Raw genomic sequence first — 67,926 nt, forward strand, 5'->3', positions numbered from 1 at the left:
ATAAATCATAAATAATTTCATCTGCTGAATCTGTAACTTAGAAGTGGTTAATATTTTGACAGGGAAATGAAAAAAAGACCTTTAGCACCTGAACAAAACTTTCTAAGAAAGATATGAAGGTCTCCTTTCAGTTCCTCTATGGTAGCTAATACATTCCTTTTCTCAAAAGTAAGCTTGTCCAACTAGTGTTTCAGACTACTTAAAACTATTAGAAAGTTTTCTGGCACTTTTCCCAAATAAACTCTAGTTGCTTATCATGAACAGGCCCAACTCCATTTTCAAATCCTAAAATTAAATTTAAAATATTTTGGATGTCTCTCACCAGGGAAAATATTGAAGATTGCAAAAAAATTGCAACTCCTCTGTTCTTACAGCCTCTTGGAAGAAGAGTGAAGTAATCTCAGAACTAAGTGGTGGTGTCGGTACCATGCTGCTCAATACAGGCTCTCTTCACAACCCAAAAAGAAGTCCATGCACTGGGGCTGCATAAACTGCTCTCAAGCTCTGCAATTAGGTGTGCTGAGGTTTCTATTTTCTCGTGAATACCAGGTGCCACTTGGACTGTGAAGCGTGCTATAAGCTTTATGTCTTTGGCGGTCCTATATAACTTCATGGCTGCAAGCCAGTGATGTGTATGAGATCAGAGTTTTCTGAGGATTAGGCATAGCTTAGCCACTTGTCCTGTAGGTACAAGTACCTGCTGGGAGGGTTGTTCCAGGGAGACAGTGATTCCATGGAAATAGTATTTTTTCCTATTAAAATGAGATTCCTGTTGAACTTAACACTGTGGCATTAATTTTGCAAGATGTGTATGTGCACATTCACTCTTTTACTCCCTCCATGCTGCAGCCAGATTCACAGACAAAGCTGTTCTACTGGTGGGATGAAAAAGCACAGTGAAAGTAAGGGCGTTGTATCCTTCACCTGGGTAACATCTCTCTGTTCCTTCTCTGCTTTGAATAGATTCTTTTAAGGCTTGGACAACTCTTGATAGTAGAGATCCCATTAGCTGGCACCAGCTAATGTTGTTGATGGGATGAGGGCAAGGACTGCTGCTGCCTTCTCCATAGTAATACCAATATATATAGTAATAGCAGTAGTGTTATTTTCCGCCCACCATTTAATTTGTCAGCTGAATAGCAGCTATATACTGCAAGAGACGAATCAGCAGGGTCCATCATTTTGTTTATTTCCTCTTTATTGCACTGACTTTGAATATTTCTTTAGAGGGGACTTCCTGTGCCTGGGACTGTAATATGCTTACCTACTGTCTGACCTACTGTTAAATTGTACAGAGAAAGGACTGAAGACATGATCTAGAAATACTATCTTGAAGTGGAGTAATGCAGGAAGAGGAATGATACAAGAAGGCTATAGAAGGTATGTTTTCTTTGGAGAGGAAAAAAAGCATTAAGACACAAACATTTTCTGCATGTGCATGAGTGCCTGGCTCACTGATACAATGCCACTTCATTGAAGTGGTCCTCTCAGCCTGTGAGGTACCATCGTTAGCCAGAGAGACATAAATTACTCCTTGCTTTGTGAACTACTATAATGATCAAGCATAGAGGTGTCTTAATTTACTGAAATGAGACGATGACTGAAGATGCTGAAAAGCACTGGCTGAGATTGTCACAGAATTCTTGCAGCAGAACCTGGCTTCTTTGAAGTGTTCTCCAGCACTTTTTTAAATTATTTTTTTTCTTATGCTTTGTAGATCATTCCTGTGATTTCTAACACGCAGCACCCCCATACCCCCACACCCCCATTCATAGTCTCACACTGTAGGCTACACTGGGCAACCATGAATCCTAAAGAAAGTGATTCACCACCACCTCGATCTGCCTCTGGTGGACATTCTCTAATGTTAGTTCCTTGAAAATATCACTAAGAGCAGGGAAATTCTCCAACTAACATTTGCTTAAAAAAGAGATCTTTGCTTAATAGCATGTGAAGGTTATGTAGTGAGGAGAACTTTTCTGCAGGTAATCTAAACTGTTCCCTAGTATAGATGATTATGACAGGATCTTTCATTAGAAGTCCATGTAAAAAGTTACTGAAATAAAATGATAAATCTTTGTATCAGGAAGATAATCTGTTGTATTGATCAGCATGAAGTTTCTGATAGAGCTGTTCTGCTCATTTGAAGTCTTCTTCAAATGTGTGATAACGCAAAGCAGAAGTGTGCAGCCTTGGTAGCTGTGAGTTAGATCTCTGCTTTACAAAACCCTGTAACCCATACGCCCTCCTCCTGCCCACAGCTGCAAGTGGTGTCCCCTCTCCCTGCAAGCCGCTGCCATCCTCTTGCACCCTCACTGCCTCATCAGGCGGCAGCTCTCCTGCCCGGGCTAACCTGCCCAAGCAGCCTTCAGCCTCTGCACACTGGCAGAGGCAGCAGCACCTTGCTCATCTCCTAAACAGTTTAAAATCACCTCCACCGCGTAAGCAGTGATACTCATCCCCTCTTTGCTGATCGGTCAGCTTTCATTTCCCCTGAAAGTCCCTGCTACTAGACTTAATTTTCTGTATCTGTAGAAGGCTGCTGCAGAAAGGAGAAGTAGGCAAGAGGTGTGGGCAGGGAAGGGGAAAGGCTGGAGCTAGGATGGGAATACCTTATGGACCGATTCCAGCCTAAGAGCTGTGGACTGTAGTGTTTTCACATACGGAGGATGAAGTTGGCCTTCTCCGGCTACAGGTCAGATGTACCCTGACTGAGATGATGATCTTCTTCAGTCCACATTCTGCTGAACTTCACAGCTTGGGTTCAGCGTTAATGAACATTATGGTTTCCACTTAGTGGATTTTAAATTATTTTTACAAAAACCCTCTCCTCTCGATGCACACTGGCAGCACTGAGTCACCCCAAATCCCAGAAAATTCAGTAGATCTTACACTGATGTAAACATCAAAAATTTCATTGCTTGTTTAGTAACCAACTCTGAGTATGTTTTGAACTGAAGAGCTCAAACCTAGGAGAAAAAAACTCTCAGCATTTCATACTGAAAGCAACTGTTATCTTTGAAGCATGAACGAGCTGCATCAATAACGTTCTCAGCTGAGCACGCAGATTCTTAGTTTGGTTTTGCTGATAACTAAAAATTAACAATTCGGCATAAGTCTTAATATAGACATCTGTCTGGCACCTGCAAGACTTTCTCTGTCTTAATGCTGTAAACATCAGTATTAGCAATGACTGAGTCAGCAACATAAACCTTGAACTTTGGAATAGTGACTTGGCCCAATACAGCATCAAAAGGACTGCACTCCCTCACAGCGTACCAAGTCTCTTCTTAAAAGGTTACATGTCAAAATGTCACCAGACTATATTACCAGAAAATAGAGAGTATCAAAGTAAAATTGGGTATTTGGTTTATGATACTATTTCTATTCTGATAAGGGGATAGGCAGAGATGGTTTTTTTCATAAACAAGGTAACCCTTTCTTTATGTTTAGTCTTCTCTACTGCCTTCTAATTGCATTTTACTCCAGCTAATTTTTCCAGACCCAACCAGGTGAAAGAGTGAGACAGCAATTTTTCCACTTTTTTTTCTGTCAATGGAATTATTTACTAAGTTTCATGTAATTACATGTGTACAAATGTATTGAATTAATCTGGGTAGATGATACAAGTCGAAATTTGAAAGGCAGAGGTCTTGACTGACTGGAAGTGAAAGCCTAAAACATTATGTATGCGCAACATGATGAAACACTGGAAACACAAGCTCTAACTACAGTTTCAATTCCAAGGTTATGGTGTCAGGTCTTGGGTTGCAGGTTTTCCAAACCCAGTGGTACAAAAAATACATCCTTTGCTTTTAAACTGATTGAATTTTGTGAGAATCACTGACAGACAGTGGTAATACATCTCCTCTGCAGAGAGAAATATGTAGAAAATCAAGTTTGATGTGTAATCTCATTATCAAAGGGAAGCCAAAGCTTTGATGTCAACAGGAGTCTTTCTGTGGACTTTGATAGAGAATTAATTTCTGTAATCTTAATTATTTTACCTCTGTCTCGATATTTTTATTGCATGATAGTGTTTTCCTAAGAGCGAGCAGACAGATTGGAGATTTTCTTTTCTTCCGTTTTTTTCAATTTTGTTTTGGTTTTAGTGAGATTGTTTGTTGTTAGTTGAGTTGCTGAGAAAAAAGTTAAATGCCTCTGTCCAGAAGGACAGTAAAGGATGTATGTCTTGTAAGAGAGATGTAGGTGGCATATAAGCCTTATGATGGATGCACAATAATGAAGAGTGGTAATTCATTCAAAATCCCTGGTTGTAATATTTTGATGTATTATGGCAATATAATCTTGTGTGTTAATAACAGATTATAATATGTATATTTATAGGGCAGTATTTAGCCAAATGAGATTTGCTTATGTAAATTCTACTACCTGTGTTTGAAAATGATAGTGGCTGTTTCTTAATAGTGCTCCAAAAAAGGCACGCTGTCGCTTCAGACTTATGTGGGATTGTGAGTTTAGAGAACTCTCTCCATGGTTATTTTGTTCCTCCTCACTCTCTCTTGAGGATTCCTAGAAAAATATATTTCATCCAAGAACTCTAGTGTTCTTCTGGTTTGATATTAATTACATTTAGTTGTGTGCCCTTTTCACAGACTCAATTTAATGTGCCATTTTCCTCTGCCACACAGAACAGGGATGAGTGATGAAGAAACCAAAACTTTTCTGAAAACAGAAAGGCTTTATTATATGAAGCTTGAACAGAAAAGCAAGAGTGACAAAATTTCCATACAGCTGAAAGATTATCTTCTTTAAATGTGTAACTCATGTTTGCTCTTTATGGGTAGATTGTTAGACTGTATGTTCAGCTCCCTCAAGAGGCATTTAGGACTTCAAATACAGTAATAAATTAATTTGCAAGATAGAGACAATAGTGAAATATTCAATTTCAAACCAGCGACATGAAACTTTTGTGGAATTTTCAAACATTAAAAAGTATAAATGACAGCCTTATTTACTAGCGTAAATGAAACCACCATTGAAGTAAAATACAAGATTGACAGCATTAGGAAGAGTAGCTCCTTTTTTTAATCTGCAAGGAGATGTGACTTATAACAGTGTTATTGCTAGCTTTCTTCCAGTCACTTGGCCACCCCACTCCCCTAAGAGGCCAATCACAACAAAGTGTGGGCTGATTAGAGATCTGGTGTAGGCAGTCTTTGCTTTTCCTTAGCTAACTAAGGTTACTCTTGGCAACAAGGAGGTGATGAGTTGACACCCATCATCTAAGAAAGGAAACCATTAGTTTACTCAGAGGCCAATACAAAGCTACCAGATGGGAACAGTTTTCTGTCACTATCTATCAAGGCTAGAGCACAGCTATCCAGCCTTCTGTGACATCAATTTTATGCTGAGAGCACAGCAGTCTCAAAAAACACTGAAGAGCCATTTACTTGTAAAGTATAAGAAACATCTGTCAGGAGCTAAAAGTGTTAAAGAAATAGTTGACCGTACATTGAGTTGGCAGATTCTTAGGCTCAGATTACAGGAAAAACATTAGCAGTGAAAGTCCACAAGATTTATCCTAATTTATCAGATTACTTCCTCAGAAACTCTCCTTTTGAACTGCTCTTCAACAGAAGAACAAATGTGTAGACTTCAATGCTTAATAAAGCTAAAAGCTTCTCCCTGGGGTAATTGAAATTTTTCTATCAAAGAGTAGGTAGACCTGGTTGCAGCTGCAACAAAGAAGAAACATATAAAGCCAAGTGGAAAGCAGTTAGACAGCATTGGTGGTGTAGGACCATTGAACATGGTCTTGCTAATTGGAATCTATAGCACAGGACATTCAACTACATGCTGGGCAAATGACCCTGAAAGTTTCAAGTCTATCTAGTATAAAAAAAAGTTCAGATGTAAAAATAATCATACGAATGATGGATTCTGTATCCTTGAATGGGCATAACCAACCAGAGATCTGGGTAACTGGCAAATTTCTTTTTTAAATAAGGCCCTTTGAGTCCCATATATGCATCTACTTTCACAAGCATTTCAAAACCTGTCTTCTAATAATTTCACACAGAGCTTTCAGAGAAGCAATGTTCAAAAGAATGAAAGTAATGAAACACAGCAAAGTTTTACATTTTTATTTCTATACTTTGGGAAAATTCCTATTGAAGACAGGAGGCAGTTCAAATTGGAATTGCTTTACTGCCAACAAAAATGTGTGACTCTTGATCTAATGAAAAATTAGAGAGATTGAAAAGCAGAAGTAGACTTAGGAAGGATTTCAGTTACAGCAGGATGCAGCCCTTATTGCATTTGTAGTTCAAACTGTGATCTCTAAGGAGACCTAAATTGCTCCAGAGTGTGGAATTTAGGGTATTTGAGACTTTATTTTCTCAGAGGAAGGGTATGGGTAGCTATGACATTAAGCTTTATTGTCATGCATTTAGAAAACTTAATTTAATTTAAAATAAAATTACATTTAATGATGAAAATGTTCAATTGTTAAAATATTTGTCATGTGAATTAAAAGTTGTTCAGAATGGTTCCATAAAGTGGAACTTGCACATTTTTTTTAAAGTCTCCAGTCCTGCAAACTGGTTTGGATAAGCATACAGAAAAAATTTTATACAGAAAAAGCCATTATTTGTGATTGTTATCGGTATGCAAGGATTCACTGGCTCAAAATCTAAACTGTCATTCTCACACACTGTAGCTTTGTGAGCACTAACATATTTAGGGGAGGTGGAACAGCTTCAACAGAAAAAGCTGGAATTACATCTATACTTAACAATGTGCTAACATACAAGGATGTCCGAACAAGCTACCTTGGGCATTGCAAACACTTTGCCCATGCTTGTTTGGTATTCCAGGGAGGCTTAAGTACCCTACTGAAAGGCAGGGTATCTCAGCTTGGGTGCAACGCTATGTTACATGGCTGTGTTCCTTCCTTCCCATGCAAATACTCCTTCATTCAGAGCTTAGTCCAGTATCGTGACGTGATGCAACACTGTGTGTGGTACAGACATCCCGCAGGTCAGACGGTAAAAGAACTGCAATCAAATCCCTGCTCCAAGTCGGCAAGAAATAGATTTGAACTTGGATTTCCCAAATACCAGTAAACATCATGTTAGATATGAATTAGTCTTGTGGGTTTACATTGTTGATGTCTTCTACCATCTCTTCTTCTATTCTTTTTTAGGGAGAAAAAGCATGTGAATGTCAGAGGTGACAATCATGTATTTTCATGTATACCTTACAACTGTTCTTGCTCTGTTGTTTTTCCTCATTTATCACCCATTTTATCTATCTTCCTCTCTTACCTCATCTTTTTTATTCATCAAACTTTTCTTTCTTCACCAAAGCCTAAATTTTGAACCTTTCTTTCTCTGTTGTTTGAACCTTTCTTCCTTCTGCTGTTCTTTTCCTGCTGTTCTTGACTCCTCTTTTTATCATTTGTCTCCTCCTTGTTCTTATTTATTTTCTTGCATATTTCATCTGTTTGTGTTAATCCTCCTCAGCGCCTCCTTTTGATGGCTCTAATGTATTTGGTTTCTGACAGTTAGCCACTTCTTCCCCACTGTCTAAAGCAGTATTTTAAATGTTGAGCAGAGGAGCTCCTTTCCAAAGTACCAATTCAGCCCAGCAGGAAAACTCCAGGGCTGGAGGTACAACTCCACTGAGACAGGACAGAACAAGTGCACATGTACAGTTGTGGAAAGAGCAGGTTAAAGCACCCTCAGTTTTTAGGGTTCAGATGATGAGTCTTGTGGCAACAAATCACTGATGAAATCAGGTTCTGCAGTGTCTAATATGCCAGACAGCCTACAGCATCAAACAACTAAAAAAAAAGGAAGTATGCCAAAGACATGATGTCCTGAGCACTTGTGCGATATTATTGATTAGATCAAAAAAGAACGGTCAGTTTTGTTGTATTTATCAATCAGAACTACCTATTTTATCACCAAAGTAGCTTCATGAGTTCCCTTTTTCACCTCAACAGATAGGCAGTCTGGGAAAATACTATGCTATTAATGGAACAGTATTTTTAGAAAGATGGAAAAAAGAAAAAGGCAAGAGTCCAGATTTTATCCCACCCTCTTCATTTGTGTAACAACTGGAACACACGTACTAGAGGAAGGTCATGTCAGTTGAGAGAGAAATCACAAAATCCACAGAAAACGTATTTTAACTTCTTGATAGCTCATTTCACTGAAATGCTCTGTTCCATACTGCCTCATTGTATCTAACAGTAGAGCAGGGTTTGAGGTGATGTATGTTTATGTCCTATCAATTGCTAGCTACGTCTTGCAAACATCAAAACGTGCATGTTTAATCCCTTATTCTGCGTATTAGTGTTTAATTTCTTAAAGTCAGTGCCTAGGACTAAAGTTATAGAACAGATTCCCCTGATTTTTTGAGGGAGTTGAATACAATCCATTTTGGGAGAACAATTGATGTTGAGATCCTGACACTGACTTATCAACATCCTTAGTATTTCATCTGTGAAATGCTTATCTTCACTCCTAGGGCACTGAGACTCTCTGTATTTATCTGCAGTTTCTTCATATAGATATAATAACAATATATACAATAAATACATATATATGTCATTTATATCTCTGTTGCTGTATACGTAGGACTTTTCAGAGGAACCTGAAAATATGTGTATACACAAAGTTTTACATGATTTTTCTGCCAACAAATTAGCAGAAAACTTTCTTCTCAACTCCTTCCTTTCTTGAAGAGCACTGATTAAGCCAAATATTTAAAGTCATTCTTATATCCCTTCCATTCCGATACTAAATAAAATACCTGCCTAAGTACTTTGCAGTATTGAGGCCTTCAAAAAGTAAAGCTTGGCAAGACAGAAACCTGCTTTTGGAACTCTCGACAGCAGAGTACCTTGAGCTGACAACAGATCTCTTCTTGAAATGAATTATTCTGTGCTTTAGATTACATCAGGCAATCCTATAGGAACAGAAATAAGCTTTTCAGTCTGTCTGCTTAGAGTTTCACACAGATGCATTGCTAAGTTCTTCCTAGCTGTGAGTTCCCTCCTCGTTCTTCCCTACTGAATTTCTTCATTCGGATTGATGCGCATCCCTCTGCTACTCCAGATACACCTTTGTTTAAGTGCCACTGGTTTGGTTTTTGATGTCCGTGGCACTAAAGTCGTATACCTCAGATCATGTATTTATGATAGCAACATGTCCACTGTCCACTGTCTCTCACAAATCTTGCTCAGGACTTCACTGCCTTTTTTTTAGAGCAGGCCCTGACTTTAAGAAATTAAATACTAATACTCAGAACCAGGGATTAAACACGGACATTTTGATGTTTGCAAGAAGTAGCTAGTAATTCATATCACAAAAATCTACATTACCTGAAACCCTGCTCTGGGCCAGTCCAACCCTAGAAATGGAGATATCTCTTCACACGACACTGACACGGCCGCACCTCAATTACTGTGTTCAGTTTTGGGCCCCTCACTACGAAAAGGACATGGAATTACTCGAGCATGTCCAAAGAAGGGCAACGAAGCTGATGAAGGGTCTGGAGCACATGTCGTACGAGGAACGGCTGAGGGAACTGGGGTTGTTTAGTCTGAAGAGGAGGCTGAGGGGAGACCTCATCGCCCTCTACAGCTACCTGAAAGGAGGTTGCAGAGAGCTGGGGATGAGCCTCTTTAACCAAGTAATAAGCAATAGGACGAGGTAATGGCCTCAAGTTGCACCAGGGAAGGTTTAGACTAGATATTAGGAAGCATTTCTTTACAGAATGGGTTGTTAGGTGTTGGAATGGGCTGCCCAGGGAGGTGGTGGAGTCCCCATCCCTGGAGGTGTTTAAGAGTCGGGTCGACATAGCACTGAGGGATATGGTGTAGTTGAGAACTGTCAGTGTTAGGTCACTAGTTGGACTGGGTGATCTTCAAGGTCTTTTCCAACCTAGATGATTCTGTGATTCTGTGACACTAAAAGTTGGCCCAGGTGTCAAGTCAAAACAAAGGTAGTCTAGACTTGTCTGAGGATCAAACAAGGACCAAAATTGGATCAGCAATAGAGAAAAAATAATACTTTCCTTCCCTGGTTTCCATTGAAAGTATTCAGAAAGCAGAAATTATTCATTTGGGTTTGTGATAGGAAGGATATAACTCTTAACACTTGGAGATGAGAACTTCTAGGCTTGGATAACTAAAGCTAATACTATGACAGGCCTTTCCACACCGTTACTCCACCATGACTTCACACTACCACCCTCTCTGGTGCTCAGTGCATTTCACTTCCTGGCTTGGAACAAAGTCAAGCACAGGGTTATTCTTGATCAGCTGCATCCATACTAGCATTCAGAAGAGGCAGATGTGTAAAGTGATAATGAAAATTACCAAACGAAGCCAACCCCATGAAAAGTTGTACTGTGAATGGATGAGCTTCAGACCATTGCATAAACTCCATTAAGCAACAGTGTTCTCATTAAAGTTCATTAAAATTTCAGTGAAATGATTTTGCAGTTTCTTTGCATTGTGCCAGAATGAACATTGTGCTTACAGCAGGCGTTGTCTAGGGCTTTTCTTTGCTTCTAGAATGACATCAAACTTTTAGTTTTATTTTCCTTGCTTTCCTGGGCTGCTACTGACAAAACCAGGGAGACCAGCCAAGCGATGGGACAAGAGGTAAAGGCCTCAGATTGCACCGGAGGAGAAAAATTTCTTCACCAGAAGGGCTGTCAAGCATTGGAACAGGCTGAGTCACCATCCCTGAAGGGATGAAGCAGATGTGGCACTTAGGGACATGGTGTAGTGGTGGGATTGGCAGTGCTAGGTTAATGGTTGGACTCGATGATCTTAAAGGTCTTTTCCAACCTAAATGATTCTATGATTCTATGATTCTGTGAATGGCAAGCCAGAAGTTCACCCAGTGTGAAAAAACAAGGTTCATATGTTGTCACTCAGTGTGAAATTACTTTCACGTAGTAGTCTGTTGCCTGGACGTGTATTTTTCTTTTGCTGAGCATGCATGTTATCTTGTGGACTTTGAACAAATGACACCTGAATCCCATTACTCATCGTTACTTCAGCATAAATACAGACTGTAGTCAAAACCAATTTTCTTTTAATACTGGTTCTTGACATCTTCCTTATATAATTTTGTTAGCTCGGTGACTTTTTCTTTTTTAGATTGCAGTAACAGGAAGTAGAATACAATAGTAAACACCTACTGCACTCTGTGGATTATTAACATTTTTTATCTTTCTAAACATAGGAGGTTTTTAACCCTATAACTATGAGACATTTTAAGTTCATTGTGTCTAGACACAACCAGATCAATGTGAGTGCTATCAGCTGTAATACACAAAAAATAAACTAGCTCCAAAGATTTTCCCTTTCAAGGTAGATGTAAATAACTACAAAAGTTAATTAACAGTAGTAAGAACACTTATGATTTCTTCTTTCTCTGATTTCCACACCAGACAGAGGGTTTTAAACTGCACTGGACAAAAATGTTTTTACATACACTCACTTAGCAACACCTTTTGTGGATCCTATTTTCAGAAGCGGTGTCTGCTTACAGTACTTGCAGATGGATCTGGGTATGGCACACTCAGTTCAGCGAACCTCCAGACAAATATTCATTCATTTCTAAAGGTCAGGAATGCATTTGTAAAAGGCTGCCGAAAATTGGTGGAGATTCTTCTTCAGCTCAATATTCAAATAGTGCAAAAATCATAGTGAAGGACAAAATAAAACAAAACACAAGCTTTTCTTCAGGAGTTTTCTTTCCATTTTTACAACAAACCACTGGCCCTTTATACAGTGGCAGCCCAACAGGATGATCTGTATCGAGACTTTATGCCTCACTACCAGTGTTGTGCCACAAAATAGGAGATCCCCTGCTCTACTTGCCCAAGTCTACTGGAGCTGATTTTACATGTCTCACAAACCTCCTTCTGCTACCCAAGTACAGTATGTGGAACAAAGAAAACACACGGAAATGAGTAAACCCCCCACACTTGAAAGCATGTAATTTTTCAAAATAATTTCTCCAAGACTTTTTCTGAGTTGTAATGTAGTTTTGTCATTTGGTAAGACATGAGGCCAATATGATCTTATCTCATAATATCTTTCAAATATCCATCTGTGTTGCTTCTCTCCATTGAGGATTAGAGACACACAGTAATTTAGAGAGGGTCTAAGTGCTGCCAGTTGCCTAAGCTTCTGCTAAGGCTGGAAGCCTCTGGATGGACATCTCTCACAGGTATCAGCCTTCTGCCAAAATATCAGAATGAGTAACTGAATCAAAGAGGTTTTTACCCACTTAAAGGCAAAGCTAGATGAATTTTTAATCATTATTTTATTTTTTATGGCACAAGTTGCTAAGCGTCAGCATTCCCCTTCACTGAATGGAATGTAAGACCCAGGTTATTACACTCTGCATCTGTAAGTAAAGGCACAAGTCTGAATTTAGTTGACCTTGAGTTTTGCCTAATTATTTTTTACAAAATGGTCTAAGAAAGTATGCTTCCAGGTTTTTATTTTACTGAAGGGTAGACAATATGTTCGGTAAAACAGCAATATCCCTTGTTTTGGTATCAGCAAAGGCACTAAAGGCAATTGGCAGAGAAGTGACTGACTAGTTTAAAACTACAAAAACTTTGCAAAAATAAACTATCAGCCAACTAATAGTTTAGAGGGCTATCAATATAAATATATAATCTTAGTTAAAAAGATCGCTATTCTGAGGGGTTGATTTCATAGTTGTCTCACTCTTGCCCAAGTCCCTGAAAATGTCTAAAATTTGTCTCCTTTTGGGTAAGATGACCATTTAACAGAGTCCGATGTCAGAAGGTCCCAGAATGACAATTCCATTCTGACCTGCAGTTACAGAGATAAGATTTCCAGGAATTCATTTTTGTATGAACCAGAGCATATCCAATCTTGATTTTAAAATTGCCAGTGATAGGAATCTAAAGAGGCCTTTATAATTTTTTCTCCTACCTGGGTACTTGCAGATTGTGGCCAAAAATCATTCTTTCAAAATATTAAAACTCTGCTATGATAATGTTTCACTGTGAGTTTCAGTCCTTGATTCTGTAGCTTCTTCCTGAACCCTCTACAGTTTTTCGACATACTTCCTGAATTTTAGACAACGGCATTTGAAAGGATGAAGGTAGGAGTTGATTGTTTATTTATTGGGATCAATACTTTCAAAGTCTCCCATCTTGAAAATATGGTTTGTATTGCTCATGATGTACCACCATCATAAATGCTTTTTCTATCCTGAAAGTAAGCAGGCTATATTAACTTTCATTGCTTCGTTTTGAAAGGCTGTTCCAGAAACTTCCCTCAACCTCCCATTTTAAACTCTAATTTCCAGACTCAATTTATTACTGGTCAGCCTATACCTATTTGGGAGTCTTTCTGCTAGTCATGTGCTCTGTCTTTTATAGCCTTAGTCTCTCGTTGATTGTTATCCCCTCTATGTGCCTTCATGTATTTGAAGACAACAATCCTTCAGTGTTTAATCCTTCACCCTTTATTTTGCTCACTTAAATAAGCCAACCCTTTTTCTGCTCTTTCCAACCAAGAGCCCCAAGGATACAGAATCCTGCTCTTTCTTGCTTACTGTCCTTTTGGCATGATGAAGCTTGCTCTCCCTCCTGCGTTACCAAACAGTTTCAACAGAGGACAGAGAGTGGTTCAACTAGACTTACTCATAGCATCTCCCTGACCAGAACTGCTCTATGAAATGTAGGTGGCAGTTTCACTGTGGGTGTTGCAAAATGAAAACAAAAAAATAATCATCTTACATAGTCTCGTGAAAAAAGTTGTAAGTAGCTACTATCAGAGGAAGACTCTTGAGTTCCCGAAGCTGAGTAAAGATCCTCCCTTTTCTTATTTCAGTAAATACTTCAAGGAACTCAATTTAGTAGTTACTTCTAATTTACATTAAGTGAAAACTAAACTTAGAACAGGTTCATCCTCGCCAGTCTGGCTGATGTGCTGCCAACTATTATAGCCCACAACCTAGTAATAACCTTCTTCTACCGCCATTTTCACCTAGGTGTAGCACTCTGCTTCAATATTAATCTATAAACAACCCTGACACTTTAACTCCTATCATGTGCAGACTTCCTGAAAAACAAATTTTATCAGGCAAATTCAGATGCAGATTGCATTGGCTCAAGCCAGTTCTCGTTATCATTATTGACCAGAACTGTCCTCCGTTTTGCAAATGTGGAGACCCAGGCACCTCGCCCAGTTCTGAAGTCATTTTTTTTTTATCTGTGTCCTGGTTTTACTCCTAAGGACAGCAGCTCATGCATAGTTTGGTTTTGCTTTTTTCTTTAAACCCTGAATACGTTTTTTTAGAAGTTGACATAGAGAGTCTGTGTCTTGGAAGCTGAATAACTGAACCTCAAGCTATTCAGTCTTGGGGCAATGAAAATTTTTGGCGTAGAATTTTTGTAGCACAACTGTTTGCTTCATATTATCATGTTTCATACTTTATCCTGGAAGGTCCTTCATGCCCTCTGCCAATAGGAAAGGGGGCACCTACCATTTTGCAAAAGAGCTCTCTTACCTATGTGTGACTTAGGCACCACTGACAGAATAAATTGTGAGTCATTTCTGAAGATTCAAACAGTATTTCTAATAAAAGGTACTCTCCAACATTTCTGTGGAATAAATATGCAAGAATGAGAATATTCATGTACACAGCACGGGAAAAGAGTAGATCACATAATGGCTTTTTTTCTAAACACTACCTCATCGCCAAACAAAGATATGAGTTATTGAGTGGAAAAATCCATGGTGTTCTCTGGAACAAGCAGAGCCTATTGGGTTTTTTTTCCAATTAATTTGTGTCTCATTTCCCTTTATGCTTCACCACAATGACTCAAGGCTCTACTGTCCACAGAGCCTATAACTTCGGCTCCACCTATGACTTTCAGTTCTTCCCCAACAGAACCCTCCCAGCGCATCCCCATACCCTCAAATTACTCACTGGACAGCACGGAGTATATAAACGTTTGAAGAGTTGCATGCTAACCATCTGGCACGTGTGGGGGTTAGCCAGCAACACGCCAGTGAAGCCAATGATGTGGAACCCTATTCTTCCTGCAGTTGTGGCACATTTGAGTCTCCTCACCCAGTAGCCAGGTTTCTCAAAACTTTTAGGCCTGTATTACAGAATCACAGAATTATTGAGGTTCGAAAAGACCTTGAAGATCACCTAGTCCAACCATTAACCTCACACTGACCGTTCTCAACTACACCGTATCCCTCAGCGCTGGGTCAGCCCGACTCTTCAACCCCTCCAGGGATGGGGACTCCACCACTGCCCTGGGCAGCCCATTCCAACGCCTAACAACCCGTTCTGTAAAGAAATGCTTCCTAATATCCATCCTAATATCCTGAACCTTCCCTGGCACAACTTGAGGCCATTTTCTTTTGTCCTATCGCTTGTTAAAATATTATGTGAAATCCTCACCCTTCTGACAGACGTGGTTAGAACTGGCAAAAAAGCTACAATGGGAGATGAGCATGGAGAAACTAAAAATGAAAACATCTGATGGGTAAAATACCATCATGTACTCCTGTTCATTTGGGGCTGACATCTAACAGGAAAGATTAGCAGAAAGACCATTTGAAAGTCCTGTCATTGATATTTAAAGCTATTGCAAAAAAATATGCATTTGGCAAAGATACAGGCCTTTCATCAAGCTCTGCATGACTAAGCTTATGTGAGCATTGAGCTCATAGCAAAATTCGGGTCCGATTGTGTTGTGAGGGTCATCGAATAGCAAAGTCATTTTATGATTTCTATTTCTTTTCTCTGCACCAGCACACGGAGGAAGAAAGGAGACAGCCTGCAACGGGGCGATTCCCCACTGTACGTCAGCGTGGCGGGCAGCCCCCCCGGGGGGCCGGGCCCGTGAGGGGCGGGGGGCCGCTCGCTGCGGGACCAAGTGCGGAAGGAGGGGGGCGCTCCCCGCCCCCAGAGCCGGGCCGGAGCACCAGGAGGGACAAAGACGGCCCGGCACAGCGACCGTGAAAGCAGGGTGCGACGGGTGGATGACGGGCACCATCTTGATTGCACCGGGCGGCGAGCCAGGCCGCCTGAGGCGGCTGGGGCGCGGAAGGTGTCCCCTAAGGCCCGGCCTTCGGAATTCGTTTTAAAAAACACAAACCAAACACCGCATTTTCCCTGCAGCGCTGACTGCGGCCTGCAGCGCCAGCGCCGCTACGTCCTCCATTACCACACGGCGGCCGCTCCGGCGGGGCCAGGGCGAGCCTGCCGGGGGCCACCTGCGCCTCAGGGCGGGCGAGCGGCGGGCGCCGCTCAGCCCCCTCGGTCGCCGCGCCGGCCAGCGGCGGGGCGCGCGCGGCAGCCGGCCGCTCCCACTCCCGTGGGCCGCGGCGGGGCGGTGGGGAGGGGAGGGGGGCAGACGGCGTTCGGCAGCCCTTCCCGCAGGGAACGCCCCGCTCCGCTGGCCGGGAGCTCCCCCGCCACGGCCCGCGGCGTGGGCAGACCCACCGCGCGCGGCGGGGGGGGGGGGAGAGGAGGGGCGGGGCGGCACCGGAGCGGCCCCCACCCCGCGGGGGGCGGGCGGAGGGGGAGGGGGAGCCCGGCAGCGCTCCCCCCCGTGGTGACAGTTTCTAGAAGCACGTCCCGGCGTCCTTTGCGCTCTCAACATGGAGGAGCTGACGGTGGAAGTGCGCGGCTCTAACGGGGCCTTCTACAAGGTACCGGCGTGGGGAGGGTGTGGCGGCGGGGCCGGCGCGGCGGGGGCAGCGCGGGGGGCGGCCGCCCGGCGGTTTCTGAGGTCGGCCGGAGGCGGGTGGGCGCCGGCGGCCGTGGGGGGAGCCCCTGCGCCGGGCCGCGGAGGAGGGGAAGGTGAGGGGGGGAAGGGCGTTGGGGGAAGGTGTCTGGGTGTGGTGGGGGCGGGGGGGGAGGGGGCTGCGGCGGGGAGGGGGGGGCCGGGGGCTGGCGGGAGGGGAGGGGGGGGCCGGGGGGCGGCGGGGATGGAGCGGGGCGGCGATGGCTGGGGAAGGTGGTGACGAGGCGGGCGGATAAGGGCTCCTCTCAAGGGAGGTTAGTGTGTCGGAAAGGGGGAGCGCTGGCAGGGCCGGGGGGAGCAGATGCACAGCGCCGGGATTTGCTCAGACGTCCTTTGGGAAAGGGTGGGTGGGTGGGCGGGGGGGTATTTTTGGAAGCAGTAGGGGCTTCGGGTGGGATGGGGTGAACTGAGCCGAAAATAATGATTTTAAAATATTTTAAATAATTCTGTAAAGATTTTGAGTTTATTTATGTCATCAGAAATCTTTCTTGACCATCACCCTCCCTGGAATGTCAGGATGTTACAGGATCAATGCAAAATACTCTCAGCTGTTGCCCGTCAGTCATTTTCCCCTAAGCCTGGCTTCAGATGTTTAAGAATCCCAGCTCTTTTTATGGCAAGAGCCTTCTGTCTTCCTTTCCAGGAGGGCTGATTCCAGCCAGTATTGTGAGCACGCAGTGTAGCTATGTTCTGGGAGTATTTAATCTCAGGACTCTCTTGAGCTATTGTGCCTAACCGCATACACAGTGTGGTATTGCACAGGCGATATTACACTGGGGGGTGGGGGGGGGGTGGTCCATTTTTTTTCTGAATTTCCTGTGCGCAGCTGTGGATTTGGCTTGGAAGTTGTGGTAATTGTACAGTATGTAAAGGCAGTTGGCATTTAAAGGATTGTAACCAGCTGACTTCAGGAGTTAGTTTTTTCAACTGGCTGTCTATTAAGAGACAAATAGGAGATACTCTTATGAGAAAAGAATGTAATGGGGTAAGATATATCCCCTTGCTAGGTAAGTGTGTTAAATTTTTACCAAAACCAGTAGATAATAAATTTTGTAAATTGGACACATTTTCAGTTGGACTTGAAATACCACACAGAAACCCCCATCAGAATCGTTTGTATTTAGAACAGGATGCTCCTAAACAGAATTGATTTCCCCCTCTCCACACATTAGGAAGACCAGAATTTGGAGACACTCTTAGATTTCCATTTTCTACCTTGTGATCTTGGACAACTTTATAAACCATGGATTAGTTGTTTCCTCTGCTTAAGAGGAATGTGAAACTAATGGGAGCATTAGGAGGTGTACTGAATTCTTGGACTGAAGGGATCAGTGTGCACAGAATTTATTATAATAAGCCTGATTTAAAATCTGCCATGATGACGTCTCCTCCTAAATCAGTGAGAATTGTCAGGCTTGGATTAGCACCATCTTGTGTTTTAGCCCTGTGAACGGTGACTAACAAAAGCAAAAGTTTTACTTTAAAATAGAGTTAATGGGTTTCAGATCAATGAAATGGGGATTATGTCCAGTGATGGCATCTGCATGGTGGATGAAGTCAAGTTAGAGTGATTGGACCTATAGCAACCAAAGCCTCAATTCAGAATAATCTAGTGTTAATGTGGAGGGGGGAAAAAAACCCACAGAACCCCCCAAAAAACCAAAACAAAACCAAACTGAAACACAATTTCAGAAGATTATTCTTGTGAGCTAAATGCATTGAAATGTGTTTGTCAGTGACTCCATTTTGTGAGTCTTACTGTTGAGGTAGGCAGAAGTTATGCATGCATTTTGGAACTAAAATAACACTACTAGTAACTTTCTGTTTAAAGTTTCTGAAGCAAAGGAGGGAGGCGTGTCACTCTCATTTAGGAAGTATCCTATTTTGGACACTGATAGCACTGATAATAGCATTTGTAAGATAATGAGAATAGGCTCATCTTGTCTAAGCTCCATGTGACCGTATAGAAGGTCGCAAAATTTTTCTGAAGAGAAAAGCAGAATTTATATGATGGGATGAAATTCGAGGTTTGCCCTCGGAACAGTCTGAATTCAGATTCATTAGCACAGCATACCTCCCAGTAAATGAGATGAGAATGATCCTGCTATGCCAACAGAGATAAACAAAATAATGATGTAAACAATTACATGACAGAATTTTTTAAATGAATTGTTAATATGATCTGCAACTTAGCAGTAGTAGACCAAATGTAGTGATTAAATCTGTTGGAGCCTTATAGTGGGGTCTTCAGTAGTTATCAGAGATGACCATGGTAAATTAAATTCTTTATAGCTTCTTTTGTTCCTCTAGTAATGCTCTTCATTTTAGTAAAATACAATTTAAGAGGAAATTCTTTGTATGTATATTTTTATATATACACACTATGGTTGCTATAAATTAGTAAGGAAAATTATGTTCTTTATTAAAATACATGAAAAGTCAGAATGTTTTTCATGATGCATAAATCAGTGGACAGTAACTGTGGTTATGGTAGATACCCCAAGATAACTTTTTAATGCTCTGTTCTGGACAAAAAAATTATTACAGTCTAAATTTAACCTTTTATTTATAAATTTCCAAACTAATTTATGCTTTTTTTTCCTTTTGGTTGAAATAAGTAATATAATCTGGAGAACAGGACAACATTTACCTTGTATTTTATCCCAGGTCTCAACCAGTATACAGCAGAGCCAGTGTTTAGCCTCTCCCTGCGGCTCAGAAGATTTTGCATATATCATAATATTAAGCACCCATTGTCTTTAGAGAACAGATGGCACTGATAGGGCTCAAAGTGGTCATGGTCTTCTGAAAAAAAGGCGGAGTTTGTGTTGTGGAACAGGGAGGAGAACAGACAGGGTTGAACAACCCTGCTGGTTAAGGGTTTTCATATGTTAGAGCTGTGGTGAGGACCTACTGAGAGCAGAACAGTTGATGCTTTCTAGGCAACTGCTAGATTGCAGGTTAGCTTTTATCTTTGAGACATTAGACTTTTCTTTTTTTATGTGAAATGGCCAAAAATACCTGGGTTTCTTTGGCCTCTTAAGTGGTTTGGAGAGAGTGAGAGTTGAATACCCCCAGCCTCATCTTGGCCTGACTGCAGTGTGTTCAGGTTGATGATTCTCTGTGTCATTAAGATCAGTTAAGTAATTTGCAGAGTCACAGATGGTTGAGGCTGGCAGAGACTGTGGGAGGTCGTCTGGTCCACACCCCTGCTCAAGCAGGGCCATCTAGAGCCAGCTGCCCAGGACCATGTCCAGATGACTTGCACATCTCTGAGGATGGAGACTCCACAACCTCACTGGACAGCCTGAGACTGTGCTCAGTCACCCTCACAATAAAAAAAAGAAAATAAATAAATAAAAAGTGTTTGCTGATGTTCATACAGAAACTCCTGTGTTTCAGTTTGTGCCCATTGCCTCTGGTCCTGCCAGTTGTGGAGGGTGTTTGTGCAGCTCTTGTCAAGAACAAGATGAAAGCTTCTGCTTTATTCAGTATCTCCGTCAGCCTGCATATGCTCACTTGTATGCAAATTAGAGCCCTGATTCCGCACATTATTTATGAGTTCAGATGTCAGTTTATGTGATATAGGTTGGGCCTTACAGTAAAATTAGGCCAAGGTACATGAATTGACCACCAGATAACTTCCTCCACCTGAATCTTTCAGTGGCGTCTGAATAACTCTGAAAGATCTGCTATGATCTTCATTGTAGGGACTTACATGTGCTGAAAAACTGACTCTGTGTTGCATACCCTTGTGCTCTTTTCTAGAGTAGTTGCATAGATTATGCAAGGGCATAAAATAGATAAAAATGTGAATTAGAATGAAACTCAACCTTTAATTTACAGGTTCTAAAGTGCTTCATTCTTGATCTGTGCCTCTTCCAAGAGGTGCAGTTTTCTGCTAACAGGACTGACTGAAGCGCTGGTAGCAGGAGTTTGGCATAGGCCTCAAGGCAGAGACTAGCCAAAATATTACTAAGGGAAAAAATGATGAAAGAGAAGTACACAGCATTTGACTGCATGTACAGTGTCAAAGCATAGTGAGCAATTCTGTGTGAGAAAAAGTTTATGCATCAATAAAAAAATATAATGGCTTTTTAATTTTTCTTACATTTTTTAATTAGTGGCTTTGAAAACAACTCTTGAGTTCTTCTCAATGGATTTTGTTTGACGGTTATTAAAATAGGAAACGCTCATTAGGAGTGTAGCTTACACAGCTGTTCATACCCAACTACTACACCAGGAAACATGGTAACTGGAATGACTTTTTTTTTTTTCTTTAAAGATCTCAACTGCCTTATAATGGTCAGCATTTATTTTATCTAGCCCTAATGGGTGGCAAATTTCAGACATCTTACAGTTGTTACTGATCTCTTGAAAGTTGTGTAGACTGGTGCAATACCTGTAGTCCTCATTGCTGTTGATGAGCCATTTGCTTGACCCTTTCAGGCAGCTAAAAGGGAGATGCCGCAAGCAGGCAGTGATCATTGATTGCTGGTGTACATAATCAGTGGAGGGTGTCTTTTCAGAAGTTTTGCCCTTTGGGAATATGCACGTGAAGAAGCAGTATAAGTTGTGTGAGTCATTCAGAGTGGTGAATAAGCCTAAACCAGGGGATTCAGTGCTGAAACTCTTGCATAACTGTTATGAGGACCCTTGAATTTACATATGATAATTATGATTGTGAATGGAAATAAGCTGTCAAGTCATAGATTAAACTGGTTGCTAGAATTGATACAGTAGTTCAGGATCTTTTTCTTACCTGATGTCTGCTTGTAATGTTTGTGTTTTGCAGCAAGCTAGATCTGCGTTCTTTTATCAATCCTTGTATAAGCAGGTGCAGCTAATCACTTCTAATGAAAATAGTACTTACAAAGTTCAGTCTTTTTTGTTCTGTGATTTGATTATTTACAAGTTTTCTGCCTTTGCTTTTTTTGTTGTTGTTTTTTTTTCCCCTGGGGGTTCAGCATGGAATACATCCCTTAGTAATAATTATTTCACAAATTTGTTACATGAAACAGTTGTGTATGGATGTTAGTTAAAGATACTGACGGTTCTTGCTTCTGAAAGGAGTGAAAGGATTGGTAATTGGATATAGGCTTCTTGACCTTTATGTCACTGATTCAGAAACAGTCCATGGTACCAGATGCCAAAGCGTTTACTGTTTGAAATTTGCTCAGCAGTGGGTAAGGTGATCTTCATATACTTTTTAGTGTGCAGGTATGTGTGACTCAAAAGCCAACACAGCGGCTGTCCCTGGAAAGAACGTTTGCAGCTAAACTAACAGCACCTCATTTTTAGATTGGACCATCCTACTTGGGGGTCAGATAAGAAAGCAGGATGAAGGGGGAACTTGGGTTGCATCTGCCTGTTACAGAGATTTTTATGACTTTGCCCGGAACTGGATTTTTAAAAAAAGTATGTGTGTATATATATACAGAGACATACAGTTCACTGTAAGGGCACTTGAGTAAGTCTTGATCCGTTTATGTTATCAGCAGTTCTTAATCCATGAGCAAAACCCAGGTAAAAGGGAAAGAGTGTGTGTGTGTGTCTTATGAGATGAAGTCTCAACCGTAGTGATTTTAGTGGCAAATGATCTGTTCATAGTTTCCTGTCCTTTTGTTCATACTTAACACAATATGGCCCAGTGTAAGATTTGCTGTATCTCTGATCCCAAACCTAGGCAGGAGTCCTAGCAATATTACCCCTTGTTTTACAGGTGCCAGTGTTGGGAGCCTGGCTTCTGCCAAGTGAGTGGCAGAGACAGGTCTGAACCGAGGTGCCTGGGGAGCCAGTGTGACATTAATAGCCTGTAGTACAGTACAGTCTCCTGTCTGCCTCGTGGGCTGGGCCACAGCAAGCAGGGCATACATGGGCTTCCAGAGACCCAGCTCACAGCGTAAACTGAATGACTGACACTAATATCTGGACAGTCTAGATCAGAAGTCTGGCAAGATGAAGTTGCATCAATTTTTCTTCCCTTCCTGGCCTCCACAGTACTGTATGTGGTATAAAACACACACAACTGGTATGTGTAAGCTTACTTGCTGCTAATACAATTCATCACTCTGTGGTTTTGATGCCAGTGCAGTTATTGATGATGTCTTTGGTGGTCTCTTGTTAGCTTTGCCTCGTCACCTCTGTCTGGAATGAGAATACATGGAGTGATGTGTAGGGAACATAGAACATTTCATACTTAGATATTGGCATTATCTATCTCAGGCAACACTGCTGAATTAAAATTCAGTAATGGAGTACCTTGTTCATTTGAGCAGGAGTTAAGATGAGGCATCATTACTCAATTTAGTAGAAAATGTTTTTGATACAGTATCAGACATGACTAGTACAAGCTTAGAGTACAAATCTATTTTGATAGGTTACCTCACCAATAAAGAACTCCTTCGAAACTCCTACTTGAAAACCAGGATATTTACTTTCCTGTTTTATGTTCATCACACCCTTTCTGAAGAAATCCTTGTGAATTTATAGGATTTAATGTAACTTTAAATATAAAAAAATCTGCTTTGTATTGCAGAGTATCTTAATGTCACAGGTTTTTTGTAAAACCTTTTAAAAAATCTCTAGGCTATTGGAATACTTTAAAAATTACACTAAATCTCATTCTGATATGCATGAAATATGTTTGTCTGTTTTTATCTTGTAGATGTAAGTGACAGCTGATAATGCTTATAGTAAAGGTCAGGGTTGTAGGCAGGAAAATAGTATGAAGGAATTTTTGCTTTTGATGAATGTTTTGATGATACTTTTGGCATGTTTCTTGGCAATATTGGAGTAATATCGTATAAAACTATTTAAAACCTATATTGAATTCTGGTTATTTCTAGTTGTATTACAAATGAACCATACAGTCTGTAATACCTCCTAGACTGTGCTTCAGTTACTGTAAATGCTATTTCTTGCCCACAGCTGTAGAGAAATTGATAATAGTAGGAAGAATTATACTGGGGATTTTTGACTTTTATGTTATTCCTTCACTATTAGTCTTGTGTTTGTACAATTAGACTCTGATCAGACTTTTTTCAGGCCTCTCAACAATGTAATTATTTAATTACATAATTTTATTTAATACTTTACATATGTCTATTTGTGACCTGAAGTGCATAACTGATAAATGTTATATTTGATTTTGAGTGTATAAATACTGTGAAGTGAAAGAGTTTGAGAATGCCAACTGAAAATGCTCTTCAGGTAGTTTCAGGCAAGTTACTGCATCCATGTCTGCTAGCCATGAGTCTGCATTATATTGTTCTACAGGAAGAGCAGTGCGGGCACTTTGAACTGAAAGACTTTCTTGTGTGGAGGAGTTCCTGAAACCCACATGGTGTCGTAAAATGTACGGACTCTTTGTCGGAATTTGTACTTTTGATTTTATTAAGAAGTGTTCAATGTTTCTGTTTATGCAGCTGACCTCTGTGCAGTGTCAGCTGTTAGTCTGCTGCTAGTCATATCTCTGCATTATTGTTCCACTTCAGCTTTCCCATTCTTTAGCAGGACATTAACTTGAAAATCAGTTGTGAATATTAAACCTGTTTGTACCGCTAACACAGAAAGCCAGACTTCACCTAGTAATGGACTAATTGTCTGAAAACCTGGAAAGTCAATGCAGGTGGGATTCCTTTTTTCCCCTTTCTCTTATTAATGAAACCTGCAGCTAGCTAGTCAGTGGATTCAGGATTTTCTAAACTCTGCAGAGCATTATATTCTAAATGTTTTTCAGGTGTTTTATGGTACCTAATTTTTGAATCTCCCTGGATTCTGAAGTTCTGTTTTTTAACAAAGGAAGGACAATTGAATTCAGATCTGCAGAATAAATTTTCAGCTGCTATAGGCTGACCTTAGAAATGAAATACCTATTTCCCCCTTCCCTCCATGCTGACTAGTGTGGGAGCATGAAATAATGTAAATAAGAGGTAAGGTTCAGCTATGAAATAAAGCAGCATAAGGAGGCAAAGACTAATACTGAATCACAGAGTCTTGGAATGCAGATAAATGGCTGCCCATAGCAGGGAGTTGAATCTCTTTCTGTAAATACTGCTTTCTGTTGATAAGTTGCTGTTCGGCAGAATGTTGGACTGTGTGAATTTGGTGTGCAGTGCTGTGGCTGGGCTTTTTCCACCCTCGATAGAGTTTGAATGAGTTGCAGTAGAACAACTCTTTATTTCCTGCGCTTTATGTCGTTACTCATCCCCATGTTGGGGCACGTTTACAGGGGACAGTGGTAGCATAAATTTAATAGAAGTTCTGCTTTACCTGTGTTATCTAAAACATACTTCAGGCAGTAAAATTTTGTATGCTCTTTGCATCTTTAAACAGACATAACTTCAGTGTTGTTGTCCAGTTCACCTGTACAGAAACTTCCTTGAAACTGAAAGTCCTTAATTATGGGTGTATTTTATCATCAACAGTTTCAGTTGCTTACCTTTCAAAGACATTTGTCTTCTTTCCCTTGCAGTGACAGGATGGCCTTTGAAATGGTTTATTTTATTAGGAACACATTAGATGGTTCAACGAGGTGATTTTTGTGATTACTGATGACCTGCTTTGTTCAGGGTTCCCAGTAAGCTTTCTGTTAGAACCAGTCTTCTGTGTTGCTGGCAGATGGTTTGGGGTGAAGCTCAGGGAGCAGAAAAGCAGATTTTGAGCAAATGCCTTTACAGCATTGCCTGAGTACAAGCTCAAGTAAAAGGAGATTTGTTCACATAGGCCCTTTGCAACTAGCTGTCAGTAGGGGCTCCTTTCCTGTCCATCGTTACATTGAGGCATCTCCTGTGTCAAAATTTACCTTTCCCTAAGCTGACACATAATACCTCTGTGGACTAGCTGCTCATTGCACAGTTGATACGTTCTTTGTCCTCCTCAGCTGGCAGTTTCTTAAGTGAATATAATCCATTCAGCAAATTTCCTGGAACTTCTCTTAACATACCTATGCAACTCTCTTACTCCTTTAAAACTGCAGGTTCTTCCTCGACCTCTGCTCGGGCAAACAGCAGCGATAGCAAAAGCAGGAGTAGTTTGAAAGATTTTTCTTGTCCCTTTGTTTCCTTGGGGGTTTTTTGCAACATGCCTTCCTTAACCAAGAGATATAGGAACTTAATTACTGCATGGATACTTGAGTACAGCTGAAGACAAAGAACAATGTGATAGATACAGGTTTTTGACATAAAAAAGCCCTTTGTTTTTCAAAAGAAAGGGAAGTGGGATTTCCCCTTCAATTGTTCCTGAGATGATCATAATGTGACACACAAAAACGTGAAATACTTGTATTCTCTTTGTTTTCCTGTGAGGGCCTACAGGTATTTGGCTTCAGACAGTCCTCCTTTTGGTACTTGAAAGATGATATTGTAACTAGCTCTGTGGCAGCCTGTATTGCCAAATTTTATCCAAACTTTCTGTCATACCGTTCTGAAGGATGGTTGTGGGGGATTCAGTTTTGTGTTGAGAAGAACACCTATAAAGCAAATAGTGCTGTGCCCAGCTATTGGATTGTGAGTTGTACTAATTGTCTTCTCATTTTGTGCCTGTAAAACAGTTGTGCACACCTGTAGATAAAATAGTAAACTCTGATAGTGAGCTTTCAGTTGTAAATGTGCTGATTTGAGCAGTCATTTGAAACAAGCCCTGTGCACTGTATTTCTTGGGATAGCCAACTAAGGGTATCAGCAACCTCATGTGAACAGTGGGATCGTGTCTTGGAACTTTCCAAAATTGGAACCATAGTATTAGTGGTGGTCTGCTGTTTGGCATAGTTTCAGGCTGTATTGAAATTGCTGCCTTGTTTTCATTTCACGTGCATTCTTACCATAACAATGTTTTTGTTTTAGGGATTTATCAAAGATGTTCATGAGGACTCGCTCACAGTTGTATTTGAAAACAAGTAAGTATTTTATTTTAAAAAAAAATCATTTGAGTATTAGGTTGTTATTTCGGGTTTGTGCTTTTGGTGGTGTTTTTTGTTTGTTTTGACATTAAGATGAAGTAGATTTTATTAGAAATGTATAGTTCTAGAAGTACAGGCTTACTATTCTGTTCACAGTCTCTATGAACCGCTATATCAGAATTCAGCTGATCAGATACACAGTCCTTTACATTTTTTGGTATCTTAATGATGTCCATAGATGTGACAGCCAAATTTAATTAAAATAATCAGTGACAGAGGCATGATGCTCTTACACTCAAGCAGAAAAAGGTGGAAAATACCAAAGTACTTCTATTAAGTAAACAATTCTCTACATGTCTGATCTGAGGAATGCTCATCAGTGCTCTCAACTAGAGGGGAACAGATAAATCAACCACTGTCAGGATACTTCTTTCATTTTAACTATTAAGAAAACAAAAATGCATAGATATCCAGTCTAAAGATCCAATTTTTTTTTTTTTTTTGTGGAAAAGGCTGCAAATCTGGAGAAAGAATTATCCATGAGGCCCTCTTCTTTTGCTATGTAAACACAGCAGTGCTAGGGACTTGTAGTGGCAAGTCAAATAATCCTTGGGATGGTAAAGTACAAATGAATACCTGTTGTTCGGCATTCAGACTGATAACACTGTGGATTACCTGAGAGATTTCAGGACTAATTAAGATATTCTGGGAGCTACATCCTCTTTCCTGTTTCTCTTCCAGTTGCTAGGTGGAGATCCTTAAAATGTGTCAGCATTTGATGTGAATATTGTTATTAAAATCTGCCAGCACCAACCTGTAGATGAGTCTTTGAGCCTTTCTTCAAGAGAGATTGCTGGGTAATAAAAGTAATACTAGGGAGCGTGCAAGTGTGCGTTCATAAACAGTATTTTATAATTGTGAATGTATAATCCTAGGGTGGGTGTGTATATATGTGTGTACAGGTACAGTGTATACATATATACATGTGTATAAAAATAAATTCTAGGGGGGGAAAAGAAGTAATCCTGGGGTTTACCCTTCAAAGTCCAGTCTTTGTTTCTTTCGAACCTGTGTTTTCTAGCCCTTCTTTTATGAAAAATAGTTAGAAGGTGAGGTGGCAACCATAGTTTGTACTAATACTTACTGAAGTAGTTATGGAAGATGTTACTGTCTTCTAGGTTTTCATACCCCCACGCCAAAGCGCGCCAAACAGAAAAAACAAGTTGGGTCCTTCATCCTATCCATGGTCTGAGGAGATGTGAAAAATATTCAGTTTCATATTTAACATCTATATTACTTTTCTTTAAGGTAGGAGGCTCTTTGCCTTCAAAGGATATACTTCCACGTGAGAAACCAAGTAAGCGAAAGGAAGTGCCTGTGGTTCACAGCAGGGGCTTTAGTTGTTGGCAAACACATTTCTAGTGTTTAGTGTCCATGTCATCCGTGTGCTTTACAGAAAGTCTGGCAGCAGCAGCAGCCATGTTCCAAAAAGGATGGGCTACAACATATGTCGAGTGTTTTGTTGACCAAAAATAGGTCATATCAGGAAGCGTGGATACAGTTCTAGTCAAATTAATCTGTGATGTAGATTTGATAAATTGTTACCCTTTTTACTGAGTTAAATTCATAAGGGCTTTAGTAGAACCAAAGTTGGCAAGTGTCCTGTCCTGAATGCATCATTGTGTTGTGATAGTGATCAGCACTACCAAAGTAAACACATCTACTCCGCTAAAGGCGGTCTGAATTGTCAGTTTGCATTTTCTGCTATTGTTAACCAGTCTTATCTACAGCTATTGTAAGGTTCCCAAAGTTGGTGTACTAGCACAGACAGCTAATGATGATTTTGTGGCCATAGCAATAATTAATCTCTGGGCAGATAGCCTTGATTCTTTTAAGAGACAAGTTTTGGAGGTAAGGACATGGAGGATGGACACAGACGCTTCAGGAACTGGAAACGTTTATTACTGTATGAGGCAGAAAATTGGATCTTGAGCTGCAATTTCATATAGACCCATTGGAGTTTGAAGCAGCCATATTGAAAGAAAGACTTCTCCGTTGTAAGAAGCAAGCACCTCCCTCTTTTGTAATTTGTGCCAGATATTTGGGGTAATCATGCTGACTATTAGGCATCAGTTCTGTCAGATCCTCTTAGTAGGTAATTTGTAGCCCGTCACAAGCCATTTCGTGTTTTGCATTTCACCAGTGAGATGCTCCAATTTTGGACTTTCTGCCATCAAAACTTTGACTCATATTCTGAGAATTGAGCCTTGTGTGCACTTTTCCACTGTTTTATTAAAAAATACCAAAACAGCTTGCAGCTGATAGGGGTAAGTCATTATTGGTCCATCCGCTTCTTGCACAATTAGAGATGGAACCAAAAGTAGCCTACTGCAACTTCGAGTGGATTTTATTGAAGGTACAATGTCTCTTCAATCCTAGCATCTCATTACGGGGAATTTCTAACTTTCTGTAAGCTTCCATTTGCTAGATTCCATAACTACAAGACACAGTTGAAATTCTCAAGAGAACTTTAAGTAGCTCATTTGAGTTTGCAACATTTTTGATCCTGTTGTTCAGTTATGATTATTATGCTCACACTGTTTCTAAAGTGAAGTTTTATATTTCCTATAATTCAGGGAGCGCATTTTGTCCTCAAGCCTTTGCATCTGTTAGAGTAATAACTTCACAAAGGCAGGGAGGGGAAGGAAAAACCCAAAGCCTGAGTTTAGTGACCATTATAGTTGCAACAAGGGCAATTGAATTACAAGTGATTTTTGCCAGCCCCATTTCTCAGAATTAGAATGATATTTAAATAGCATTTTATGGCCAAAATGCCTTCCAACTTCAACAAAAGCTATCCATAATCTTCATGGGTTTTTTTCTTGTTTTTCAAAGTTCTACTATAGTTAAAAGAAAAACGGAGTCTATAATAAGGGTTAGAGCAAAACTGTGGATACCTCACATCTTTATTAAGTGAGGTATTTGAGCATAAGCTGTCTTTCTGAAGAAAACATATAAATGTATCCATCTTGTAGAAAATTGCGGAAGTGCCCATTGTTCTTAAGGCTGAGGCTTGTTCCACTAACTTAGGCTGCTCTGTTTTCATGTATTGTAAGTAAGCAAAACAAATTACTTGCAGTAATCCATACTGTTACAAGCTGGTTCTGGATCCTGTCTGTATCTGATGTGAACTTTAAGATGGGCATAAACATTGGAATGCTTTGACAGATATTGTCCCTCAGATATAAGTTAATAAGTTTGGAGGGGCGTGTTTTTTCCCCTGGTTTTATTTCAACCTGGGCAGAGTTGTCAGTTGAGTTTCTGACTAAAAGAGTGAGGAACGGCTGATGGTATTCCATGACGTTTGCACAGTAGAAGGAAAAGGAATTTCAGGAGAACACAGAGGATGTGAATTGCTCCAGTAGCCTTTGTAAAATGTGTCTAAAATATACACTTCTACAAGTAAAATGCTTTGTAGAGCCTGCTGTGGTAAAATGAATAGCCTTTCTGTACAAGAAGGTAAAATTTTAATTTTATATGCCTAATAATAATTGGTATTGATAAACAGATATAAAGGTATGTTTTGAACTGAAACTGTTTGCCAGACACTTAATGGGGAGTGTTAGCAAGTTTGTAGATAAAAGTGTAAAGTTTTGTTAACGATCAGAGTCAAATTTATATCTTCCCGGATACTATTTTTGTCTGGACAGGATTATTTTGTTCCTTTGCTTATAAGGTTTGCTTTCTAGGAGTGAAGAAACAGACTTGATTATATGGAGTGAGTTTAATTAAAACTCAAGATTTTTAAAAATAAAACTTAAGAAAACAACATGAAAATTCTAGAAATAACGTGTAATGTTTTCTTCAACTTCCAGTTGGCAACCAGAGCGCCAGGTACCCTTTAATGAAGTCAGATTACCACCACCCCCTGATATCAAGAAAGAAATTGGTGAAGGAGATGAAGTGGAGGTGAGTTTATTCTAATAAACTGTCCTGATCCATAACTGATTGTCTGTTCAGGGTGGTGATGATGATTTTAAGTACATTGCCAAAGTGAAGATTTAAAATGGAGCATGTCTCTAGTGATGGATTTAGTAGGCTTTCAGTGAAACAGTGACATATAAGTTTTTTCACAGAACTACCAATGGAACAGTCTCAAAATCTAAAACTTAGAATAGCTGAGAATGTTTCAGAATTAGAACTGGGTAATTTTCATTTTTGATCTGGAATGTAACTGTGGGAAATGTTTTGATGTGAAGACATAATAAAGCTCTTCCAATAACAAGAGTTTTAACCCAGGTAAAATACCTGGTACTATCTGGTAGGAAATTGTGTGAATTATACTCTTTTACAGAGAAACAGTGTTAACCATTAATGATGTATTAAACCGGGAAATTAAAAGGTGCATGTTCTGTTCCCAGCTCATTGTAGTATCTTTAGTAATTTAGTAATTAGTTTAACTTCTGCTTTTTACTTGTCCATAAAATCAAAGTAATGAATTTCTTTAGGATATCTTTATAGTTTGGGGTTAGAAATCTAAGAAATAATGTAGTATAGGTGCTGGGTTTTTCTGTTGTTTGAAATACATGCTATTTGTTGGCTCTGTTAGAAGTTAAATGTAAAGGATTGTTTTCTACCTCACTATTGCAACATTTTTTGTTTAGTCTGCATGCAAATGACTTTGGCCTGTCAGAAGTGTAATAAGCAGTAACTGAAACTTACAGAAGATGAGGAAAATGAAAGTTTCATAAGTCATCTGTTTTCTATCTGATCTTGCATTAACTTGGTAGTATTTCTTGAATGTGTTGTCATATGACTTGGTTCATTTCAGTAGTCCTAGGTATACCAAGTAAGCCAAGGACAAAACAAAAATCTTAACTGAGGAGTTACTTTTATGTGTGAACTTTCAGTTCAAAGTGTTTGAATTTCATGAGAAATTGCCCCTGAGTAAGCATTGAGCTGAGTTTTTATCTTTAAAAATTTCTTCTGAATTGTTGGTAATATATGCAAAGGAAGTCGTTCACAATCCTTGTAGTGCAAAATAATAATTTGTGCAAGAAGCATGTGCCTGGGTAGTCGATACAAAAATTATTTTTGTGTAGCATACTATTCCTTTTTAATGAAAATTAGAAAAGTTGGGATGTTCTTTCTATGTTATATGTGCAGGCAAGTGAATTATGTCTGTACTTGCTTTCAGTGTTTCTTACTACTTCCGCTTTCAGGTTTATTCTAGAGCAAATGACCAGGAACCTTGTGGCTGGTGGCTGGCAAAAGTTCGAATGATGAAAGGAGAGGTAAATAATTTAAAACCTACTGATTTTGTGCTGTTAATGTTAAATACAGTAAATATGAAAGGTCTTTGTGATGGAAAGACTATGAAAAAAGTACTACCAATACAAAAACATGACAAAACAATTTTAGATTGAGATCACTTTGGAATGACCCATGCTGTGTTACACAAGTGAGGGTTGTGTGTTTATAGCTGAGCAAGTCACTTCCATTATTAGTAGTTTAATTGCTTGGAGGATTGTATGCACGTGTAAGAACAGGACTTATAACAAACCTACTTTGTGAACTGAACTTGGTGCTAAAAATTAAGTGAAGCAATATGCTTTGCCTGTGGTTAAAGTCGGTGTTTAAACTTCATAAATTAAGCATGCTGTAGCTATTGATGTGTGGTGCTGTGGGTTCTTTTTTGTGTATGCATTTCTGCTCAGTGTAGTGCAGAGACACTGGTTGGTTTGCTTTTACATATGTCAAGTTTGTATTTCACCACTGGCTCTTAAGAGTTGCACGTGCAAAACAACTTGTAGATTCAGACACTGAAGTGTATAGAGCTATGGCAGTGTCTCATACAGTCTCATTAAAGCTTTATTTTGTGAAATGATAGCAAGAGAGTTTAACTTCGTGGTAGGAAGGGTCCTGTGTTTTGACGCTTCTTACTGTGTTAGATTCCTAAAACCAAAGGAAACAGGGTTGGGGAAAAAAAAATGTCCGATTTCTGATATTGTTTAAAAACTGTAAACAAATAGTAACTGCCATTGAGCTCTGTGAGGGTAAGGTGGTGGTAAACAGTTATCAAAGGAAGAGTCTGTGTCTTGATCCATGTGGATGAACAGCTTGTTAAGAAAACAAGAGGAGACAAACTGATTAGAGTTTGTGATTTGGGGCTTCTCTGCTTCTCTTATGTCATAGAAATTTGGATTTTAGTATCAGTTACCTTGCTGTGCTGCTTATTTAAAAAAGGTAGTAAAAGAAAAATTCTGAATTTAAAAGCAGTTTTATCCAATTCTTAATTTTCTAGTGTTTTTGACAGAATAAAAATGATTTTTCATCCTCAGGTGGCTGGTACCTTTATACAGCATTGTCAAATCTGTTATTTTATGGAATTGCCCTCCCCAGAAAACCTCACAGTTCAATTTTGGCTTCTTTGTGCAGTCTTTAACATGGATTCCATATTCAGATTTTTTTCCTCAAACGTGAAATTCACAAACAACCTCTGTATCTAATGATAGTTAGCTTTGTGATTGTTCTGATAACCAGAATGATCTTTAACTATAGGAGTTATTTTTTCTTTAAATGGAGGTAGTTCTATTAAATTTAATTGTCTGTTTAGTATTTATTTTTCATTATTTTAACTTGTTTTGTGATGTTTCAAAGCAGCTTTATGTGATTAGGATGATACCTAAGCTAAACTTAAAACTGGAAATTGGAAAATAGCATGTGGAAAAATGCGTCATGACCTTAGTGATTCACTTTTTCCTGATGCTTGAGTAAATTGTGTGTATTGACAAAAACAGATTTGAGGGAGGGAGAGGAGAAAGTACTGCTGCATTCCTAAATTGTGTACAGGTAGAAGGGAGGATAGGAGGAAGCTGCATCCCTAACACAAAGCCAGGCATGTGTTGGGTTGAAGTGTAGGAGTGGATTATTGGTAGCTGTTAAATCTTCTTAGTTCTCTTGCCTTCCTAAATTTAGGATAGTGTGTATCAAAAAGATTGAATTTTTATTTCCCTTTGATCTTACATGATTTGCAGGTAGTTTGCCCATTGAATCAGTGGATTTGCCTTTTTTTCTTTTAAAACTGTTGCAGAGCAGATATTTCTGTGAAGAATGAGTTCTTTGCTTCTCTGTTAGGTATTTTTTAGAATTGGAACTCCAGTAAACATCTTGAATTTTGGAATGTGAACTGCACTAAAGTAGGTATTTGAAGAGGGATGGACATGAGAAAAATCAGTTAAAGATGCTTTTATAGGGACTGAAATTATGCTGATATGGTGCCCTGACTTCACTGAGGTATCACATGGGTATGGAAATACATCTAGGCTCATTTGTGTAGAATTGTAACACTGCATCAAAGCAGATATATGTTTTAGTCAATACATTCACATTTTGTACTTTCTTGGTGATGCTGATAAGTCTTTGCTGTTCCTTACTGAAGTTACCATTTAAAAAAAAATTCTTCCATAGTTTTATGTCATTGAATATGCTGCTTGTGATGCCACTTACAATGAAATTGTCACTTATGAACGACTCCGACCTGTGAATCAAAATAAAACTGTCAAAAAGAACACCTTTTTCAAGTGCACAGTGGATGTTCCTGAAGATCTGAGAGATGCGTGAGTAGCTCTGCATGCTTTAATAAGTCATTTACTGTATTTGAGGGTGGGAAAAACCCCTCTTGGCTTACATTTTAGAGACAGGTCCATGAAGAACCTTAAGGGTGGCTATGGCTGCAGTAGCTGGTTTAGAAACTGTTGTCTGGGATCCCTGCTGAGCTTTTAGTTTGAGGACAAAAGGGAGCTTCAGGTCGTGCTTCAGGCTTGGAGAAGTGATGCACTCACAGTGGGCCTCTGGTACTGAGACTTGCCAAATAACCGTGATGGCATCCAGGCCACAGAGAAATAAGCTCAGGAACCGTGTGAAGGAGACGGGGAATTTTCCAGTTTCTGAGCAGTCTTTGCTGTAAACTATGAAACATTCTTGGTTCTGATCATGATATTACATGTTCTGTTTTGATGCGACTTGTTGAAATAACAATCATTTTGTCTCCTTAGGTGTGCTAATGAAAATGCACATAAAGATTTCAAGAAAGCTGTGGGAGCATGTCGAATTTTTTATCATGCTGAAACTGCTCAACTAATAATACTGGTAAGTAATTATTTCTATGTAAATGTTGCATGAATTTCCAGTATATTATTTATGGGAGGTATATAGCCAGCTGTATATTTGTATGGAAAACGGTTTAACTTGTCAAGCTATGTAAATTGTGAGAGCTTTAATATATAAGGAGATGTGTTTAGATTTAATCTTTGGGAGTAGGCCTTTTGGAGGGACTACCGAGTGCTGCACTGCATACAGCCTAAATTTAGGAGCAGCTTCCAGTCTCATTGTTTTTATGATTTTTGTCATCCACAACTGAGTGCTGTTTCACTGATGTGTGCAGATGGCTCAAAGCTAACTGGAGCTTACCTTGCTCTGGAGCAGTAGATTTCCCCCTGTGTTACTGTGTTACATTTTGCACTTTGACCTACAGCTGTGTTTCCACATGAAGAACTGCATTGGTTCAGCAGAGCTGTGAAGGAATTGTTCACTTAAATTCTTCTGTCATGGTTTTCTCTTCTTACATAGAGTTTTCCCAGCCTTAGTTTCTCTTTACAGTTCTGTTTACTTAGTATTATCCACGTGAACCGCACTCTCTGGAATTGTGTTTTCCTTGCTTATTTCCTAGCTCTGCCATTCAGACAGTGAATGACAAGTATATATATGGTAGAATGATATTTAATTTGTTTGTCTGGGGAATATCAAGGGGAAAGAATTACTGTTGTATATCCAGCAGCAAAATCCTTAGTGTAAAATATGCTGTGAGAACAGAAAATTTCTGTTTGCGGAGGTGGTGCTGAATTTCTCATTTGTTTTGAGGAAGAATAATGTCCATATAAGTTCTGGAAATTTAGATTATGATTTAATTTAAATAGGCTCCTGGTTTATCCTTTAAATGTGGATTTGCTTAAAAAATGAAACTTCATGTTCCTTCTCTTCTGTAGTCTGCCAGTGAAGCAACAGTGAAGAGAGTGAATATACTGAGTGACATGCATCTGCGCAGCATTCGTACCAAACTTATGCTTATGTCAAGAAATGAAGAAGCTACAAAACACTTAGAAGTAAGCCAGAGCTTGTAATTCTTGTTGCTTGAAACTGAGCACATACCTGTACATTACATTGCGTGCATGTGGATGAGTCTTACTTTGTTTTCCTTTCAGTGCACAAAACAGCTTGCTGCAGCATTTCATGAGGAATTTGTAGTCAGAGAAGATTTAATGGGACTTGCTATAGGAACACATGGCAGTAACATACAGCAAGCCAGAAAGGTTCCAGGAGTTACTGCCATTGAGCTGGAGGAGGATACTGGTACTTTCAGAATCTATGGAGAGGTAAGGGGGAAGCTTTGTATGAGTCTAATGAGTATTTCACTTGATATCTGCTTTTAGAATGGTGAGAGCTGTACCTAGAACTAAGAACTGGAAATAGCTGAGTAGTTGTCCGAGTGACTATATGCATGTTCACACTACGGCAGCTTATACTACGTGTATTTGAAATACAAGACTTCATTGCGATGGTGACCTCTGTAAGATGTGTTGTCTTAATTAGTCCATGTCCTGATGCACAAATTTTATAACTGCACAGTACATCTGTCAGCCTGAGAGAAGTATCATTTGCTATTTTACTTGATCACAGATTTTTACCCTTTTTTCCCCTTCAGACTGTATATGCTGTTCTTGTTGGTTCTCCCCCTCCTCCCTTTCTAGTTCCTGTGTGTGGTGTCTGCTCTTCTGACCTAGCCAAATGTGTTAAAAGACTATCTGCTGCTTCCAACACTTTTATTTTGGCAATTTAATGCTGGCTTTGGCCATATTTGGCAATAATACTGGTTTGCTCTCAGTTAATTCCATTTGTGTGACTCTTACCTGATCTGTTTTAACTCTCACAAGTGCCTTGAAATGTAACTGTCTTTGGACCAAAACACTGATCCATTCAGGAGGCAGAAGAGTAGTGACAAAGGTGCCTCTGTCACCAGGGCCACTCAGAACATGTCTTGAGGGTTTCTGTCCCATGTTACCAACTCTACAGGTGGCGCTAGCACCTGAATCTCTGGTGTTAACACTTTCAGAAATCCTTCATTGTCTACTGTTTCATGAGTCTGTGGTCTTGAATTATGCTCCATGCATGTCAGGAGTAGAACCTGGTTGTGATCCAAGGGTCAGATGAAATTGGTATTGCTGAGAGAAGGCCAAACTTTTGTACTCTTCAGTATCTCTGCAGTTTTGTGTCCTTTCTCAGGAAACCTTAAACACTTCCAGGGTATCAGGGTGGCAACAGATCCTTTTTTGACCTCATACTACGAGTAAATCACATCTCACAGTTAATGAAGATGAATCAGACAAGTTTAAATGCAGTAAAATGTCTAGTGTACTCCAGTTTTGAGCTCCTTAACATGAATGATGTGATACTGAAACTTGTGGAAAGGTTGTGACTGTCACCAGCCTCTTACAGTAGTGCATGGCAACGATTATAAATACCAGATGCCCCCTAAATAAAAATGCCTTTAGACACATCCAGCCTTGTCCTTCCTAGAAGTGATAGCTGCTTCTAAAAAAGCCAGGCAACCTAAACATTCCATGTGACTAGGGCTTCAGCATCTGGGTGTACTTGTCTACTCTTTTTACCTCTTTTCAGCTGAAGTTGGCAAGCAGCCAGGCCCTAATGGCCGAATGCATGGGCAGACAATTTTAAGTTGAGAGATGTGTGGGAGTAGTGATCCAGTGTCCTTGATGCTGTAGTGAGGGTCAGAGGGTCTCCTACAGCTAATGTTTTGCATGCAGACAGAAGTTCATTGTTACTCAGGGCCAGAATCTTTGAGGGAAGGAACAGGGAGATAGATTTTAAAGAATATTGGAAAGCTGTATGATTAGAAGGAAGCTAAACTGTATGGGATGCTGTTTGTGCTTTTTCCTTGTCTGGTCGAGACCGCTTTGATTCCAAGACCCTTCCCCTTCTGCCTGAACTGCTGCTTGTGGTACTTGTTATGGAGACCACAGTGCTGTGAAGGTCAGAGCTTGGACAGTGACTAGCTACCCCTACTTTTGCAATCTTGTGCTTCATCAGGAGGAAGAGCCTTATCAGAAACAGAAGAACTTCTCTTAGATTTTTATTACTGGCCAAATTGAATTGCATTCAATTCTTGTGCAGTTTTCAACACTTGAGCTTCTTTCCTCTTATACCATTTTTTTAAGATACTTAACTGTATGATAACTGTTCTTTGGATAGAAGGATAACAAGGTCCTATCTATCCCAGATTTTTTCAGGCGGCTGTTACTTCTTGTTTTCCCTTTGGAGAAAACAAGAAAACTTGTTTCCTGTTTGGAGCTTCCACTATCTCAGTTCTGTTTGAACTAAGAGAGTAATACACATTTTATTTTCTTGAAGAAAGACTTGTATCACAACAGAAAAAACACTGTTCCCTGCTGTGACTTGGGGGCTTTATCTGCATGGGGATAAGGCTTCTCAACTGACTCCCAGAGGTAGTTTTGTTTTTTTTCCATTCGGGAAGGTCTAAAAGAGCTATGAGGACTTTAGAGAGACTTTCAAAACCTTGTCTCAGGCTGGTGTGAGACTCCCAAGAGAGGTCCTCCATTTCTAATGGGAGTGCTCTCCACCAGCATGTAGCCATTAGGTTCTACTGTGTTACAAAACATTTTCCCTCAGATCTGCAGCCGTACAGTTCTTGTTTTGCACTCACGTAGAATTCTCCTGCTGCAAAAATGGTAGGTATAATGCTGAGTTTAGAGAAACACCCTGCATTTAATTTTTCTATTAAAGACTCCTCTAGTAATGTGGACATGTCTTGATTGTATGTGAAATAACCAGAGCATGGTTGGACGTATAGACTGTAATTCAGTTAAAAAGGTAGTTAATAGTAATTGGAGTACTTCAAGGTCTTTAATCTGTGTGCATGCTAATTTTTAGAGAGAAATTATTTTTCTTTTCCTTTTCTGAATTACTGACTGTGAGGAACTGAGTATACATTGTCTAAAGCAGCTTTATATGCTATCTCATAGCTCTATATGCTACTGTTGTGGTGTGAATGAGTCATACAGGTTGTACTTACGTAAAAATTCCGAGTCCTTGTGGCAAAGTGTAGATAGACATATGGGTGCACTGGAGAGCTGCAGTTACTGGCAGTTGTTCATTTTCTCATCCTGACTCTGCTTCTGTGAAAGCAGTCGCTGTTCCTTCATCTTTATTTGGGAGAGAACTGATAAACAGACTTCCAAGGCAGGACATGGTGAACTCTTCAGTTGTGTGCTGTTCGTAGAGTTCATTGAAGGTGAACAACTGATAGCGTGTGTTGAAGTTAGTATCATTTTAGCACTTGCTTTGAATATGCAGCATAGCCTCTGCTCCCTACAACTTCCTGTTCATCTGTGTTCCATGCTTGATGGCTTGTTTCATTATTGTGAAAGCCAATTCACCCATGTTTCTCTTGCTATCATTTTGACCTCTGCCAGAAGTAAAGATTTACAGCTTTTTTGTTCTTCTAGTACTTCCCAATTTGATTGAAAGATGCAGGAGCTGGTGGTACTCTTATCCATGTGTTGCCTAAAAAATGACAGATGAAAGGGCTGAGATACTAGTGTAAAATGAAAACTGCTCAAAAGCTGTTGTTACTGACTAGATGCTGATACTCATTCCTTAATTCGACACTTTTGCTGTTGCGAATTTGAAGCTTTGTTTCTTCTTTCAGCATCTGTATAGCCTCAATTAACTGTCGGTTAATTTCTGTCATTTAATAATAAAGCTATAAGAGAGCATTTATAGGAGTTCTCCCCACTAACCAATGACGCTGTCCTGTCTTGGAAAACACTGTAGATGAACTGTGGCTAGAAACCTGCATTCTTGCAACGTAGAGGTGGTATGGTTAGGGCAGATTCATTAGTGCAGTACACCATTTTAGTGATCACTGTAGAGTTCAGGTTGCATTAGTGTAATTTGCCTGCTGTTACAGGAGAGAGTTTGCCTGAAGGTGCTAGGTATTCGGGCTTAGTTTCCTGTCAAGCATAAGACAGGAGAGGAACAGAAGTAGAAGAATTTCTGTAGAGAAAACAGAGAACTTCCTACCTGTAGCCAGTTCTAAACAGGCTTGGTGTGCTCTCTGTGTACACTCCTATACCTTCCTGCAGTGCCGTTGCTCTGAATCCTCCCTTTGCCTGACCGCTGCTGAATTCTCCTGTAGAGCACTGTGCGCTGAACAGAGCCTCCGGCCTTTCTGCAGCGAGTCCCTTTCCTGAAGATACAAGTGGATCGTGGGGTGGGCAAGCCTTCTGAGTGTGCACACACCTGGAGGAGTTATGTCACTTTTGGCAGCGTTTATGCACTGAGGATTAATGTCTGTTTGCAAACAGTACTTGGTATTAAGACTTATATGCAAAATGGGTCTATCTGTTACAAAAAAGGTTCTGTGACTGATTTTGTTGTTTTCTCTGTGTTTTCTCAAATACTAAGAGAACAGAAGCTTCATAGAGGAGAAAACTTCTAACGGCTGTTTTATTTAGGCTGTTCTGAAAAATCAGTACACCTTTCTTATGGAAAAGGCTGTAAAGCCAGTCACTGCTTAGAGTGAGCCTGTAAAGTTCTGTGGAGAGATTATCCTTCAACCTTGGAAATGTCTTAGCTTTATCAGGAGTTTAAAATTCATTTTCTCCTTCCCCATTTTTCCACACATGGCCCTCTGGGAAATGTAATGGTGTATTACATGTTAATGACATTAAAAATTGCAAAATCAAATTTATATTGCTGACAGTATCAATGGTAGCACAGTTTCTGTTGAGAAAAACTGGATGCTTCCAGTTAAAGGAAAATGCAGAGAGTAAACTATAGTTTTATGGTTTGCCCATCTAATCATTCACTGAGAAATCAGGTGAAATGAGGTATATGATCCAAAGTTTCTGTTAATGTAGTATTCTTGTAAGATGAAGTTTCTATGAATGCTGGTAGGACCTCTTAAAAATTTGTTTTGAGTTAGTATGGAATCTTTGTGATAATTGTATTGAATTTTTTATAAATGGACTCTAGACTTGAAAATCTTGTCTTGATTTTGGAGAAAATTAATATAACTAGATGTGTTTTCCCAATTAATGTCTCCCAGAAACTGCTTCAAGATATATCTGTAAGATATTTTATGTCTGGGGTTTGCTCATGATAAGTTGCAGATAATATTTGGAAGTGTCTTGAAATAACATGGGAGAAGTTGGTTTATTCATTACTGATGCTTTGCTTTGCTACTGAATTTTGTCTCTGGGCATTTTACTCAATTCAAAACTAGATTAGTCTTGTCTCTGTTGCTTTCTTTGGAAATAAGTTTGATGTTTGGAAGACTTGCAGCTGTTGCTACATGGTTTTATTTTTAACATACGACATTCACATTACATTTTTTTTTAAAAATTCATTTCCAGACTGCTGATGCGGTAAAAAAGGCTAGAAGTTACTTGGAATTTGTGGAGGATTTTATTCAAGTTCCCAGAAATCTTGTTGGTATGTAATACTGCTAAAACTTAAACTTGGGGAAAGGGACCCTAATCAGCAATGACTCTGCAAAGAAGATTTAGATGCCAGTATGTTATTTGATTTCTCCATTTAAGTAGAAAGTGATTAATCTTTTTAAACTATAGGTACCATGGAATTAATAAGAAATTACATATATTATTGTTGAATAATACTTTGTCAGGATTTTAACACTTAAAATGGTTTGATTATGGACTTGTACTATCTAATTTAATGGTAATATTTGAAGTTCAGATTCTAGTAGAAAAATTATTTGCTAAATTGACTGCTTAGAAATGCTTAAACTAAATTCCAGAATTTAATATGGAAGTACTACACTTGACTTGCAAGAATGACACAAGACAATTCTCATGTTACTGCTCCCTCCTGGGTTCAGGTTAGTTAGAGTTGGTGGCTGGATGGTGTTGAGCTGCTCTATAAACCAGCAGTGCTTGTCAGTCTCATCCTCGGGCTAGAAATGGGCATTTTTCCATGTTTCAGCTTTATGAAGGTGTAGCTTCCCAAAACTTGTAAATGCACATCATGGTAGTTGCTGTATCATAAGATACCTAAAGGTGAGGTTAATCTTATTCCCCTTCAAGAGAAAAACACATCTTTCCCTAGTCCAGTCCCTCGTTCAACTCCTCGTGTCCTGCTGCTTGTGCTCGTGAGTCTGGCAGCTTCCTGCTCTACCTTACCAGCCCACAGGCAACGCAGGCGTGAAGGGAGTATCCAGAGTGCAGGTGTTGTACCTGATTCAACAGCAGTTTGGATTATCCAAAGGAGAAGTTAAAAGCTGTATTTTAACCTCCTGTGGTTTTGGGCTTAGAGCTTGCATATTATAGACAACGTAATTTAAATAATTCATGTGCAAACTCCTAAAAATTTAAAGACTTTCAAGGTTTTATGACTTGAGCAAGTTAAGGTATAGTGTTTGGGGGTTTTTTATAGGACCTCTGCAAATTATGTATTTGATGCAACTTGATGATTCTCTCATGTACCTGATGTTAAAATTTGTTTTAACATTCAGCAAATTAGTTGTTTGTACCTGAACACATTTTTTTCTGTAATGTTATTCAGCAAAGCTAGTTGAACTTTGCTAAATCTAATATTAAGCAAATTGAGTTTTTGAGGGTTTTAGATAGCATTCACTAAGGTGAACATACTGATATAAGAATCATGGCACTAGTTGTAGTACTGTGTTTAACTGAAAATGCTACCTTTACACAATTACAGTACCAGTTTATGACAAAGGCAGACATCTTGCCCAAATCACCCATGGTAATATATGTAAGCAGACATATATTTAGCTATACTTTGTGAAGATGCCCAAGTTAAAAGAAGTGTAGTGATCGTTAATGACTCAGACTGAAGATACCGCACTATCCCCAAGGCATTTCTTTCTGTACCAAGAACGAAGAGTGCCATCTGCTGAATTGCCAGTTTCAGCTACTGAAGCTTCTTGGGACTGAGGACTTTTTCCCAAATACTGGCTAACCATTATCCATAGAAAAATGTTTAACACTATAATGAGTGTGGTTTTTCAGTATTAGTAACAGGGTCACTGTGCAAAATGAAATTGTAGGCATACAGAATGATTAGCTGTAACATGTCTTTTTAAGACAAAAAGGTAAATAAAAACCTGCTGAGCTATTTGAATTGTTGAGGGAAGGAAGCAATTTTTAATGCTATTTGCACTTTACTTTGTATAATGTTGACATCTGCCGTAAAGAATGTTCCTTACGGAGCATTCTGTCACATGCTTTCGGCTGTTACACCGTTTTTGCAGAGGTTCTACCTTCCTTCACTCATAATTTAAACATTAATGTTTTTGAGGGCCAGATATCTGTAGCTTGAATGAAGACATTTTTCTGCATAACATTAGTTTAAGGAAGAGCTAAAATCTTTTAGTAAGGGAGCAAAGGAGTCACTCTCCTGAGATGTAAACATACAAGTTCTGAAGAACGTTTTGGTTTAGAAACCGCACATTTCAAAACAAGTATTTTAAAGGTAGTGTGGGTAGTACTCATGTTTGTTGTAAAGGTAGAATTAGATTTCGAAAACCAATTATGAGTTTTTTACTTTTTTAAGAGGCTTCCAACAGATATATATGCCTGTCAAAACGTCAGGAAAAATTGATTGAGGGTACGTGTGGAGTCAAGGGGTGCAAATAATTTTGATACATACATTTAAAATAGGCATTTGCAAAACTTTTGAGCCATTTTATTCTTAGTCTAGTTCTATTTTAAACTTGTGTGTAGTGGTGATCTTCATCAATGCTTGTCATTCTATGCAGAAAGAGATATATATAAAAACACTTAATTTTGGAAGTTTTCGCCTCTTTCTTCTGGCACAGTGTGGAGTTTCTTTGGGGTTTTTTGAACCTCTCTGTATTAGGAGAAAACTTTGAAACAAAGTGAATGGTAAAGAAGAGTTAGGTGGTTGTTACAATTATGTTATACATAACTTAAAGTATCAAGAAACCCGTTAAGATATTTTGCACATGGGTGCAAAATTAACCATTCTTGCCCTCTGAAGGAAAAGTTATTGGAAAAAATGGAAAAGTGATTCAGGAGATTGTAGACAAGTCTGGAGTCGTCAGGGTGAGAATTGAAGGAGATAATGAAAATAAACTGCCCCGTGAAGATGTAAGTACCTTATTCCTTCTTCCTATGATTAGGTTTTTATTTTCAAAACCAGTCATGCTGAGCCTTTTAACAAAGAATATGTAGGAAAATATATGCAGAAAGTGAGAATTTCTGGGACGTGACTCAAATGAGTTAAAGTGCTACCTTACGGCATCAGAATGGGATTGCTGTTTCATCTCTGCGTCATTGTGCAGTTTATAAATAACAGCCTTCGTGGCCTATGCACCCTTTTTTTCATGGCCAACCTGTAATAGCGGTGGTGATGTCTGTGTTACAGACACCATGTTTTTGTGATTAGAGTAGTTTTCTAGGGTATATGCTTGTGTACTATTTAATGAAGCCACTTTTATAACTATTCTGTGGATAAACAGCAATTTTAAAGTGTGTTTTCAGACTGGCATCTTGCAGTAAATTCTATATGAAACAATTCAGGAAAGGTTTTTTGCTGCTGAAGCGAGACTTTTTTAAATCTTTTTTTAATATGTATTTTAGCTGCATAACTAATTTGGGGTTGATAGTGTTCACATAGTTTAAATATATGAGAACATAAGATAAAAACTTCTAAAGGCGCTTCATCTTGTAAAGTTAGTTTAATTAACCACTTCTTAGTAAACTATGGATGCTTCTACACACCTGCTGTGATAAACACACACAGCAGTGGTGGTTGGGGGGTGGGAGGGGGAATATAAACGCTGTATGTCAAGTTACCTCAACTGCCAGAATAGCTTTTTGGGAAAGCTGGACAGTCTTAAGTCCTTAACATATAAGCCCCTACCCTCACCCTAGTCTGAGACATTTCTAGTGGATATTTGCAGCCCGAGGGTTACTATCTTTGCTTGTTTATCTCACTTTTGTAACTCACAAAGGTTTTTTTTAATAATTTTAACAGAAAGTGTTGTTTTCTTTATAATGTTCTTCTTGAAAATAAAACTTGACATTTTGTTTCTATAGGGAATGGTACCATTTGTATTTGTTGGTACTAAAGAAAGCATTGGAAATGTCCAAGTTCTTTTAGAATACCACATCGCATATCTAAAGGTAAGTGTATTTCAGAAGAAAGAATCTGTGCAGGAAACTTTGGTTGAAGTAACAGAATTTTTGAGTAACAGCTTCGGGGGAATTTGCAGTTGATAAACTGTTTCTCTGTATATTGGGGTTTAAGGTTTGGTGCCTTGAACCCACCCCTTGCCCATAGGTGTTACGGAGGCCTTTGAATGCATTATCATGGTTACTTAGAACTGTCAGTCTTGAAAGGATTGGACTGTAAATAACACTGGTTTAAGAGGTGTTTGGGAAGATAATTGGCAATTGTTTTTTTCTCTGTTAGTGTTCTGTTGTCCTGAGGTTAATGCTCTGTTCGGGTAGGATAGAATTTCTAATAGTAACTCACTAATACTATGTAGTATTGGAACAGTTGCCCATTTAGATTAGTTGGCTTTGCATGGAGTTGTGTTGACTTAACAAAAATAATGAATCGTTACTTTATCAGTTTGCTTTTTTTAAATTTGACTAGAAAATGTGTGGTGAAGTGTAGTTAAGAAAAATAATAAGTCTTACAAAAATCTTTCAGCATGGTGATTTAAGAGAAAGGTTTTAGATTTCATGCAAAACTCAGAGATTGCAGAACTTGTATTTGAATTCTGTTATTTGCAGTCCACCTTCAAGGTGGTGGTAACTCTTCTACGGGAATGCCAGTTTTTAAGATGACTTCATGAACAATGGCATTTTGTGAGGGGAAAGAACATTTCTTTATCAACAATTTTTTTTTGTTTCCTTTTATGTAGGAGGTAGAACAACTAAGACTGGAAAGGCTCCAGATTGATGAACAATTGCGTCAGATTGGTATGGGTTTCAGACCATCTTCCGCTAGAGTTCCTGAAAAAGAAAAGGGTTATACAACTGATGAGAGCACCCTCTCCTCAGTGCAAGGTTCCAGATCCTACAGTGGAAGAGGGAGAGGCCGCAGAGGCCCCAATTACACATCTGGTTACGGTGAGTTTTCTTGAGCATCTGTTGAGCAAGTCCTCAGGATTATTTTTGAATCCATAACTGTCTCTAGATTTCTGTTCAGCATAGTTGAGTGAAGGTAGGGTTGAAAACTTAGAATTGCCATTTTATTTTTTACATGGCTCAAAACACCTAACTAGATTTACATTCGTGTTGAAGTTAAGTTTTAAACTGAAAAAATGAGCAAACCAAACTGGTAAGATCTTGGCCTTCAGCAGTAGTGGTTACATCATACAAAACTGGAAAGAGAAATTGGCACAGATACTTTTCAGGAGACTCAAGTTAAAAAAAAATCATCTGGAATTAGCATTATTTGTTTTGATTAGGAGAACAAACACTTGTCTGTGATCACGGCTATCTTATGAATATATTTCAAGAAGTAAACCAAAATAATATAAAATGGAGACAGCACAAAATCCTGTTGTGGTTTTTTTTTTAATTTGCTCAGGATCTAACTGGATTTGTTTAAGATGTAGTGAGGTATTCTGATGCATTTTTAAATTAACGAGGAGCTGCTGTTTGTTTCCCTAGAGGTGCACATGTCTTCTTTTCATTCAGCAGCAGCTCCCCAAATGGAGACAGTCTGCATTTTGAATGTAGATGTATTTCACAAAGAAACGTAGGTTCTCCAGTAAACAGCAAAGAAAAATAATCTATTTATTCAAAATAGTAAATTAGTCTTGATCACTTACATGTAGCTCACTTCTGTTACAAGATCAGACACGTTGTTCTTTGGATTTTATAGTCTGTCACTGACTGTAGCTTCCAGGATCATGCCATGTTGGTCAGGTTGATTCTGATGATAATGCTAATGTTTGTACATTTTTTTACTATTTCCCAATGAATTATTTGACTAAACTGTAATGAAAGTTGTTCAATTTGTTTATATACACACAGACTTTCATTTGGAAAACGTACTATTTTTTTTTTCCCCAAAAAATGGCGAGAATTGCATGTTAGAACCACACGGGTCTAAATATCATTATTCCAGAATGGTTAGTGGGGAGAGTTCCTGGATGCTTAAAACAAATAGTAGGTGTTGGATTTTCAAGTAGTTAAAAGCTATGTGGGTTTGGTTAGTGCAGAGATGGTGGAATATTATGGATGCGATTTAATATAAACAGTTAAATTTCTCAAGCAGCATTACAACAGCCAGAAGAGGTTGCTTAGCAACAACCACCAGTATAAGGTGGCAAAGTTGTCCTTGGGAATTTCAGAGAAGTTGCCTAGAAACTGCACCAAATGCCTGCAGTGTATACACAAAGAGAGGAAATACTGTTTAATCCTTGATTTATCTGTGTACATAAATTACAGTTTTTGTAATTTTTGAGCCCTTATTTTGCACATTATTATAATCTTAAATTGAGAATCTTAGAAACTTAGGTAACTTACGCTCCATCTATATTTTATATATGCATATTTTTTATACATGAGTGTATATATATAATATAAGATTATATCTCTCTATATTAAGTATATATTAATAAGTTCATTTTATATTTATACATTATATATGTAAAAATGACATATACACACACATATATATATTAAAAAAACCAGCCATGCTGGTTGTAAGACTTTTGTGAGGATCTGACACCAGAATATAATCCCAAATTTCATATTCATTTCCAATTTTCTTTTCCTTCTTGTACAAGGTACAAACTCTGAGCTCTCTAATCCCTCTGAAACAGAATCTGAGAGAAAAGATGAACTTAGTGACTGGTCCTTGGCAGGAGAAGATGACAGAGAAAGCAGACATCAGCGTGACAATAGACGACGTCCTGGAGGACGAGGACGTAGTGTATCTGGAGGTCGTGGGCGTGGTGGACCTCGTGGTGGCAAGTCATCCATTAGCTCTGGTACTGAGTTTCAAATGTATTTTGAATTTAGCTTGTGTTCCTTGAAATTTTCTGTATAACCTATTAGTATTTTAAAATACTCCATTTTTACATTATAATCTTAATACGTTGGGATTTCAATAGAATTGTGTGATAGTTTCTTGTCATACATTATATTGTTAGATTTTCATCTGTTTAATGCTCACAGTGATCTTCATCTCCTTCCTCTACCACACACACATAATAATGATATTAGCAAAGTTTGTAAGCCTTTGGCATGTTACCTATGGCTGCCTTCTGAATTAAGCTTATGTTGAGGTACAGAATGAGAGAAGAAATCATAGAATGGAAGTCGTCTTAATGTTTTATCAGAATTTGACTGTGCTAATTCATAACACTTTAATAGTATCAAAAGTACCATGCTGCTCTGAAGTGAAAGGTGTATTTTACACATTGAGCAGTTTTGAGTAAAAGTTCTCTAAATGTCACCTTGGAAACCTTTGTGATGAAGTAATACAAGTGCCTGTCATGGTGCCTCAGAACACTGTTGGATTAGAGCCAGAGCAAAACCAGTATGAAATCATAAATACTGTAGTTCTGTGTAGTACACCTTTTTGTAAGGTTGCTTTCTGCTTTGAAACTTCCACACGCAGATGTAAGTTAGCCTGGAAATCAAATTATATGTAACTACAGTATCTTAGGTGGAAATTTTTTGTTTGTTTAGTGCTTAAGGATCCGGACAGCAATCCTTACAGCTTGCTTGATAACACAGAGTCGGACCAGACTGTGGATACTGATGCTAGTGAATCTCACCACAGTAGTAACCGCCGCAGGAGGTCACGCCGGCGAAGGACTGATGAAGATGCTGTTCTTATGGATGGAATGACAGAGTCTGATACAGCTTCTGTTAATGAGAATGGTTTAGGTATGTAAACAGTTGGATGACAGTCCCAGAACAAGCTAAGAAAAAGTGTGTTGTCCATGTAAGCGTAGTGAAACACTTGTTCATTTTTGTTAGTGATGAATTGTTGTTCTGTTAAGGTTGCTGTCTTATTAAAGAAAGACTTCTGACATGGCTCTGCCATGAAATCTCCTGTTTACTTAGCTCCACTAGTATTTTCATATGCCTTTTTTATAAAAACTGTCTGATGGAGACACCAAAGACGTAACTTGTTTCCCATTAGTACTGCTGTTTTCATAGAAATAGTGCTGTTGAATCAGCATTCTGTTTTGTCCTTGGTAACCTCAGTCTCGGTGTAGGAAAGCTGCTGAAGGCGCTGTTAATTTGTCTCTACCCAGCTTCTGCTTAAGTACTTTCCCTCAGTAAATTCTCTTGATACTCACTGGGACAAGAATATAATCTGTTGCTTAATAATATAGAGAAAACCCTCTTCTTTGTTGGGTTATGTGGCTAAAATTTGACCTATGGTTGGTTACTTAATAAATCAAAACTGAGGTCATTAAGCATATGCCTAAACATTTTAATGAGCTAAGAGCAAAAAGTAGAATCTAGCTTTTGTATTATTGTATGTGCTTTCAGTATAAAATTATGTTTTTCTTTCAGCCTGTCTTACTTAGCCCGTCTCTTTAACAGAAGCAATTATAAGTGCCCCATGCTGAAACTGCTGAAGAATTTACTTATTTATTTTATCATCAGAAATAGTTCATGGTAAACTTTGCAATTGCAGATGATAGTGACAAAAAACCCCAGCGACGCAATCGTAGCCGCAGGCGTCGCTTCAGGGGTCAGGCAGAAGATAGACAGCCAGGTAATTCGAGTGGAGCTGTGGGTAATCTCAGGTCAAAAGCATGAGAGAATGTTGTGTCTGCTGTTTTACATATAGCTGCATAATATAAAAAGGTTACTCAATAACTAATAAGACTACTAGATAAAGATGAAAGACATTTCTTCTACTAGGAGAACTTATAAAAGTTCTTAATCTGCCTAATGTAACTAATTTATAATGTCTAACTTCTCGCTTGGACATACGAGTTATGCTTCTGATCCAGGTGTCATTGAAGTCAATAGCCAAACCGCTGTTGAGTTCAGTGGCCCGGGATCAAGACAAACATGAAGGTTCATGGTCTGCACTCACTTGCATCTGTGCGCTTGCACGGGATGTGACACGGCCTTTTCAGCGCGGGCTGCGCAGCAGCGTTGGAGTGGCAGGATGCGGGTGCCCTGGCAGAGCTCCGTGAGGGAGCTCACGCGGGATCTGCCAGTCCCGCGCTTGTATCGAACTGCTGCTGTCGGTCCTCGGCTTTTGTGAATATTTGTAAGTCATCCACAAATTGAGGGTGGGGAGGAGGAGGAATTTAAATGAAATTGCATGTTTCCAATTTTTTTGTTGTTGTGGCTTGTTGCATTTCTTTTGTGTGTACTAACACTTGAAATGTTAAAGGTGAACTAGTTAATTTTCAATATAATGCCCTATTTAGAAAATGCTTGTACATAAAGGTAGTAACAGAAGGTCTTCTAGATTGACAGGTTCAAAATTTCACCCATATTTTTCTTCCTTAGATCTGTGGTGCTCATACATTTGATTAAGAAAACAGTTGTTGAATTATACTAACTAAAACTTGGGGGAAGAAAAAAAACCCTAACACCCCACCCCCTCTAAAAAAAAAAAACCAAACCCCCAGAGTAACCCATTACTTCTCAACATTCTAGTTTTGTAACAGCGATAGAAGTTATAAAGGGGTGGAAAAAGTAAAAATGGATTTCAGTGTTTGCTTCTAAGAAACTGATTTCGGCCAGCAACATAGAGATGCTAGTCATCTCCTACAAAAGCTGTGGTATTTCTCTTTTAAATCTAAGTATTCTAAGAACAAAACAAGATTTCGCTTTTTTTTTTCTGTTGATGTCCTTGTTCAACATACCATTTTCAGTTTGCATAATAAATATTTCTAAATACAACAGTAAGAGCATTGGTAGTTAGTTATACTGTCTTTGTGGAAAATGCTCCAATAATTTAATCTCTTCATAAACACTTAGTAAGTGTATAGTGAGTGAAATTAAAACATAAGGAACTTCCCCCCCCCCCCCCCCCCCCCAAATGCTAACAATGTACTTCAGTCATTTAGTTGTATTATTTGAGCTACATTGCTACATGTTCTGGGTTCCTATTACATGTATGAATGTTAAGAATCGGTGTCTTACACTGTGTGCATAAAGCATGCTTCATCTTTACATTAGAAGAGTTGGTACAGAACCTCATTTTAAAGAAATAATTCTCCTTGTGCAGAAACTCACTTGGTCTTGACAATTAGGCAAGGACCCAGCTGTAAGGAGTCCAGTTACTGTAACAGAAAATTTGTGTGTTGTACTTTCTATTCTGATTTAGGTTTCATGCACAGTCATTCTTAAATACAGAAAAATAGTTCACCTGAATGCATGATATACTAAATATAATTTGACCGTACTGTTCAATAGATAATGCTTGCCAACTCTAATGTGCTTTAGCTCATCAAAGATGCAAGTGTATATTTAAATTTATAGTACTATGTATTCTAAAGATAGAATTGACTCTCAGTTGGTGTGGTTACAAGAGGGCAGGATAAGACAAAGCCAGGCTACAAGAACATGTGCTGAGGTGGTAAGAAGAAAAGAGGTCAGAAAACCCCTGGCCAGCATCCAGTAAGTGTAGCCCCAACAGTGCAAACACGGCTGTCCTGCCTTTGAGCACGGGCTCGCCCCTACCGAGCCACCTCGAGTGTCTGTACACACACCACGACTAATCCACCCGCCCACAAGCCAGAGTTAACTCTGTGGATTGCATTTTGAATACCAGGAGCAGGGTGAGTTCTCTGGCCAGTTGCTTCATGAAGTAACAGAGATTTGAATGCCGCTTTATCGTAAGTTATACCATACTCTGAACCTCCCCAAATCTTTTCGTATTTTAATTTACTTCCATTTTATTTGTGTGAAATTCTTTACTACTCAAGACAGTAAAACCCCAATGACAGAGTCTGTACTGTGAAGAGCCTGCAGTCTGATCTCTTCAAACCCAGTACAGAAAGTCCTTACTTTCTGTAAAATTTACAATTGGAACAAAATTACTATTTTATTTAAGATTCCACCTTCAGATCATCACGTTACCATTTTAGTGACAACTGTATTTAACAGAAACAAATTGATCCTTGCTATGTAGTTGATACCTGTAAGTGTGAAGGCCTTTTGTGAGATGTCTCCCAGTTATAGCATAACTTGTACAAAAGACATATGAAGCTTAATGCTAAATTAGACTTCTGATAAGAGCATCACTGTAATCTTTTTCCTTGAACAGTAACAGTAGCTGATTATATATCACGAGCTGAATCTCAAAGTAGACAGAGAAACCCTCCAAAGGAGACACTAGCCAAAACCAAGAAAGAAACGGTAAGAATATTTTTTTTAATGTATGTTTCCTTTTTTCTCTTTGCTTGCAGGAAAATAGCAAAGGAATGCTTCATTTAGATCACCCTCGTTTGACTACAAATGTGGTTGACTTAAGAATAAATGGAAAGCAAAAATGGCCCAGAGTAAACAGAACTGACTTGTACACTGTCACTGCAGACTTCAGTGACTGGTGTAAAGCTCAAATTAACTCTTTACACATTTTAAAATATTACACTTACTAATGTAGCATTACATAGTAAAATGTGAGAATTACCCATGGATGAGTCTTGAGAACTAATCCTTAAAACAATTTATAGAGGATACTAGGTTGCATGTTTAGTGACCTTGTACAAACTATTTTAGAAAGAATTAATGTTAACAAAGGTTGTGGATTTGAGATCTGTTCTCCTTAAAGGATCAGAGTGGCATTACATCATACATAATAATATTCAGAACTTCATAAAGCCAAATTCCTTTACTTCTAAGGTAACATTGAGCTTACCACTGCAAGTTATGTCTGAGTTCAGCAAAATAAGAAAGGATCTGTTGGTGTATGATTAACAAAATCTAATCTTACTATAGGCTTTGAAAGGGGTATAAAACTCAACTTTTCAGTTAACTACTTCATTGGCTTAGACAAATTGAAATTGTGAAGTGAAACATTGCGGGTGTGCTGGGGGTGTGCTGTCTCGGGGTTACCTTGGCATGAGTTCCTTGGAAATGTCTGATACTAAAGTACCCTGTAAATGACAAAGTCATAGGATCCTGTAACTGATGGGCTGCTAGCACACACAGACCAGAGGTGTTTCCTATTGCATAGCTGCTGTGTGAGCCAGAGAGAAACTTAGATTCACGCTCCATATTTTTATGGAATTTTTAATATTGTCCTGGTTTTGTTTTTGCAAGGCAAAAGATGCGATTGATGAAAACAGCCCTTCCGAAAAGGCAGTGAATGGTCCTGCTACAACTTCTGGGGATGAGCCTTCTAAACTACAGCACAGTCCTGATGAAAAGAAAGTTACTGTTCAAGAGGATGGAAATAATCAGGAAGAAGCAGTGCTGAATGGTGTTTCATAAACTGAAGTTCCTAGTTTACAGTTCTTTTACATTACATTTAAAATAGTGCTTGTATAAGCTTGCCAAAGATAGAATATGGATCGCCAGTCTTGACACCGCACTTTCAGTTCCTCCATTTTGGAATACAGAAAGGGGAGGGATCCTGAAGAAATCATATGTTAAACATACTTTGACACCTACTGTGTTATAAATATATCATCAGATGTGCCTTGAGATAGTATATGTAACATTTAAATAAACAAAATTGCTGGCTATAGGAAATGTTATTTTGTTTTCAAAATATGGCAAAGATGTGAGGGGGATCCCTAACATAATACTCTTTATGAAAGCATTAGCTGCTTTTGTTACATTTTTAATAATATGCAACCACTTCTTCACCTGAGGAATACTAGAAAGAAATGCAGTCTAAAATATTTTGCACTGAAATGTAATTTCTCCATTAGTTTAGTCTGGAAACTGGTCTGTTTTAATACATGTTTTTTAAATGCTGTATGTAGAGGAAAAATCTGCAGACCACTGGAATACATTTGTTAAATTCTCATAATCTGCAGGGATACTGGGTGACATTGGCAGTGACTGTTCTACATTGAGGCTTTGTTTGGTTTATTTATTAAACTGTACAGTATTTAAAAATCAAACATAGCTTTAGTTAACACTAAGCTGAATTAGTCATGTCCATTAAGACATAACCTGAACTACTGAAAAGATCAATTTCCAGAAAGTTTATTCTGTATAAACTACATATGTTAGTCCTTAGTAGAGTATTTTTATTTTTGTTTTGGTTGTTTGATGTGCAATATGTTTTTTTTGTATGCTGGTAGTAAAAGAAAATAAACTTTGATCTTCCATCTGTTGACTGTTTCTATCAGAAATTTAAATTACTATTGACTTTAAGGCTTTCAAGCTGTTAACACTAACAATTGAAACTTGGGAGGCAGCTTGAACCTTTAACTCTTTTATTCATAAGAGTTTCCTAACATGCTAATTTTCCATTCTTTTAAGGAGATGATGTAAAACATCAGTTAACAAGTCTAAAAACAGACTTATCTTGGAGAATCACATAACTTGACTAACATATATAGGAATTAATGCAGATGTTTTTGATGAAGTTAGAAGTGTGACACACTAACCCATCTTTTCAGGCACATGAGCAAGAGCAATGAAGCAGAACAGACAGGTGTGGATAAACATCAGCGTAGCAAGGAGATGTTGGGAGAAGTCAGAGCAAACTGGTAGTGCTGAAGTTGTGTGGACTTGAAAAAAAAAATTGTCTTGCATAATTTCATCAGGAATAAGGACAGAAGTATTTGGAACCACCTGTGACTCCAGCTGCTGTACCCAGTACAGCTACAGAAGACTTGTACCAACTGGATTTGGGTATGTATTTCATTTAAGGAGAGGTGCAGTTTTTAATATGACTTAAGCGTTGACACTCATTGACAGTGTTCCCTCCTGGAGAACACACACGGTTAAATTTTTGAAACTGAAGTGTGTGCAAACATCTCAACAGTGCAGGCAGCCCCCTGAGTAGAGAAAATTTGAAAAATGGAAGAAAAAAGCTGTGTTTAAAGAGTCAGTAGTATTTGGCAGGGAAAAACTTAAGTACAGTAACATTCTTAATATGGCTTGAAATGTGCACTCTGGAACTGCTGCATGGCGGTGTTCCAGCTGTTTTTTTCACCTCACTAAATGCTGTAGTAAAGCAACATTCTTCCCCTCTACAGGTTTTTAAGTTTTCCACTTCATGCTTGTGTTACTGATTTGATTTCTCCTCTGAAGGCAGGGAACTCTCCGTGCTGTTGTTCTGGTGATCCTTACTAAGTGTCCTAGAACCAGCCTGCAGCCACGCTGCGACACCGCAGCTGAGGCTCCTGCCAGGACTGCTCTGACAGAGAGGGTTGGTGGTTCTGGAGAAACAAAAGCTCTGAACTCCACTCTATCCACAAACAGATGGCTGTTAACTCATCTGCTGTACAGCAGCTCTGCTGTAGTTGCAGGAGGTCTGGCAAGATTCTTGGGAGTACAACAGAACTCTTTGGCCCCAGTTCAGCTACTTACCAGGAGAGCTCCTGGGGTACGTCAGGCTCCATGCAGCACGGTAAATCCAGCTCGGGAATCTTTAATGCTCTATGTAAAGAGTTCCTGTTTCCTAATCACTATAAATGCAAACCTTATGTGAGTACTGACTTTGTAGTGGAAGATAATGTATAAAAACTACAGTACTTATTTGGAGTTTACTTACTTATTTGGAGTTTATTAAATGCTATAAAATCCATTAAAACATAAAGTTGCTAAAAAATCTGAGCCATGCCAGACCCATCAGTAACACTTAAGCAGCTCAAACAAGGTTGTTTTTCATAAGGCAAAGACAACCGACTACATTTTTCTATACTTTATTTCTTTAGTCAGACAACTACACACCTGTCCCCATTCTTCACATCAAATAAATCCTCTTGATTCCACCCCCTCCCCAAAGGGGTTCATCATGCTAACTTTGGCATATGAAAGAACAGCAGCATGAACTTTAAACATAGCTATGTTTAAACAAAAATTGGGTAACAGCATGTAAGTGTACCTGTATCTGGTAACATGCATTGGCCAAACCAAGTTACTACTCTTACACTGAAAATATTTGAGTGGTAGATTTTGCTGCTTAATAAAGAACAGCTATGAAAAAAAAGCCATTAAGCCTTCCTCCCTCTCACATTTCCCCAAAAAGTGATTAAGTAGTGAGTGGGGAGGGAAGTACCTCCCTGGATTTTTATTTCCAGCTTCATTTATATTGTCAAAGACTGACTTAAGCCATTTATCAAAAATAATAATTTGCAGGGACAAACCCTCTGATTCTCTCCCATTCATTTTTTAGCTTGATCTTCCAGTAAATCTTTAGCTTCATTGATTTTGGCTGCTACATAGGGAGAGCCACCTAGAAGAAAGATAACCTCACGTCACATCAGATGAAGGAAGTATTTTCTTTCTGTGTTGTTATAATGCCATAGTACACAGGGAAAAAAAAAAAGAATATGGTCTGAAAGTTATTCGGGTTAAAGAACAAACTGCATTATGACTGAAGCCATGTAAGTTTACACATACAGTCACTGCAGTAGCTAAATGTGCAGACAGCTCATTCCTATTAGGTTGCTTTTAGTTTACTGGAGTGGGTTTTTTCTCTGGTCATAAATGAATTGGTCACTAATGACGTAGCATAAGGTTTGTTGTGAATACAGAAGCATTAAACTAAGAATCTCCAGATAAACCTTTCCCCCCAGTTCAAGGCCAGCATAGGAACTGCTGCTGCACCAGTAGACTAACTCAGTTTTTAAACATGACATACAAATGACTTGCGAAGATACTGAAACAGAATCCACAGCACGAATCCACTGAGATTGTAACTGACCATGAGGTGCAAAGATCTGTAGCATGTATTTGTAGCAATTATACCATTTACTAGCACTAGAATGACTCTATTTACTTGAAGCTTAATTTAACTTCAGTCATGTAAAACATGAAATGCTCCCAGCAGTGTTTGGATAGCTATTTCTAGGTTCTGCATATATTCATTAAAGTTAATGTTGAAGTTAACTTCCGCTAGGTATTATCTAGGAAAGGCATATCCCAAGGATTATTTTGGATTTTGGTACATTAAAGTAATGAAGTTCAACAGTCACTTTAAAGGCAGCCATTTTACCTTTTAAGTGAGGATTAAAAAGTTAAATGCCAAGCACTAACACATTATTCTCACTGAAGTAAACAGAATAGAACAGGTATAGATGCCTCAAGTTAATTAAGTTAAAGCATAACAAGATTCTGAGCCTTCAGAGTACCAAAACCAAATATTTCATAGTTTAGTGTCTTCAACAGATGCAGAAGGCTCAATACTTGCTATTCATGGTGAACTGCCAACGCATTCAAATCAGCTCAAACTCACAAGCGCACAAATATACTCTGGGCTTTCATCTAAAATTAAGTCTCATTTTAACTAATCACATTTCCATCTGATACACACAGAAGATAGAGCAAGTAACAAGCTGACCTGCTGAATCTGTCTACTTTAGAGCATTCAAACACAAAAATATGCTGCAAAACCCTCAGGATTAAGGCACCCTAAAATTTTTTTCCCCCGAGTTTTCTGGGTTTTTTTTTTAGTAGCTGAGGTAGTCATATGACAGTCACTTCATCCCTACACAGTTCTATTAATCTGTGTTAAAAACATGTATTAATTAATCAATGTGACTTAATTTACTTACCTTTATCTGGATGATTCAGAAGCATGATCCGTCTATGAGCTTCTCTAATTTTACTTCTGTTGGCTGTAGGGCTTTAAAAGAGAGAAAAGCTGACTTAAGGGAACCTCCTAAAATCCCCCAGATTTTTAAAAGATGTCTCAGAACAAGCTAGAACTCCATCTTATCCATAAACTCTTTGGCTTACATGTATGTTTTTTTCTTTTCCTGTTATTGGTATGTAGCATTTAAGTCCTGGAGAGGGTTTCCAAGGTTTTTCCAACACTGTATGTGGAAGAAGACATGCTATAGCAGTCTAATATGGTGGGGGTCATTCACACAGTTGAAAAAAACTGAATTATGTTGCAACATTTTTATTGGGACAACTTCCTAAAGGCCAGAGGGAAAAAAATGAAATTTGCTCTTGATCTATTTAAAAAACAAACAACAGTTTGTATAAACTTCACAGTTGGAAGTTGCCTTCAAGCAGAAATGGTTCTTATTCTGTATCTTATTAGATAAATTTGTGTATTTGGTCTGAAGTCTTCTTAGCTTTTGGCAGGGATAGCTACCATACTCATATCTAAGATATTCTGGAATAAGTGATGAATTTACTCCACATGCAGGAAGGGGTTTGCAGCACCTTCACACTGCATCTACCTGAAATTCACCAGCAGTGACAGGAACCACAAGGAAACAGCACAACCAGGTTCCCCACACCAAGTGAACCCCAAGGCTTCCTGAAAATGGCATCTTTACCTGGACCTGTACGTGGCTTTTGAATGTGGTAGGGATTTGCAGATGTATGGAAGTCCAACTAGAGTTACCTTTAAGCAAGCTAACATGCAGCAAAGAATCCAAAGTAAGTATGGAAAATCCTGAAAGGCCACTCCCTATTTCCTGACTTGGCAGTAACATTCCCAGGGGAAGCTGGGCACAGGACAGTCTCAAGCATTGAGAATGATGTCCTTTTCAAACCAGGCCAGCAGCTAGGTAACATCGTAGCCTCCTTTTTACCTTTCATTTCTAATAAATCTCCTTTTACCTGACTCCTAGTATTAAAGCTGCTTCTCGTTTAGTCATTTTGGGTTCAAATCCACCTCTGTAATAACCACTGAAGGCCTGAAAGAGAAAACATGTGGTTTAAAAAAATATTAATTTTTAATGTTATTAGTTAGAACAACTCATTATTGCTTTAGTAGCTGCTGAGCTTTTAGTCTGTAAGAATACTGTGAAGCTTCTTTTGTGCTTGTAATAACAAATTCAGTGGGAGTATCATTATTTAAATGAGTACTTAACTTGCCAAAACAAGGCCTCTAATAGTCAACAAACACCAGAATTGCTGAGCTTAATTCTGTTATTACTGACAAAATTATATTTAGTACTGTAAGAAAATACAGAAATGCTATACGGAGACAATAGTCTGTAGTTATTTCACCAAGTAAACTTTAAAATAAAAAGATGCCACTGATAAAAACTTACAGGTTTTGGTAGATTCTGAAGTGCTTGTTTTACTTGTGGCTCCATTTGCTTCATAGCTTTTAGTGCATAGCGACCTTTAAGAAATCAGTGTTGAACAAGGCTAAGTATGAAGTTTCATAAAGATTTAGCAACTCAGTGCAACTAGTAACTTGTGGAATTAGCTTTTTGGGGACATAAAAAAGCAAGAACTTTGTTCTTTTGTTTAATTACAGCCATGTTTCTCAATACAGGCTCTCCAAGAGTGTCCTCTATCAGCTATGAAACCACTTTAAAATTCATCAGTACTGAAGCAGGCAATGAGAGGTACAACTGGGTGTTCAGTGTTCTCCCATCATCTACAAACCTGCAAATCCAGCTGCCGCTATGGTCAGGCCAACCGCCACCATTGTACTGGCCTACACAGGAAAGACATAAAGTATTTGTTTACCAAAGGAAAAATAAAAAACCCAACCGGCGATCTCTACAGCGGGTCAGACAAGTATGTATGTTGAGAACAGCATGACTAGGGGAAAAGCGGTCGGAATACGATTTTTACTTCGGCTACGCCGCTCCGAGGGACCGCAGGGGCTCAGCGGGAGCAGCGCGGCCGCTGCTGGCGGCGGGGCTGGGGCTCAGGCGCGGCCGGCACAGGCGGGAACCCGCCGGCTGTGGGGGCCGAGGGGAACCCAGCTCGGCAGCCCCGCTCTAACCCCGGAGGCACCGGGGCCGAGGCCTGTGCGGGGCAGCGCCCTCCCCGCGCGGCCCAGGGCACCGGACCCCGCGGCTCCACGGCCGGGCCGAGGGCGAGCCGGGCTCCGCGGCCCGGGGACGGGCTTGGGAGCTGCCGCCCGAGACATCAGCGGCCGCCGGCTCCTACGGCGAGACCCGCCGGGCCCAAGCCCCCGAGCGCACTCACCATGGCCACCCCGGCCCCCGCCCGGCCCCGCGCCCTGGCGATCGCCGGGCCGAGCTCGCGGCGGGCCCTGGCTCGCCGTACGGCACCGCGCCGGCCGCAAAGCCCCCACCGGCTGTCGTAAAGAGGCGCGGGGCGGGGAGGGAAGGCGCTGCGGACACCGCCCCGGGGCAGGCGGGGACGGGATGGGGGCAGAGCCCGGCGGGGCCGGGGCGGGCAGAGCGGGCAGGGGCGGGCAGGCCGGCCGGGCGACCTGGCTGCGCGGGGCGGGGCGCGGCGGGAGCAGCTCGGTGGGCGCGGGGTGCGCGCGGCGCGGGGGCCTTGCCCTGAGGGGAGGAAGCGCCGCGGCCGCGGCCGCGGCCTGGGGGAGGCTGGAGGGGCCGGTCCCGCGGGGTGCCCGGTCAGCCCGGCCCGGGGCGGCGCGGAGGGGCGGGGGCGAACGCGGGAAGAGGCTCTGCTGTGACCGCGGACAGCAGCCGCCGCGGGGGGAGCAGCGTGGCGGCGTTGTGGAAACGATAGTGCGGATCTTCCTATTCTTGATGTAAATGAGCAATTTTGTTCCTGATCTAGAGGCTTCTCGCGCACCAGATCCCTTTTTTAGAAAGAGTCGTTTTTCTTCCATTTTTCTTGTATTTTATTCTAGTAATTGCTCCCCCTCTCTGACCGTCCCATTTTTCTGAGAGCTCTGCTCCTCCCGCCTCCTTTCGGTCCCTGCCGCGTTACCACCCGACCCTGAACATGTCGGCGCGGAGGGGGCCTTCCCCGCTGTGCTGCAGCGCCGGCCTGACCGCGCCGGCCGCCCTGAGGGGGGGCATGTCAGGCACCGGCACCAGATGGATGAGCCCATTTATCTGGTTGCTGAAAATTACTACGAAACGAGGGAGAATTAACAGGCCTGGCACTTGTGTTTGAATATTATTAATAACAGAATGACGTCTGTTAATACAGTGTTGTGTGCAGCACAGTCGAGTGTCCATCTGTTTGTCTGTAGTTCTAGTCTGAAGCCACAGTTTTGGAAGCTGAACAGCGCAGCAGTGAGACCTTGCCAGCCTTTAGCCCTAAGGTACTACTTCAGAATGGTCACAACGCAAGGCTCGGAGTGCTGCGGCCTGAGTGATAGTGGGTCTGCAGGAGTGAAAAGCTTTAGTGTCATCCTCTGTGCTTGTAGAAGGTGTCAGTGTCCTCACGGGCTCCTGGAGGACCTAGTGATGGAAGGCAGCTAGCTTTTGGTTGCTTAAGGCCTCGGACTCAGAAGCCCTCACATAAGCAGTTCAGTATGAGAGCTGATTGTTGGCCAAGAAGCTTGTAAATTTTGCTGGCTCTTGCAGCAGAAGATAGGATTTTTCTTTTCTGCTGTATAGTTTCTGTGAGTACTGAGTTCACTTTGAATATGTCATAACTTCAGTTTGGGCTTGAATTGGGACTTCTTTCACTAAAATTTCAAGTGCCTGCTTTAATGTCTTGTGAAGTAATCTTTGGAGGTAGTCTGTCTCTTTCCTTCTTGTAGCATCATTTGGATGACAAATGCTACAAGAAAATAACCCACTGCCTTTTAAAGAGGGTAGAAGAAAGTTTTTGGTTAAGGTACTTGTACTGTTGTACAAGTGTTTCATGAGACAAATAAAAGGAAAACTTTATATTTGATAAAGGAATCAAATCCATTCATTGCAGAGCACAAGGCCCCTGACAGCCTGTAAGACCTCTTCAGATATGGAAAGGGGAGCTAGCCAGTGGCAAACAACTAGATGTTTTATGGGGTGGAAAAAAAAAGTCTAGAGATGTATGGGTCTGGTAGCTAACTAGAGTATATTCATATGTAGAAGAGGATTTGGTTTTAAGATGTTTTCCTCTTTGTCCCTTTTCTATCAGAAAAGGGGGGTAATGACTTTACTGGGGCATGACTAGTGTTTAATTTTTCATATCTTCTAAACCAATAAAGTAAGAGACAGGGACTACTTCCCTGTAATTAATTACATGAGGTTTGATTCTTCCATCTTGACAGAGCCTTTTGCTAGATCCAGATCTTAGTGGCTTTCAGGAGAAAACTATCTGAAGGGAGTTTTATTTTAGTTTTTTCCTCACTTTCCCCAGTCTCTGTTTAGAAGGACAGTTGGTAGCTCTACTGGCAAAGGGGATTTTGCAGATTTATATTTAGTCATTCTTTCTATCGTGAAATTTCTCATTTTTAGAGAAAAAGGACAGACATTATCATAGAATCATAGAGTCACAGAATGGTTTGGGTTGGAAGGGACCTTCGAGATCACCCAGTCCCAACCCCCCTGCCATGGGCAGGGACACCTTCCACTAGACCAGGTTGCTCAAAGCCCCGTCCAACCTGGCCTTGAACCCTTCCAGGGAGGAGGCAGCCACAGCTTCTCTGGGCAACCTGTGCCAGTGTCTCACCACCCTCACAGGGAAGAATTCCTTCCTTATATCTGACCTAAATCTCCCCTCATGCAGTTTAAAACTATTACCCCTCATCCTATCCCTACACCCCCTGATAAAGAGCCCCTCCCCAGCTTTCCTGTAGTTTAAGTACTGGAAGGCCGCTCTAAGGTCTCCCTGGAGCCTTCTCTTCTCCAGGCTGAACAACCCCAACTCTCTCAGCCTGTCCTCACAGGGGAGGTGCTTCAGCCCCTGATTATCCTTGTGGCTTCCTCTGGACTCACTCGAGAAGGTCCATGTCCTTCTGATGTTGGTGCCCCCAGAGCTGGACACAACACTCCAAGTAAGGTCTCATGAGGGAGGAGTAGAAGGGGAGAATCCCCTCCCTTGATCTGCTGACCACACTTCTCTTGATGCAGCCCAGGATACAGTTGGCTTTCTGGGCTGCGAGTGCACATTGCTGGCTCATGGTCAATTTTCCATCCACTAACACCCTCAAGTCCTTCCCCGCTGGTCTGCTCTCAATCTGCTCTTCGCCCAGCCTGTATTTGTGCTTGGGATTGCCCTGACCCATGTGCAGGACCTTGCACTTGACCTTGTTGAACTCCATGAGGTTTGCACGGGCCCACCTCTCCAGCCTGTCCACGTCCCTCTGGATGGATCCCTTCCCTCCAGCATGTCATCTGCACCACACAGCTTGGTGTTGTCGGTGAACTTGCTGAGGGTGCACTCGATCCCACTGCCCATGTCTCCAAAAAAGATGTTAAACAGCGCTAGTCCCAACAGTGACCCCTGAGGACCACCACTCGTCACATCATGAATGCCACATTATGAAATGTATAAACTTCCACATGGGTTGGGAATGGGTTAATAATGTACCTAATCCTTCTCCTGTGACAGTCCTTTAAAGAAAAGCCAGAAAGGGAGATCTTGGGAAGCCTCTGCTTGCTTAAGAGAGTGATTTCATCTTTACTGAGGAGAAAGGAAACTTTTATCTGTAAGTGGGAAAGCCTGGCAAGAGTTGCGGTGGGATGGAGGGATTTGCATTATTGGTGTGTGTTTGATACCAGCAACTGGGCAAGACTGTTGGCTGAGCCTAGAGGTGGAATAATTCATTTTTTTATTATTAGATTAAATAATTTCTAATACAGCATTTGAATGTCATCATTCCTTTAAGTATGCTGTATATATTTTTACTCCATGAGACAATCTGAACTTGTTTCTTCCCACAGTCTGTTGCGCTTCCCTGTCAGAGCTAAGGGAGAACTAGATGTGTCCCAGCTTGGATGTCACTGTGGTCACATTATGTTGTATGAAGAAGACAAAGCCAGAGTTACAAAATGCCACACTTGCCAGGGAAGAGGATATTTTGGAGACTTCTAACATGTTTTGAGTATAGTCTTTTTTAGGGTTTCTTTTAGTGCCATGTGTTTTTTAGGAGGTATATGATATGTGAAATATTATTCTACCCTCTGCTAGCTGAAGGGAGAAACAGTTGCTTTCCCTTCCTTATCACTGCCTGTCTCTAGAGTACTTTGGCATGGATGATGGGTGTCAGCTATTGTATCTCTCTACTCACCACAGTACCTAAATGCTGCCACTAAGCTTTCCAAACCTGCATCAGAATTAAAGTAAGTTTTCTGTGCATAAATTTGCAAATAGCTGCTCTAAGCTTGTCTAAATCTATTCCCTTTTCCTCCTCTGCTGCTCAGGAATGTATGCAGTGCAGAAAGGGACTGGGTGTTTAAAAGCTATGTTTAAGGTCGTGTCAGTTCACATTTCAACAGACAAAATCAGTGAACACTTACGTATCTGAGTAGCTTTAATAGCAAGTGCTTGACGGATCAGAGCTGTAATATATTATTTCTGAAACCATAAGGTTTGTGAATTATTACCTATATATAGGTTGTGTTCTCCAGAAACTAATAATCTAGATGCCCCTCTTGGCAAATGGTGTTTAAAGTCTTACCAAATGCTGAAAGTTGATTTTGTTCAGGTTCTATGCATAAATAATAATCCTGTGCTCCTTACACAACAGGTAGCTTCATGGTTTTTAAGCCTTGGTCCTAAGCTACTACAGGTAGAGCTTTATGGCCATGTTGGTGGCCATATAGACACAGGGGCATGATGCTGAAATAATAGTTATTACTGCTGATTTATAGGGAGCAGGAATTGGGCATCTTGAGGAATATCAAAATCAAACAAAATCACAAAATGCAGAAAACCTCATGGAACCAGAATTAATTTTTTTTACCACAAATAAAGTTGGAATTGACTTGGTCTGCCATCAGAGTTTCCATTTATTTAGAAATTGAAGTTCTTTTCTATTTGCCTGATTAGTTCATTTTATAGCACCTTATTCCTCTGATCTTCTATCAGTCAGCCTTGTGGTGGTGTGTGGAAGGTCATTCACAGGGGAAAATTAATAAGCTGTAATGGGCTCAAGTGAAATAGATGCACTGTAGTTTTTATCCCTTCTGCAGAATGTCTGGTTTTGAAATCAGGAGGAAGGCAAAATTACTGAGTGTTTAAGAAATATACTCTCAGTTGGAGTACAAAACCTTTTATTTTGCCTACTGTGTTTCTAAACTGCTCTCTTTCTATTTTCCAGAGAAACCCTGAAGCTTTTGTAGTTTCTTCTGTGAAGAGTTTTATCGTACTGCTGTCTTCAGGTTTTCCGCTCTGGGGTTGAAATACCTCATGATAGAAGGTTATTTTTCTTTTGGAAGCTTTATCTTACTGGACTATCCAAAGCAGCTGGTATGTAGTACATAAGCCAACTTTTCCATTAAAGCAGACCATTTCTGCAGAAAACTGGCAGTACTTTCTCTTAACTGTATCTTCCACAAACTGGACAGAAGGTGAAATAGATAGTTGTGCTTTCAGAAGGTTTGTGGTGTACCTGTTAAATGCCTGTTTAAACATTTGTTTAAGTGAAAATCACGGTTCTACATTGTTATATACACAGCTGGCCAAATCTCACATTGCTATTCCAGTATGTGCAGTGGTTGAACTACCAAGCTGTTAAAGGCTTGCAGACTTTCACCTTGGGACACCAAGATACAGAAATTCTTAGGCACTTTTTAAGCACATTATTTACTTATGTTTTAAGATATATATTGTAAAAATGAAGTTTAGGTAGAATATCTTGGAGGGGCGAGTGTCCTTCAAACTTTTTTCCTGCTTTTTACCCATACTACACCTTTGGCTATGCCAGTCTGTCAATTATATGTGTCATGTCTCTTTTTCTTTTCATTTTTCCTTTTTAAGATCCTACTATGTTTTTGTGTGCTCAACATCTGTACCAGAAATCAATGCTGCACTCTCTTGCCTGTGGCTAAATTAGCTTGGTATATGTAGCATCGCTTTGTCATTAAATTGGTAATCATAATTGTTAGAACATAGTGTGGATGACACTAATTATAAACTGAGATTCTCTCACTTGTGAGAATGGTTGTGGATTTTTTTAATCAAACAAAGCAAGATTTCAGTGTAATTTGACACCAGGTATGAAGTGCACTGACTTGCAATGTAGTATTTGATTTCCTAACTCAGTTAAAAAACAGGTAAGAAAGTGATGGAGGGGCAGGGTTTGTCATTGTTAGTAGATTAGTCACAAAATTCCCTGAAGCTGAACTAAGGAGTACAGAATCTAGATGCGAGTATGTTCTCTCTCAATAATTTCTAAAGTCAGGTTTGATACTTACCATCTTTTACCTGCATTGTCCTGAGTTACACTTCTTATGTGAGGAAAAAGCAATGAGGTAATGCTGACGTGTTTTACCAGGGCTATTACGTTATTTCTGGGTTTATGTTGTTAATACTCTTGAGTCTTCATTTTTGAAATTTGTATTCTGCCTGGATTGGCACTGAAACTTGCATGTCTGTGCTGTGAAACTATTAAGTATTAGGAAAACAAGCTTGTAGTATTTGTAGCAAAGAAATTGGAAAGAGTAAAGACTTTATCTGCACTGACAATGAATTGTAGTGAGCAACAGTTCTTCAAAACAAAGGTCCAGATTCTTAGGTTTCCCCCACATGGAGATTATCACAAGATAAAGGTCTGAAACAGCTATCAGGTTAGCTCTGGTCCCTGTGTATAGTGTGGGTTCAGATTTGCAACAGAATCTGCTTCTCTCCTACCTGAAGATTACAATTGAAATGTCAACACTATCAACCAGCAAGGAAAATGTGGGTGGAGCAGAGAGCAGAAGTGGGGGAAGAGCAAGAAGAAAGCTACAAGCCTAGGAGAAAGCTTTAGTGGCATTCTTCAGCCATGAGTTTATAAGGAGCTTTCTCTAAACATTGTTTTTCTGAGGAGAGGACAGAGAGTTTTGCAGTTTTGCTGGTGATGTTAAGGTTGAAAGTTGAAACTGGAATGCACAGTTTGGTGATGGAAGCAGTAACGGGCAGTGTTGAGTTTGCATTTTGCTCTTGGTTTGCATGTTACACTGCATTAAAAAGAGTCACTGGATTAGGTGGAACCATCAAGAGGAAGGGGGAGATTGCTCCTTTTCTTTAAGAGCAGCCGACTGACTTTGGGAAAGAAGACTCAAGACTGTAGGCAGAGCAAGAAAGAAATGAAAAAAACCACAGCAAAGAATGGGGAGGCTTTTGCTCAAGTGGGGATATAGTTGAAAGGCTTACAGGGCATATGGTCAGACCTATAGATGATAAGAAGGAAAACTTCCTAGGGACTATGCAGAGATTGTTTCAACCCAAACAGCCATTGAATTAACTGAAACCAAGCATGGAAATTACTACCCTCTAAATAAATAGTGGACAAGAAACAGTTTGTGTATAACCCTTTTTACTGTTCTGTTTTGATAAGAATATTTAATAAAAGCCCAGCTGAGAGACTGGTGTATGTGGAATAGAGGATATGACGTGTAGGATGGAGGATATGATGTTGTAAGTTTTTTGGTTGTGGGTTGTTTTTTTTTCTTTTTTCTTGAAACATGCAAGTTTATCTGGATTTCACTTAGGAAGAAACCTACTCTGAGGGACTGCTAGCCAGTGAAGGGTACTGCAAAAGCACATCCTGCTCTCCCCACTTCAGTAGTGACATTCTGCCAGCAAGTGAAAAATGAGCAGGATGAGATCAGCACATCAACTGTTTTGGGTTTTTTTCTGGGAGAAGCTGGAAGGGTAGTCTGGGTCTTCTGGAACACCTCACTTGGGAAGGAGAGGAAGGAAGGGATTAGGGACACCTCTCAATCTCTCCTTACACTAGGGACACTGGGGAGGTGGGGCCTTACCAGCCCATTCTTTTCAAGCAGAATCGAGTATTTAAGACAACCCAGTGGTAAATGTGATCACCAACGGCAGGAGAAATAGGACAAAATCAGAAAACTTGCTCTGCTGGTGTCTCACATCTTTGTCAAACACACCAATTCTCAGGGTATGGACATGGGGACAGTTACCTTCTGTTCTTTTATTTAGCAGTGTTTCTAATTTGTATAAATACTTGATTATGTATCAGGTGTGCAGCTTGTGTCACAGTCTCCAGTGTTCCAGATGAAAGCTCTAGCCACTGGCTTGAGGGAGAGACAGAGACTTGTGTCTTGGTTCCAGTAAAAATTTCTGAAGCCTCATTTGAAATGTCAGAGGATGCATTTCCTTCATCACTGACTAATTTCATAAGCCTCACTCTAGGATGCCTCACTGTGTCCTTTGCACAGGCTGATT

The 67,926-nt window shown here is 39.8% G+C and overlaps 2 protein-coding genes and 1 long non-coding RNA gene across 9 annotated transcripts; 2 read left to right on the top strand and 1 right to left on the bottom strand.

Moving 5' to 3' along the window:
- Positions 1-16,556: 16,556 nt before the first annotated feature.
- Positions 16,557-54,104, top strand: FXR1 (FMR1 autosomal homolog 1). Of its 7 annotated transcripts, XM_074878566.1 has the most exons (18): positions 16,591-16,711; positions 24,085-24,163; positions 26,652-26,704; positions 30,583-30,676; positions 31,930-32,001; positions 34,178-34,326; positions 34,765-34,858; positions 35,755-35,871; positions 35,971-36,141; positions 41,221-41,299; positions 43,847-43,956; positions 44,908-44,994; positions 45,741-45,948; positions 47,619-47,822; positions 48,526-48,726; positions 49,490-49,570; positions 52,088-52,179; positions 53,086-54,104. In XM_074878566.1, the coding sequence occupies exons 5-18, from the start codon at positions 31,987-31,989 to the stop codon at positions 53,254-53,256; spliced, it is 1,779 nt and encodes a 592-aa protein (XP_074734667.1). In that variant the 5' UTR covers positions 16,591-16,711; positions 24,085-24,163; positions 26,652-26,704; positions 30,583-30,676; positions 31,930-31,986; the 3' UTR covers positions 53,257-54,104. The 7 variants fall into 7 exon arrangements, with proteins under 7 accessions (XP_074734663.1, XP_074734664.1, XP_074734666.1 ...); XM_074878562.1 differs by lacking the exon at positions 24,085-24,163 and having other exon boundaries at positions 16,557-16,711; XM_074878563.1 differs by lacking the exon at positions 24,085-24,163 and having other exon boundaries at positions 16,557-16,711; positions 47,655-47,822.
- Positions 54,105-54,649: 545 nt separating this feature from the next.
- LOC141947443 (uncharacterized) lies at positions 54,650-59,298 on the top strand. The gene is made up of 3 exons (XR_012630121.1): positions 54,650-55,354; positions 58,106-58,341; positions 59,192-59,298. It is a non-coding gene; the product is annotated as an uncharacterized LOC141947443 (long non-coding RNA).
- DNAJC19 (DnaJ heat shock protein family (Hsp40) member C19) lies at positions 55,634-59,975 on the bottom strand. Its single transcript, XM_074878574.1, has 6 exons — positions 59,857-59,975; positions 59,305-59,356; positions 58,962-59,035; positions 58,525-58,601; positions 57,504-57,574; positions 55,634-56,182 (listed from the first exon to the last, which is right to left on the bottom strand). The coding sequence occupies exons 1-6, from the start codon at positions 59,857-59,859 to the stop codon at positions 56,112-56,114; spliced, it is 348 nt and encodes a 115-aa protein (XP_074734675.1). The 5' UTR covers positions 59,860-59,975; the 3' UTR covers positions 55,634-56,111.
- Positions 59,976-67,926: the final 7,951 nt, after the last annotated feature.

This window comes from Strix uralensis, chromosome 9, assembly GCF_047716275.1.
Source record: "Strix uralensis isolate ZFMK-TIS-50842 chromosome 9, bStrUra1, whole genome shotgun sequence".
NCBI classification, from domain to species: Eukaryota; Metazoa; Chordata; class Aves; order Strigiformes; family Strigidae; genus Strix; species Strix uralensis.

What these genes read in the sequence shown, in the direction of transcription:
- FXR1 (XM_074878562.1), top strand. Translation starts at nt 16,661, where the DNA reads ATGGAGGAGCTGACGGTGGAAGTGCGCGGCTCTAACGGGGCCTTCTAC. An exon ending in CTAACGGGGCCTTCTACAAG is followed by an intron (nt 16,712 to 26,651) that starts GTACCGGCGTGG and finishes TTTTTGTTTTAG; the next exon opens with GGATTTATCAAAGATGTTCA. An exon ending in GTGAAGGAGATGAAGTGGAG is followed by an intron (nt 30,677 to 31,929) that starts GTGAGTTTATTC and finishes TTCCGCTTTCAG; the next exon opens with GTTTATTCTAGAGCAAATGA.
- DNAJC19 (XM_074878574.1), bottom strand. An exon ending in AGCGGCAGCTGGATTTGCAG is followed by an intron (nt 59,036 to 59,304) that starts GTTTGTAGATGA and finishes GATTTCTTAAAG; the next exon opens with GTCGCTATGCACTAAAAGCT. An exon ending in GCTTTAATACTAGGAGTCAG is followed by an intron (nt 57,575 to 58,524) that starts GTAAAAGGAGAT and finishes TCTCTTTTAAAG; the next exon opens with CCCTACAGCCAACAGAAGTA.